Source organism: Pleurodeles waltl, chromosome 9 (genome assembly GCF_031143425.1).
Source record: "Pleurodeles waltl isolate 20211129_DDA chromosome 9, aPleWal1.hap1.20221129, whole genome shotgun sequence".
NCBI classification, from domain to species: domain Eukaryota; kingdom Metazoa; phylum Chordata; class Amphibia; order Caudata; family Salamandridae; genus Pleurodeles; species Pleurodeles waltl.
The window spans coordinates 977,813,525-977,885,613 of record NC_090448.1 but is presented as its reverse complement, the minus strand read 5'-3'; positions in this window follow the sequence as shown (position 1 = coordinate 977,885,613).

Genomic DNA, 72,089 nt, shown 5'->3' with positions numbered 1-72,089 from the left:
ACCATCTTAATGGCACAGTGCCAGGGGACAGTCACATTTACATCTTCCCTCTATTAGAGACTGCTTGCTTGCTTCATGTTTCATCATGGAGCTCCGGCTCTACCAGCTTGATCCTCTCCTCTCGCATGTTAGGCGGGGTCGGTGCCTGGGAAGGTCGGCACATTCATGGAAATGCAAGCATGCGGTGCACGCTTAGACATACCCGTCCCCTACCCAGTTGGACACTTCAAATCATCAAACTCTTTTATTACAGCAACAAACTACTTCAGCCATACCTTGTCTCATCTGATCGCTCTTCCCTCCTCTCCCTAACTGCCTCACAAAGATTATACAAATCTTCTGTCTGTACTGCGGTTTCCACTGAAGGACACGGGTTGATTGATTGACCGCCTCCAAAAAATTCCATAATCACCTGCAATGTAACTGACTGCAACCGACTCTAAACTGCACATGGTTATTTTTCCATCTTCTGTCCATTACATGATTAAGCGCTGTGACCCAAAACGGGATAAGAGCCCAACTCTGGTCATTTTTGCATTATATCAGAATTCTTTCTCTGACATCATTGCTATTTTTCCAACCTAGCTCTCCGCTAGGCTGTAGAATACAACCTGTCTAGCAATGCGCCTTGGCACCTCATTCGGAATATCAAGGGCAGATAAAAGTGCTGATTTAATTTATGAACCCTGCCTTAGTCCATCAGGATCCTCTGCCACACAACTCAGAACTCACCTTTCTTTGTGCTGCACAGCGATAAAAAAGGGGCAATCACAGTGCCATAGGGTCTCCAGATTCCAATGCTCTGATTCACAGAATGTGCCGGAGCTGAATGTCATGTTTCTGTGTAAAAATCCTTCACTGCCTATGCAATTGGGCCATGGAAGTTTGGCAGATATGTCATCCGGCTGAATTTTTAGGTGAAAGTAGCTTTTTAGGTCTAGCATAGCAGCGCACAAGCACTGCTTTTCCGACGTGTTGGTATGTATCTGGGCTTTTAACCACGCCCACCGCACGCCCATCACTATCACTCGTTCGTGGGCTTGCCTTTCAAAAATCCTTTCTTCCTGTTGGTAACTGCTTTACGTTTGTCACTCCTTGGGCAGTTTTGTTACCGCCTTGGGACCGACCCTGTTACATGGATAATTGCACTTTTGACGATAACTTTGACTGCGAGCGAACTTCTTTTTCTTTTTGAGTGTCTCCTTCACACTCACGGCGGCACTTTGAATCGGCTTGGTTATGTCAACTGGTTTACTTTTTATTTTTATTTTGTGTGGCAAGAAAAGTCCAGTTAGTAATTTACAACGTTAATAGCTCTAACTTGAGCAAACACAAGACCCCTTGCATTGCAAATGCTTGTTTTCTCTTGTTAGCAGTATTAAAACTGTGGAAGAATCTGTAACATGTGTCCTCTGTTCTTCCATAGATTTGCCATTATATTAAAATAGTTGGTACAATGGTTTAGACCAGTGGAACATTGACAGCGTTCATTGTTTATTGAAGTAACTTGCATATTCTTGAAGTGTGTTCAATATGGATAAGCAATCAGTGATCTTGTCTGAACGAATTGATTATTTGTCTACGTTGATAGAGGAGATTAGCGTTTTACAAATTGTGTTTTTCTTCACAATTGGCAGGATGTGCCAGCGTAATCCTTTCATTATGTGGTTGGTCATTCTCACTGTAGTCCTGCGTCTATAGTCACTGCCGCCAAAGCCTATGACCTATTATGTTTCTTTGGTTTTGAAAATCTGGACGAAGTGGCATGCTGAGTATGTCACTGGCCTACCACAGTGTTGCCACCCACGAACAGGTGCAGTGCTACTCTGTAGCAGTGAGCAAGAACACTGAGAACTGCTTCTTACTTGGTCTGGTGTCTTTGTTTGACTTTCCAAGAAGAGGAGACAATTATGAGTTTCTTCTGGGACCGGAATGCCAACTGGAAATGATGCTCTTAGACTTCTCGTAATATCAATTTTTTCTTTTGCATTGTGTTGTTATAGAGTGCGCTATCACCTGTATGCGCCTTGACACTAAAACTAAATGTCCAGAAGTTATTACAGAACATTAGGAAATAATCAGCTCATCATTTTTTTTTCAAAACTGATGAAAACGTGTTACTCTCCGGGGCAAAAAGAGAATGCAGGATCACAATCATAAAAGGTACAATTGTGCTACAAGGGAAGGGGTAAAACAGAGGGAACGTATTGGAACTCAGGCTTCTATTTTACTCTTCAAACATTGCTCCATGAATCCTGCAAAAAATGTTGAACTTAGTCCTCTTCTCTATGGGATGCCAAGTACATGTCCCAAAACATGTACAATGGTAGCGCGCCATGGTCATTGCTGGGAGAGCAGTGTTCTGTACACACTGAAGTGTACTCATGGGATATGCTGTGGGCCCATGTACATAGTAGTAGAATTAGATATTCTGGACAGTAGCAAGTGCATGGTAGCTTGGATTTTTTTAGATTGATTTGGATGCACAAGGAATGGATTACTTAAAAGTAGTGTTTGCAGCGGCAACAACATGGGAGGTTAAAGGCAAAGTTGCGCCAATTAGTAGCCAGGATTTGTAACAACCTTGGTTAGTGAGGCGGGTTTTCTTAAAGAAGAGGGGCATGCTCAATGTCAAAATCTGGTTAACCAACTAACAGAATCTTTGTCTTTGATAGGTTATATTTCAGAAATGTTTCAACTAACCAATTATAAAATGTTAAAATAATTTGTGGCCGATTTATATGTTGGCAAAAAGGATACTATGTCGCAACTGTGATGGCATTCCCTTTCCCCCAACATAATGGTCCGCTCACCCTATTTGAATGCGGGTAGACCTTTACTACAATGACAGCGGAGACTACTCCATCTCTGCCCTGGTTACACCCCTTCAAAGGCCTGATGAATTGAGGACCATCTAAGGTTAACCTGTATGTCCACCCATCTAATTTAGATGGGTGGACATAGAGGACAGTTTTCACTGCCAGTCACACCAGGAAAATTCTGGAAGTTAGAGAAAGAGAAAACTGCAACATGCCCCACTCGCCATGAGAAATAACTTCCACGGTGAGGGGGCATTTTGTTTGTTTTTCAAAAACTAAATCTAGCGTTTTTGCTTTTGAAAATAAAAAAAACAATTGCAACCGCTGTACGGCTCTGTCATGCTTGACACAGCTGCACTGCAAAGGTAACACATTGGCAGGAACTGCCTTGACAGCTGTTCCTGTCAATGCTTGAAATGTTTGCCACCCTGATGGACATTTGAAAATTTGGTTGTCGGATCTCCAACAGGGCGGCAGAGTAATTTACTCCGTTGCCCTGGTGGAGGATTGCCTGACAGCCAACATATAAAGTTGGCCCATTGCCTGAAAGAGCCGGATAATGGAGTCTCTGTCAAGGATTTCAGCTCTAGGGTAATTTCAGTGTTGTCAGCATAGTCAATAAATGAAAACCTAAAAGGTCTCATTAGAAAACATTAGAAAACAAAGGTGACAGCATTGATCCTCAGGGAACCTTTCTGAACCTGAGTAACGGAAAGGTGGCCGTGCAATCCAATGATTTCTATTAGATAGAAATGGTCTAATACATTCATGAACTATCCCGGAACTCTTTACTTCGAATGTATGACATTACGATGCATGCCTTCACCACTCATAACTTTTCCACTTAGACTTCACTACAGAGATGCCTTTACCACCCATGTTAAGTATATGTAAGATATATATATATATGTGTATATAGACACATACTTTAATTGATATTTAATTTATTCATTTTATCTTTTTTGGAGAGAAACCCCCAGAACCCTCCTTGTTTTTAATTTACCCCTAACCTCTCTTTACCACTACCCACCACCACCATAAAACTTAAAAATACTCATACCTTCCTTGGAGCTATCCCACCCCTAAACCTTAAATTTACCCTTACCTCGCTTTACAACTGACCACCCGTAAACCCTAAAATTACCCTTAGCTCCCTTTACCACTACCCAACTCTAAACCCCAATATTACCCTTATCTCACTTTACCACTACTCGCACCTAAATCTTTTTTTTTTTTAAATAACATATTAATTATGTTATTTAAACAAATATACTTATCTGTGTGGTAAAAGCATGTGTGGTAAAGGTTGTGTGCTAAAGTCTTTGTGGTAAAGGCTATTTCCCCTTTATTTCTTGGTTCTTAGTAAGGAAGCTATTGTGGCTGACGGTACTGGAAGCAGCTGACAGGTCCGAAGGACCAATGCACTAACTCTGATTTTGTCTGCTAGAAGATGTAGGATGCCCAAAATGCATTATAACATAAAGAGCCCTAGTTATGCTCTGGTGGAGTCTGATTCTGAAGTAAATTTGTTCGGACCTGTCCCATTAAACATATGGTCCCCCTGTCTTATTTAGAGCTGGAAGAAAGGCGAGGTTGCAAATACCAGTTGGAAACCTTTAACTAGCAGCCAGGCAACAGATAAAAAAACACATCAGAAGGCCAGGTCTATTTATGGCTGTCCTTCCATTAATTTGCGCCGCCCAGTACTGCAACAAATGGAGTGGTGGGCCAAGGAAAAAAAGACTAAAATGTCCTTGGCACACAGGGCCAAAACACCCTGCCCGTCATTGACATTATTTGTTGTATTCTTAGAAAAAACATCACGCACACGTTTTGGATTGGCTCTAAAAAAACAAAACACATACAGAGTGGGCCCCTATGAGAAGCATAACATGTTTTTCAAAAAGTGCTCCCATTGCTTCAGCAGGAACACATTTGGCAAAAGTGTCCGCCCTCAGCTGTAGTATATTGAAGATACAGCAGGCGGGTTTCTTTTTCATGGGCGACGGCACAACCTCTACCACTCAAGTGGGTTGGCAAGTGGATCTTTAAATGACCCCCAGAGTCACTTTCTCTCATGGGATTAAATTCTGCTTTAAATATTGAGCAGGGTTTGATTTATCCCAGCACTTTCCAAAGTGGGAAAGGAAAGGTCAGTGGGAAAAGGACTGTATTTATTTGCCTCTTGCATGTCAACCAATAACGACCTCAATAAAACAACAGCCCTCTATAGTTCTGATGGAATTAGATCTGAGGCACTTATGAAACACCGCATTAGTGCTGCTGAGGGTGGATTTAATAACAGTTGCAGGTAGAGTGAAGCAGTCAATGGATTATCCTGTGCACCGAAAGTTCACACTGCGCATGTGTAGATGGTGCTCCCTTGTTACCAAGTAGTTGCAAATTATTAAGTTGTGACACCAGATGTAGCGCTCAGTTGGGTGAACATTTAGGGCATTAAGAAGCAAAGAGAGCGATTTGAGATCAAGAAGTGTCAGGAGCCTCTCAAGGCTGCCCTGCAGGCATGAAAATTGAATCTGATCTGGAAGATTAAATGGCTGTGTGATCCTTCCAAAGCATTGGAACTGGGGAGACTGCTATGATCAACTTGCCAGGTGAAAACACATCAAGCCAAGAGAGTGACCTCTAGTTTCAATAGGTCCTGATAATTATTGATAAATATTTCAGGTTAATTGCTATCTAAGTGAGCACCCAAAAAATGTGGCCCCATGTGCCTCGGCATTTAAATCACCAAGTAAAGCACATCAGTGCCAAGAATTAGAAATCACGCAACAGCACTGGTCAAATTATCTGCATCCTTAGGGTCTGGGGCTCGGTATAGCAATGAAAAGAGACGGCACACGAGGAGTGCAAGAGCTTCCCAGTCGGTAATACTGCGGTACGACATTTATTTTACAGTTTGAGAGTTTTAAATGTAAATAAAACCAAGGTGTCATCTAGGACGAGATGAACGACTCATCAGTGACAACTAGAGCGGGGTTTAAACAGATGAGTGGGATTATTCAATGTCAAAATGTAACGGGTGCCAGCGAGCAGGCTGCAATTTCAGTTTCACATGCGGAAAAGCAACAATATATCACCAGGTGTGTTTTTTGACTCATTTGTACCCTGACCCTCAATGAGGGGCTTACAGTTTTGAGCAGTGAGACAATGTATCAGCAAGTTTTGCAATACATACTGCAGAGCAGTGAGCTTAATCAGTGGCTGCCAGAATGGGAGGAGAGGTCTCAGGCACTCTGCTGGACTATTCTTCTTACCACAGCAGGAAATCAGTCTCAAATTAGGTCCCACCGATATCTTCGGCACTTATCCTATACTCATACAAAACAGAACGCTCCTTGACCCTATTCTCTGACCCTATGGGGTGTCGATCAAAGCTGCTCAGACTGCAGTTTCTCTTGCAGAGGAAAATATGCATGGCAAAGGCCCCAGGTGCAATTGGAGGAAAAGATGACTTCTATCTCCGTAGCCAATGGGATATGTTTTCGAAAGAATTATCACAGTATATTTGAATGTGAACATGACCTCTACCATCCTAATGTGCAGTATCTTGGGCTGTGGCCCAGTGGCCCAGTAAATCCTCTCAGTAGTTCTGAACTTGGAGGCGTGGCAAGCAGAACTGGTGGTTTGGGCAGTGTGTGGGTAAGGATTCTCATTCTTGGCTACCTGCCGAGCACAGTTTCCCACGGGGATTTAAAGCTTGGATTTTCGAAATTGACTCTTCCTGGAGAACAAGCTTCCCCATCTTCTAAAATATTAGTACAAACATCCCCAGGGCCATTTCTTTTCATCTCGTTCCTTGTGCTTCGGGAAGCTCCACATTACCGCGAAGGCAGGCAGCAGACAGCGAATGTGGGGCAGTCAGCGCATCGAAGACACTTGTTATTCACATAGTGTCACGACGAAGCCGCGTCCTCGGAAGGACAGCGTGTGAAGTGAAGGTCTTGTTGAGATCTTCCCTGCAGCGCTGGATGCACTCATCTCTTTGATATTGATAGTACCGCCTGAGCAGGCAGCCTCCATTTTGCAATTCTCATCACTTGCTAGGGTAAGGGATTGTTTTTATTGTATTTGTTGTTACTCAACGCCCCTCACTGCCCTGTAGCGTGCAGTTTTGCTAACCACCGTCTAATGAAGTCTGGAAAAATAATAACGACGGAGATTGTACTTGAGATTCAAAACCATAAAGGTCTGTGGGAGAACATTTTAGTTTAAATAAGAACCGACAACTCCCATACTTGGTCCAGCTCTCCAGCACACAATAGAATAGGTGCTCAGGTAGACAATTTGCTAAAGGCTGTAGAAGAAACTTCCAACTTTGATGAGACTGAAAGATTATTTTTGCAAAAAGAAGATGCCGTGAGTCAGTCAACTGATAAGGGACACCAGTAGGGGGGACAAGCTCCTCCAAACCAGGCGGGTCTCACGCCAATCCCCTTTTAAAGAAGTTGCCAGTAATGAGCACAAGCCGACATATTCACCACACCTCAAGAAGATGCAGCTGTGGATTTTGAGAGAAAACATAACAAATTCTGGAAATAACAACATGTTAGACAGTTTCAGTAAGTAAGGCACTCCATGCAACTTCTCGGAGGCAGGCACATCCAGTACCATGAACTGAAAACATGGCAGCTCTTGGTAAGTCAAGTAACTAATTACATGTCGTAGGGCTGGAATGAAAGGCCACAGCAAACATTGGCTCTGTTTTTAGTTAAGTTCTCCCTGACGACACCCATGTCATTGTGGAACAGCGAATGATACCCAGTGACCTGCCCTTCTGAATATTTACATCTTTATGCAGACCGTTGTTGGAAGAATGAGTCTAACCACAACCTTTTTTTAAAGTTCTGCAAATTAAAACGCGCAGCAAGAAAAAGATTTATAGCGACGAACTCAGTATCCACGATCTAGCACAGTGTGTATACTTTCAAAGTAAGACAAGATGTACTACCTGACAAAGAAACTGTCACCCATCACCTTGTGATATGGAGCTGAGTGTATTCTGCAGATATGCTGCCGTAAACAGCGCAATCAGGGAATGTGGCTTTAAACTCACAGGTGTCATGAATAGCTCTGCTTGAGCAAAGCAACAGAAACACGTCATCAGCAGGGAGAAACGCCCATGCCCATGAACAGCCACAGTGAAAGTGCATGGGGAGTTGGTAAAGTGTATGATGGTTCATCTGCTGATACAAAGAAACACAATGGTGTGCCTACTAAATAATGAAATCAAATATTGAGGGTAGCAAATACAGAGCATAAAATGTAAAAAAAAAAATATCAACAGGTAAGTAAGCCTATATTTTTTTATACCTAACTCCATGTATATGTACCTACCCAGTACCTGTATCTTCAAGGTACATAGATTTAAGATTAGTAAACCTATACTTCCCTATGTGAACTTACCTTTCTATAGTCTGTTCAGTATTCTTGTACCACAATATTCATCATGTTGGTTTTCAGTAGGGGTGGGCAGAGCTCATGGAGTTCTACTCTGTGGAATTCTGCGGACTTGGCTAAAACCTCTGTGGAATTCCACAGACTTCTGCGTGCGGCGGAGTGCAGCCCGCCTTACCACCCTGGCCTGAAAGTGCCAAATCTTGGAAGCACTAAGCAGGGTCAGACGGCCCGACCCTGCTTAGTCCTTCCGAGATCAGGTGCATTCAGGCCAGGGTGCTGTCATAGACAGTTTCTAATGCCGTTTCAGGCCTCTTGTGCTGCCACAGCCCACCTGCCTGGAGCCTGCTGATCTCCACACCTGCACACTTCCTTTCACCAACTGCCCTCCTTCACAAACTTGCTATGGAGGGCCAAGCACACCCCTTCTCTTGCACCAGCCTTGCCATCGCTTCCTCTGCGCCTACACACAGCCCTTTCTTTAGGGCCCAGCACTAGCAGCAGCAAACCAGCTTGTCATCAGCAGCAGCCTGGTATTTTCACGAAGTGCCTAGCCTGGATTGCCACTGGGCTCTAAGCCACACACATCTCATCTGGTGGGGGCTGCCGGACTACCACTCAGCAGTTGATGCTCCCCTGGTCTCTAGCTCTCCCTGCTGGCTTCAGCAGTGCACCCCATGACTCCACTTCTTTTCCCAGGCACTGTGTGGAGACAGGTTCTTCTCAAGTGAAGCTGTGACTGCACGTTTTCTTTTTTCCAAGCACAGACCCCCCTCATATGCAAATACTGTCCATGCCCAGTGCTGCCCCCATGAGCACATAGAAGAGAAAGCGAAACGAGAGTCTGACCTGGGTCCAGCTTCCAGGAGGGTCCCTGTTGCCAGGGCCTGGCTTTCTGCCTCCCTCTGCCCCCTGCTCCTGGGCTGAAAGGAGGGAGGCCTGGATCCAGAGCTGGTGCAAGTGCAGCCCCTCAGTTGCAGCTTGCAGCAGCTTCACGCCAACCAGAAGAATAAAGAGCAGTCCAGTTATGGGTCAAACAGCGCAAGCGCAGATTGTCTGTGCTTAAGCTGTGTGGCACATAACTGGGCTGGAGACTAGTGCGCAGACACGTCGGTGAGCTCTGCTCCGCTGACAGGGCTAGTGGAGTTTTTGGCAGAACTCCGCGCTCCAAGCAGAGCGCAGAGTGCCAAAAACTCTGTTAACTCCACCCTTAGTTTTCAGTAGTACAATCCACACTCCAGGTACTAGACACAGACACACAATAATATATCTGTTTAGCTCCATGCAGACAGTGTGGCACCTGCACATCTTGCAGAAAGTGATGCTTTAAAAACACTGACCTATTCAGAGGCATTCTGGAGTATGTACAGTAGTATTCCTGTAGTAATCTTTTAGGGTCACTTTAATAATTTTATGATTTGCTGCAAAACATCTAAAAGGAAATAAAATGTGAATATTCACTTACAATGAGCCCAAATAGAAAGGGCTGTGCCCTCTTTGAACTCTTGTTAATAGGGAGTCAAGCGTGTGGTTTATTTAAAAAGGCATGTAATGTATCTAAACAAGAAGCCCTGTAGTACTACTGCTCGTAATCATAAACATATTTGTAAAGTGGTCCTCATATGGTATGTATTAATCCATAATCCTAAACTGTTTCTAACCCCATGCCTTCCCCTGACTTGCCCTGAATTACTAAACCACCTAACAACACAATCTCAGTTTTCAAGCTCTGAAAACATTCACAGGTATTCCCCAGCCTGTCTACATTATTTACAGACATTACACTAAAGGAAAAATTATAGTTTTTAAAACATATAATGCAGATTCACTATGCTTTTTTTCAGCTATTCACAATAATTGTGGTATTCAATGTATTGGGCATAAGCACCCGACAGAGTGAGTGGACTACTCAAGGAAAAGATTACATTGAGCTGAAACAAGTAGCCATCCAAAAGTTACCAAATAACCAAAAACAGCCAAGGGGCCAAGTTCCATCCTTGCACTAGGGCCCATGACACACTAGATCCCTTCTGCAAAGGATGTGTTTTTCATTCCACAGTAAGCATAAGTTCATTGTGGAATGTCTAGGATTTGCTTTTGCCGGCCATGAATGAAGGGGAAGCGGGAAGCAGCCAACAAACTGCCCAAATCTGCCAACTGCCCATTTGTAGCAAGTTCACAGTCAGTGCAATTCATGTGGTTCTCCTTTTCTGGTCAAGGAGAACTGCAAGAACCCTGATACAAAAACTGCACTTTTGGTTAAATTGGCACTTTCGGGTAGGTTTACTGCCTTTCTGTGTTCACAAACTGCTCTTAGGAAGCGTGAGGTAAATGGTTTATTATAATGTGTGATTGTGTGACTTCAGTGTGTAGTAAAGACTCGACTGACTTGAGAAAAAAGGTGAACCCATTAGGTGAATCGCAAAATATTTTCACCCCCCTGATGGAGCACTATGCCATTCTCTCGAAATGGGTCACCTGATGGACCTTTCTTGTTGAGTCAAGTGGTGAAAAAAGTAAGACTTAGTCAAAATAATTTCCAATTACCATTGTAACACATTAGGCTACACAATTAGGACCAGGAATCAGGAATAAAGTTAAGGAGTTTATTACAAGTTAACAGTCTCAAAAACATGCTGTAAAGTTACAAGATTACAACGGGATAACCAAATCTCCTGAAGACGTTTAGGCAATCAGCATGAAACAAACCAGAAGTTCAGTTGCTGCAAAACAGAATATTAGCAATAAAATATGGTGCTCAAAGAACAGTCTTAGATCCTGTTTTTTAAACATGAGTAATGTCTGAAATCATTTAGCTAAGGACCTAAATAAATCAAATTAGTAAATCTGGGAAAATCTCAAAAAGTCAGAGAAAATGTTGAAAAGGAGTTACATGTATATGCACTTGCATATCAGGAAAGGTATAAGCATCTCAGAAGCACAGTCATGAGTCTCCTAGAGTCAAATTAAGTGTTAGCTTAAGCAGCAAAAAGGGACAGCATAGAGGTCTGCACCTTTCAAAGTCCAAAGGGATAGTGGCTCACATCAACCAGTAAGAACACTAGTTAATACCAAACAAATCTTCTAAGCAATACCCCTCATTCATGCCATTCTCCCTTTGTGAACGGCAACACTCGTGGATCCTCCCAGACCAGTTCTGGGAATGCCATTGCCGTTGGCCTTAGACACCTGTAAATCTGCGATACATTACTGAATATAGACTGTCGATTAACACTCGATTTCTCAATATTCCTCATCAAGGTCTCTTTTTCAGGCTCTCTGTCACTAGTACAGTGTATCATCTATTCCCAAACTAAAAATTCATGTGAACATTCCTGCAGAGAAAAAGGCACGCAAGCAGAAATCGAAAATAACATTTCATGTCAAAAGAAATTCAGACCTATTCATGTCAAGTTTAAATGGATACTTCAGTGGTGCACATTTAATAGGTATCAGTTGTACACATAGTAGTACAAATATATGAGAATGTCAGTATGTGAATTCAAATTAAACTCCTATTACAGTTTAAGGTAAAAGCAATGCAACTTTGAATACCTGAGTGTAAATGCAACTGAGAACTACATTTTAAATGCAAATATGAAAGCATTAGTGCACGCGTTTACATGAACTCTTCTCACTTTTAAAGTAAATACAATTTAATAATGTGAGGATGGTTTCTATCTCATTCCAAAAGACTACATTTCATTTCATAATATTAAGCCACACAAAGTATATGATTTTCTAGTCCTACAGTGAATGCACTCCAGTATTGGGGTAAAGTGCAGTACTTTACATTAATAAAATTAGATCACACAAAGTATGTTGCTCTTAGTGAACATATATATTGCATATATGTGATGTGTAAGGGTAAAGCCACAATTACACTGCTCCACATCCATATCTCCCATCAGCATGGCACCACAGCTCTTTTGGTAGTCGAACAATAACTATCCAAACATTCCTGCAGGACACTGTAGGGTATGATTCAGATTCGCATATGTATGGCCATTAGGGTGATTGGAAATGTACATCTGTTAGGTGACTGTGTATTACTGAATAATATGTGCCCGTTCATTTACGTATCTCCTTGGTCAGGATGCATTTTCATTGCCTGGCAGATGCATATGGCACATCTGTTCTATTTTGGGTATATGTGCAGTGTTCTATTGAATATGTATTTTGCAAGTACAGTGATATCACAATGTAGAGCACATTTATACTTTGTTGGATTTATATGCAGTGTTCTGTCTGACTCCTTACTAGTCCTTCTACAAGCAAAATAACAACTTCAGCTAAAGCTTAGCATCAGAACATTCAGTTTTCAGAGGTATTCACAGAGAACAAGTTACTACATACCACACTGCCACACAAGGAATTGGCAATAAGTGAGGGCCTGGAGGCTGGTGTCCACTAACAAACTATTGTGACTGAACTGGAATGGAGCAGAGCTCCAAAGATTCCCAGGTCCAGGTGTGAGTAGCTCATCCAGTTCAGGACCTATCTTTGAAATTTGGGACTTGTAGTTCTTTGTATTATAAAGGATAAAAAAGCTACAAATCTCAGCATGCAACAAAAAAAAAACCTGACCTCGATGAGCTACTCATGCATGGAACTTCCATGGAAGGGGTGACCATTTCATTAGCCTGCACTTTGTGGTGATCCAATGCTATTCTGAGCCTCAATATCCAAGGTCCTAGCTTCAGGGGGACTGTTTGAGGTGCAACCACACCCCTAAGTAAATGCAGTCTTGGCATAGCAGTTAGGATCGGGGGCCCTGAGACGGTTCTGCAATCTGTGTTAGTTTTTCTCACCACCTTGATTTCACTAAGAGGTTTTAACTTGTTCATTTTTTTTCCACAGGACCCTAAACATAAATAGTGGGTGGTTTACCAAAAAGGTAGTAAATAGGCACCCACAGCAATCCTTGAAAGGGTGCAAATTTACTACTTTTTGAATTTCACTAACATTGGCAGCAGCAGCTTTGGAAAGCTGGGGCAGTCTCAGGTTTCCAGACACACTATTGGCATTCAGACACTAGACCTTGGTGAAATATTAAATATGCAGGCGTAATTAACATACTTCTGGGAGTTTTGAATTGCACCTACTATGAAAAATTCCTGAAATTAAGCCATTGCGCCACTTTGAGTAATTATTCACCATGGACCACAAACACTTGGTAACAACAGAAGGTGAGTGGCTGTAGTTCACAGTGTTTTTGTTTGTACTATTATTTGAGCATGAAATTTGCCCTCACATGAATTTATCTTGTGCTAAGGTATAGTGAAATTGATATATTTGCATTCTGTGTAATTACATGCAATTTTGACAACATTTCACGTAATTCCAAAAAAGCAAGTTACTGCTATCGCACGCACTCTTATCAAACACGCAAACAGTGTTACAAATAGTCTAATCATTGGAAGTTGCTCGGGGTAGCATTCAAACTCAACTTATTTTGCCCACTGTAGACAGTTGTTTGGTGGCAGGCTGCTTTAGCCATGGTGTTTAATGCTTGTAAGAGAAAGGCTAAGGTGCCAGAAAATTGGCTGGAATATGCAAGAATGTTGAATCCTGATTCAAACAGAAACCCAGGCCCATATTTATGGATTTTGTGGTGCAGGGCAGTCACCTGGCTGCGCTGCGGTTCCCTACGTCATGGGGAAAGGGCAAGAAATACACAGCATTTATTCAATATGGCGCATTCCTGTCCTTTTCCCCTGCGCTAGCTCCATTTTGGCAGACTAACGCCAACATAGGCACCCTTGCGCCATGGACAATAATTCAGGTCTGATTCTGCAGTTTCAGGCACATGCTGTGAAACAGGAAAAAAAGCAATCCCAATACGCTTACTATGCTTGTGAAATTAGAACAAAAGCAATCTGAGTGTATGTACTACGGTCTCTCACCTTTTTTTTTTTAATTCATGAGTTTTCTATAACAATCCCACAGTCAGGAGTGTGGAGGTACTTAGCTGTCATTACCACTCTGCTACACATCCGCAGGCAAACCTCACATACAGCTACTGAGATCAACCGTCTGCATGTAAACGAGCTCATCCTTAGTGATCCAACTGATGGCACCTTACTTATGCTGTACTAGCAGTTCAGTCTCAATGTTTTATGTACCCTCCATTTCTTATGTGTTAATATGTCCCATCCTGCTTGCACAGCTTGTGTGCCTCTGTTTGTTCCTGCTCTAACCAGTGATGCTCTGTTGTTCCTGCAGGTGATGAGGGCAGAGTTTGGAAGTTGAAGCTTGTGACTGGGATGCACACTGTGGAAATGTGATGGTTCTGATAAACTTATGGACATCCTGGGAGGCAAGCCTCTAGGTCAAGCTCCTAAGTGCACCCATTAATTTAGCAGGCCCTCTTACTAATCTTCAGAGACCTCCATGAAGTCCTACAAAACTACAGAGATCCTAGTGGAGTTCCAAGGAATGCCCTTAAACTTTTTTCAAATTGAGACTGAGGTTGGCATACGACTTCCTGGACAGACAAGTAATTCAGCGCCTTAGTCAGAAATTGGCCCCAAAACATCTTAAATGGGAATAAAATTGGAATATTCAAATCAGATTCACATACAATTAGTAAACATAGAAAGGACTGTGCACTCTGTGTGTAAGGATACATAAAGGAGCACTCTTGTATTACTTCTTCCCATACTCAGAAATGCTTTTGTGAATCAGTCCTGACTGGTGGACAGGGGCTGACAGGTGCTTTTGGGCCCCCGGGACTTGATTGACTGGACAGTGTCATAAATCAGACTTGGATTAGAGGACTTCCTGCCAAAACAAACACAAAAAAATAAAACAAAAAAAGTAAATAGAGATGAGGAAAGAAAAAGGGGATGAAACATTGCAAGTAGGTTACTGGATAGGGTGGCATAGCAGAGAGTGAGGAGAAAATGGCCAAAGGGAAATAAAAGGGCAGGCTTTAATGGAAGAGAGAGGAAAAGCTGAAGGGTGAGACATATATACGAAGGGGTGGCTCCTCCGTAATGGCGGAAGATCTTTGCCCTCCTGGCCAAGAGCCAGGAGATGAAAAATAAAACAATAGTTGACTGGTGTTTTATTTTTCATCCGCTGGCTCAGCCAGCAGTGTAGGCGGGGACGGGGCTGGGTCATGGGAGGTGGAAGGGGGGAGGAGGAGAGAGTGCACCTGAGTGCGCAAGTATGTTTGGCCCAGGTCGGCGCACTTAGGTTTTCTCCAGCCTGGCTGTGTTGAACAGCCGGGCTGGAGAAACTGCACAGACCCCAGGGCAGACCGAGCCACTCAGACCAATTCTGGTGCTGCTTTCATGCTATGATTAGCATGAAAGCAGCATCAGGATTGCTGGGGAGCCTGGGCTGGCTATTTTTTTTAATGGATTCTGCCCTCTGCCCCCCTCCCCCTTGACATTTGCAGCCGCTGCTGCAGATACCGGTTATTGAGTAACGCAAGGCAGTGAAAGATGGAAAGAAAAAACTAAGTGTAGATGTCGGAAAGTAAGCAGCGATGGTTAACGATGAAGGGGGGAGAGTGACAGAAAGGGGGAATAAAGAAGAGGCTTTAGGAAAGAATACAGTGTCGACGGAAATTGGGCCCCCATGCTTCCTCTATTTAGACAAGTTTTTCTTTGTTCTCCAAATTGGAAATGCATTTATAAACTTGTGAGGGGATAAATCCAGCAAAAAAATACGTTTTGCGGTAGAAATACCATATAATTGCTTTATTTGGTATGAACTTTCTCCCACAACTGCAGGAAATTCCTCATGGTATTCTTTCTGCGATTAGAGTGAAGCTGTGCAAAATTTACAAACATTTATTTGGCACCATTCGCTGGTGGAAAGAATATCTGCACAAACCTAGCAGGAAGTTGTGACAGACCTTTTACTGTGTCAGTCTCCTGGGTGAGCCAGCCCTGACTGACGTGTGACAATCCCCTGGCCAGACGGGCACTGAGTGAGTCATGCATCTGGCAAGAGAATCTTGGAAAGCCCATCGGGCAGATGTTCTGGACCAGAAACCACAGTGGTTGCAGGCCAGGAAGGGTCTACGCCACTCACAGGAACACTCACTGTTATGTGAAGGGCGGGCGGATATTCCATTATGCTTCAGGCCGGGGATTCTAAGAAAAGTGACATAACGCCAGCAGCAAAAACACTGTGGTCTCTGCTTAATGTCTTTCATGGGTGCAGTCCTTGGGCTGCCATGGGGAGCTGCTTGGAAAACACGTAAAACACGTATCCTATGCTTGCTCGTAAACAACATCAGTCCAGAGCGGAAGGGCAGCATAGAACGGGAAAGATTGTCAAAGTCTTAGCCAATTCGCAGTTTTGGAACTGACCCAGATATGAACAGGCATCAAGGAGTACCCTTGGGATCTGCGAGCAGAAGAGGAAACTGTTAGTGAAATAACTCTGCCTATGGTAAGAGAACGGAGACGCGTTGCCTGACCAGTCAGTACAAGCACTTTGAGTGGAAAGTATGGCTGATCCTTACCGGAGAAGGTGTACTTTCAGGGTGTTCCAGCCAGTCGTAGCCCATACCCAGGTTTATCAACACCTCTATACATCTGTATGGGCAAGAGGTTGAACTTGAGATGTCTGTGTAGCAGGCAACCATTAAACAGAGCTTAATTTGTGCACATGGTTGCATGTGGTGGACACCAACACTCATTTTTGATGACCGGGACTTCATATTCAACAGATTTGGACCCAGGGGAAGAGGGAAAATGCCAGAAAGAAAAGCGAAGAGTAAAATAGGAAGGCAATTACCAGGGGAGAGTGCAATGCAGGGTTGAAAAAATAACCTGCATGATTGAGAGCAAGAGACAGGAAGTGCAGGGTGGTGGCATGAAGCGAAATCAAGGCTAGGCAGCCGTGGAGTTCAGGAACCACAACACTATGCACTTTCGAAGGTGGGCTCCTGTAAAAGTCTTTGGTCACCAGTGCTTATTTCTTCACAAATTAAGAACTGTGACTAAGGCATCTCTGAGTGCCAATACAAGTAATACATTTTAAGGCTATTGTGTTTCACACTCAGGGGCTTATTTACAAGCCCCTTGGGTCACTGGTGCGTCACTTTTTCCCATATAAAAAGTGACGCATCGGCGGCGCAAGGGGCTTGTCAGTTCATATGGGTAATTTTTTCCGAGTCCCCATTTTTTTCAGAGCCCACGCGTATGCTCCAACGTTTGTAGGCCTGCATAGCATTTCAATTACGCTGGAGTAACTGGAGTAATTTCAGTAATTTTGCAGTACTCTGATGCAAAATTACTGATTATGACATGAGTACTTCTCCTCATGTAATTAAAAGTATTTTGCAGGGAAAAAAACTACAGCGAGAACATGTTTAGCGAGTGCGAGCGGCTGGTCACGCTTGCTATTTGGTTCTGTTGCATTTAGCGTTATTTCTAATGCAAACTGTATCTTCACGACAATTTTGGATGCAAGGGGGCATTTTTGCACGAAAAAATATCACTAAATGCAGAATTACTGTTCTTCTTGTACAAAACCATAGAAATTCAGCAGTTATAGTTATTGTAAGTAACTATAACTTGCGCCTGAAGGTAACTATAACTCAGGCCCTTGCCATGCACTGTTAATTACCCCAGATATTACAGCAATCACAACAACTTCTATAACAGTCACATTTTTGAAGAAAAAGCTATGCATGGCAGGAACACCAGTTATAGTTACCTTAGAGCAGGAGAATTACTGTTCTTCTTGTACAAAACCATAGAAATTCAGCAGTTATAGTTATTGTAAGTAACTATAACTTGCGCCTGAAGGTAACTATAACTCAGGCCCTTGTCATGCACTGTTAATTACCCCAGATATTACAGCAATCACAACAACTTCTATAACAGTCACATTTTTGAAGAAAAAGCTATGCATGGCAGGAACACCAGTTATAGTTACCTTAGAGCAGGAGTTATAGTTACTTAAAATAACTCTAACGATAAGTATTGAATTTATATGGTTTTGTACGAGTAAATTCAGAACCTAACTGTAACATCCCTGTAACCTTTGTTTTTTTAAGTTATCACCAAACATTTTGCCTTTTTCCTCCTATTTTTTTCAGGTCTGTTTTTGCTGTTTTATTGTCTCTGCTCACTTTACCACTGCTAAACAATGCTAAAGTGCATATGCTCTCTGTGTAAATTGTACTGTTGATTGGTTTATCCATGATTGGCATATTTGATTTACTGGTGAGTCCCTTGTAAAGTGCACTAGAGGTGCCCAGGGCCTGTAAATCAAACGCTATTAGTGGGCCTGCAGCACTGGTTGTGCCACTCACATTAGTAGCCCGGTAAACATAGCTCAGACCTGTCACTGCAGTGTCTGTGTGTGCAGTTTTAAACTGCCAATTCGACTTGGCAAGTGTACCCACTTGCCAGGCCTAAACCTTCCCTTTTACTACATGTGAGGCACCCCTAAGTTAGGCCCTATGGATCCTCAGGGGCAGGGTGCAGTGTATGTTTAAGGTAAGACATATACTAGTGTGTTTTATATGTCCTAACAGTGAAATACCGCCACATTCGGTTTTCCCTGTACAAGGCCTATCTCTCTCATAGGTTAACATGGGGGCTGCCTTTAAATATCCTTAAAGCGCAGATTCCCTTCAAGAGCTGACACAAATGTGGAGTTTAGAGTCTCTGAACTCACAATTTAAAACTACATCTTTTAGTGAAGTTGTTTTTTAAATTGTCTGTTTGAAAATGCCACTTTAGAAAGTAGGCATTTTCTTACTTAAAGCATTCTGTGGCTCCGCCTGTTTGTGGATTGTCTGTCTGGGTCAGTTTGACAGTTGGGCTGTTTTGCACCTCTCTAGACAGTGACACAAAAAGGGGGCGGGTGTAGCCTGCATATCCTGATGAGCCATCTGAGCTAGAGGGGAGGGAGGAGTGGTCATTCACACCTGAATGGACTGTGCTTGCCCTCACACAATGCAGTCTCCGACCCTGTTGTGTGCGTCTGGGGCCTAGCCTGGACAAGGAAGGATCTTGCAAACACTTTAGACTTTGCAGTGACTTTGCAGACTGTTAGAATCTTTCTGGAATCAAGAGGAACCTCTGCCAAGGAGAGAAGCTGAAGAGCTGGAGGAGGAGTACTGTCCCTTAGCTGCCCGCAGCCGGCCTGAACTTTTGGTTTTGTTGCTCACGGTGGCATGATAGCCCCAGGTGGAGCTATTTATTTCAAGGAACTGTATTTTTAAGATAAATCTTACAAAATTCATATCTTTATTACTGTATGCGGGATTTTTATCGTTTTGGTCTTGTTTCACACAGATAAATACTGCCTTTTTGCAATTGTTTCTAAAACTGGTGTGGTGTTCTTTTGTAGTCTTTTCACTTATTGCTGTGTGTTATGTGCAAATGCTTTACACATTGCTTCTGAGATAAGCCTGACTGCTCGTACCAAGCTACCAAGAGTGTGAGCAGGGGTTATTATCTGAGCGGGTATCTCCCTTATCCTGACTAGAGTGAGGGTCCCTACTTGGACAGGGTGCAAACCAACTGCCAATTAGAGACCCCATTTCCAACAAGTGAATACATACATAAACACATATATAAGTATATATATCTTACCTAGTGTCGGTCGCTATTAGGTAGTTATAGTTAAGACCTAGGGCCAGATGCAGGAAACACTTTGCGAGTCGCAAACGGCAAAATCTGCCGTTTGCGACTCGCAAATGCGTGTTTCCAATGCAGAAATGCATTTTGCGAGTTGGGACCGACTCGCAAAATGCATTTCAGAATCGCAAATAGGAAGGGGTGTTCCCTTCCTATTTGCGATTCGTAGTGGTATGCAATACCATTTGCGACCGCATATGCGGTCGCAGTTACCATCCACTTGAAGTAGATGGTAACCCACTCGCAAATTGGAAGGGGTCCCCATGGGACCCCTTCCCCTTTGTGAATGGACCCAAAACTATTTTTTCAGGGCAGGTAGTGGTCCAAGGGACCACTACCTGCCCTGAAAAAATACCGAAACTAAAGGTTTCGGTTTTTTTTTTTAAGTGCAGCTCGTTTTCCTTTAAGGAAAACGGGCTACACTTAAAAAAAAAAAAAAAAACTGCTTTATTTAAAAGCAGTCACGAACATGGAGGTCTGCTGACTACAGCAGGCCTCCATGTTTGCGAGTGCCTATAGTCGGTATGGGGCCGCAATTTGCAACCACCGTTCTGCATTGCAAATTGCGACTTGCAATTTGCGAGTCGGAAGGACTCGCAAATTGCAAGTCGCAATTTGCAATTTTCCTACATCTGGCCCCTGGTTTGCATATAAAAAGCGTATTTTTAGTTGCCTATATCTTTGGTGCGGCTTGAAGAATCTTCACGAAACCTTCCAAAACATTTTGCCATTCACATCAGCTGCTGTCTGGAAAGTTTCAGGGGTGATCCGAACGGGGGGGGCAAGAAAAAGCGGGAAAAATTTAACAACAATAGCGCCAAAATTACTGGACAGAATTACACCACATTTGGCAGAAAAATTGGTCCTGGTCCAGAAAGCGACCTTTTTTTTGTTTTCGTGTAAATCCATTCAGTAGTTTTTGAGAAATTAAGCGGAAGACAAATGTGTGTATACAGGGACGTGAAGGATTTGCAACCCGTACCGATCTCGTGCTGAGATCTGAGTTGGCTGTGAACACTTCAACCAAGAAGTGTTGGCAGCCACTATGAGACTCGCAGGGCTGGCTCTTCCTATGTCCCGGGGTGCCCACCCCTGGGACAAAGCTGTTTGCTGTGGCTTGGCTTTGACAGCTGCAGTCAAGTCACAGCAAACACTCTGCTTTTTGACAGTAGGACCTGTCAAACACGTCCCGCTGACAAAAAGCTGAATTTTCATCTCTGTTCCCTGCATGCAGATATGCGTGCAGGGAACAGAGATGAAAGCTTTGCTTCAGTAAACACGGATCTGCTACTTAAAGCAGCCCTTTGCTTGGTGAAGCAATGGGACCGAGGGGCCTTGAGGCTTCCCCTGCTGTTCCAGAGAGCCAATAAAGGGCACATCATAAAATAAAAATAAAAACACATGTAGGGACCACAGGGGAGCCCTTAAGGGCTCCCCAGTCGTCCCAGATAGTCCATAAAGGGCTAAAAAAATAAATTGAAAAAAAAAATAGCTCAAGTGTGAAGGTCACAGACTTTCACACTGACCGTTGAGGTTTTGAGTCCACCCGGACTTGTTTCCCTTCTTTATTTTATTTTATTTTTAAGTTAAAAAGTTTAAGGCTCATATGAAAGGTGATCTTACTTTTTTAAAATGATAAATACATTTTTGTTTTCAAATTCTTCAGAAACATCTCATTCTAAGTATGTCATACATCAAAGCCTAAACAAGTCTCTATCTTTTTCCCTCTTGCTCTCTCTCTCTCCTTCTCTCTCATTCAATCTCTTTCTCCCACTCACAAACCCACTCAGACACTTACACACCCACTCACATACCCAATCAGACACTCAAGCACCCACTCACAGCTCCAGTCTGACCCTCATGCACCCATGCGTAGACCCACTCAGACAGTTACGCACCCACTTACAGACCCACTCATACTCTCACAAACCCACTCACAGACCCACTCACACCCTTATGCACCCACTCACAGACCCACGCACTAAATCACTGATGTATGCACTCTCACACCCTGACAGACCCTCTCATGGCCACTTCCACCCCCAGATACACCCGCTCACACCTATTCTGACATTCAGAGAGGCGGCACCCAGCATCTGCCACACACAGCCATAGGGCCATACAGAGCATGGGGTTGGGTGGTTAGGGGGTTGGCCGCAGGGTCTGGCTGCAGGCCAGGCTTTGCAGGCAAGCTCTGCTGCGCACCGCGAAGGCTGTGCACGGTGCATGGTTGGGTGCTAATGTATAGTAATGAAAATTAGTATACGTTAAAAAAACATCAAAATTCACTGAAAAAAACAAAGGTTACAGGGACGTTATTTTTAGGAAATAGAAGTTTTCAAAAACAGAAATTCACTTAAAAAAACAAAGGTTACAGGGACGTTATAGGTAGAGTCATATTTTAAACAAACAAAACCATCGAAATTCACCAGTTACCTCAAGTTACTATAACTCTGGCCCTAAGGTGACTATAACTTGCGCCCTCGCCATGCACTGCTAAATTGCTCCACAAATTACGGCACCCATGACATCTTTGATAATGTCATTGATAATATCAATGTAATATGTGCAGTAACATTTTTGACAAAAAAACTGTGCATGGCAGGGGCGCGAGTTATAGTTACCTTAGGGCAAGAGATATAGAGCCTCACTACGACCCTAGTGGCCGGCGGTAAGCTAGCTGTAACTCCATCAACAGTCTGGCGGTGTTCCGCCAGCTATTATGACTGTGGCGCAATAGCCACGACCATACCGCCGACCCCTCCAACATACCGCCAGGCGGAACCCCAGGGCAGCGGTGCAAGCACCGCTGCCCCAGGGATTATGAGTCCCCGACCGCCAGCCTGGCCACGGTGGTAAACACCGCCATGGAAAGGTTGGCATGGGCAGTGCAGGGGCCTTCAGACACAGTCCCATCGCGCATTCCACTGCTCGAATTTCGGGCAGTGAAATGCGCGATGGGTGCTACTGCGCCTGCTGCACATCAACATTGCCACCTGCTCTATTACAAGCCAGCTGCAATGTTGATGTGACTTTTCCACTGGGCCAGCGGACGGTAACGATGTTACCGTCCGCTGGCCCAGTGGAAAAGTCACAATAGGGAGCCAGATATACCGCCAGCACTGGCGGTATATCTGGCGCCCGCAGCTTCCGCCGAAGTTGTAAAGAGGCCCATAGTTACATGCAGGTAACTCTAACTATAACTGGTGAACTTCTATGGTTTCATATCTTTAAAATGTGAGCCTAACTATAACGTCCCTATGTTTTTTAAGCGACAAAAAAATAAAAAAAATAAAAATATATATATATATATATATATATAAATATATATATATATATATATTTATATATATATATACCTTCGTTTGCTGATGAAGTGCCAAAGTACATTTGTGGGTAGGTAGCAGGCCACACCGTGGAAGTGCTTAGATGACAGAAAGATATATTTCTAAAGCATGGTGTGGTAGTACACTGTCAATGATGAACAGCACGTTTTTCATTGAAGTACCTCTAAAATTTTACAGACATGCAGTTTTACAGATAAAGCTGTACAGTACACCAAGTAAAGTGTCTTGATTTGTTGTGATCCCATTAAAAGCTTTGATTTGCCATACTTCAGAATTACAAAAGAAGGTGTTTCATTTGCGCTTTCCTAACTGCTAAAATATTTTGAAATATTTATAGAGTTCATTTTTCGGTCCTTGTGTTTTGTTGTATGTCTGAAAAAAATAACATCCTACACCTCCTCCTTTCAAACTCCTTGGACTGCAGAAAGATTGTCACGGTTCAGTTTACAAAACCCTCTCAATTTGCAGTCAGGGAAAGAAAAGTAAACACCAATCTCCTTGTTAAAAGAACAAGCAGCAATTTGTGAAGAGAATGAGCCTGACATTTGCCTTTTGTAACAAAAAAAAAACTAAATTTAAAGGCGTTCTTATCACTCATTCACCTTCAGAACTCCAGCACGGTTATTTAGGGGGTGATGCAATCACCCCTTTCTCCGTACCCATACTTCCAGCGGGAGAGCTGCAGAGCACTTCCTTGGTCTAGATATCGGTTAATTTACACTACCAGTTCCCTGCACCCCAGACCTTTAAAAAGATGGCGTTTAGCAGGTGTTTTTAGCAAGGAGCATCACCACCCTCCTCAGTCAGGCATGCAGCGGCAGATAAAATGATAATGAAACAATGTTATTATCATTTTATTTGCCGCTGTCTGTCTTACAGCTTTGAATGTAGGGCAGGCGGGGCCAGGACATAGGAATGAGTGGTGGGCAATATAGTGTGCATGTATGTTTGGCCGGCCGTCTCAGGCCGGCCAAACAGACATGCGCACATACATTTCTTCAACCTGGCTCTGTTGCACAGCCAGGTTGGAGAAATGGCACAGGCTCCCTGTGCCTGAGTGAGTGTCAGACCAGCCCTCTCATGCCAATCCTGGTGCTGCTCTCATGCTAGCTTTAGTATAAGAGCAGTGTCTGGATTGGTAGCCTGTGGTGACTGCTGGGAAGCGAGGAAGCGACCGGGAGCAGTGCGAAACAGAGCAGCAGGCATGTTTTTTAAAAACATTTTAAACCCCCTATTAACCCTCTCTGACCTCTCCCGCCCCACCACCCTTGATTGGCAGTAGCCACCACTGGTGTTTAGTAGTGAGGACGTCTGTGATCCTTAACTATAGAGAGGCTCCACATAGAAGAGGATATGTGGGTGATGTAAGTGTGGCCTCAGAAGTTATCATGCCCTGCAGGGTGGCAGATACGTAGTTAGCCAATTGGTCGGCTGAGCTGTTGTTTTACACGTTTATGGTCAGTTTATTCATGGCTTCAGCAATGTTCTTGCCTCACTAATGGTTTGAGGCATAGCATGGGTGCCATGGTCCAAAACGGTAGCAAAGACAAATGTCTACACTCTTTAGCTGGGTAGTAAAAGCAAGTCATATTTGGGGTACCCCTAATGGGCCTGAAGTCACAGCAGGTTCTGCGCTAATTATGTCCGGCCTTGTGCCGTGGTGGCAGATTAATTAATGAATGGCCTCAGCAATGTGCTTGTCTCGTAGGTGGGGAGTTTGTGGAAACTCTTGGCTGCTTTTACCCAATAAGTGGTCACTGCAGCTCTTGCTAAGCTCCCAGAGTTTGTCCGTGTATTCCTGACATCTATCCCCGCCTGCCTACCACCATTCTGGAATACCAGTGTCAAGCACAATTCCTATCATTTTTTCAGTTTTGTAACTGCATTTGCATTGTCTCCTTTTTCGAGAAAACATGATCTGAGACAGGAAGCGATTGAGTAAACATTTCTTGCTTACCACTGTTTTATGATTTTTTACAAGTTTTTGTACTTTGTTCCTTGTCGTGGTGAGAACAATAGGAGACCTTTTCCTGTGGGCTTTCTGGATTTGTAGATTCGAGCCCAACAGAGACATCATATGCACTTCTTGGCCATTTCCTTTGATATGCTGATGGAGATTTCTTGGCAGCACTTGTTGCTCCAACCTGGCTGGCTGCCATCTTTGTAAAGTTATGTTGTCTCTTCGTATTGCTCCATCCCTTGTGATCGGGACAATTTACCATATGTTTGGCAGCTACTTTATTGCGAAGGAAAGGAGAGAGGGTGGAAGGGGCAGGCTGGATTAGTTTCCGAAACATCATATGAAGAAGGCTGGAAAAAAACTCAAATTCCTGGCCAGACTATCTTGGCAGAGCTCACCGTGCTGGCAGGTCTCAGCTATATGTGCTCTTGCCGGGGGCTGTAAAAAGTTCCTGACCCTGCTGCTTGGATTGGTCTGGGGCCCTAGTTGGAAAAAACAGCATATTCATTCTATAAAAATAATATTTTCCTTCTGGTTTCCAACTTTTCTTTGGCAAATGTTGCTGACGCTTGGCGTCGTTCGGAGCTCGTTTCACTCGCAGCACTTTCACCCGACAGCACCCCGTCTCTTCAAGCTAAAATATGATTTTATTATGTAGGCTGAGGGATTGAGAGGAGAAGCAGATTTATGTCCTCAAAATCCTAGAAGTAAGGCCAACTAGTAGAGGTGCTGTTGGGGCCATCGCCACAGGCACGATCATTGGATGCCTCAGGCTTCCAACCCTGAAGCGCCTTGAGCCCTAATCTGTGAGCCAAACAAAGGGGGGAGCACACTGCATGACACCCCAGCAACCAGTCGCTCAGATGCATTATGGTATATGGAGTGCATGATAACACTTCTGTTAAAATACTTTTGTTCTCACCATGGATGATGCAGCCAGTACTGTAAATCTCTAGATATTTGTTTCAGGATAATTGTCCTTCTTCTGTAGAGAGCAACACTTCATTTTAAGGGTGCTGGTCATGCTGCTCGCAGTCTTCTCAGGCCTCTGTACCAGTTACTGATCACAGGTGCATCCACCAGAGCTCGCCCAAAGGAGTCCAATCACACAAATGGGATAGGAAGCACACTGCCTGACATCCCAGCTAAACCCAACCACCACCTGTTCAGAACACTCCTTAAAACTGAACTTTTCAGTCCAGTTGTAGATGTGGACTGTAATTGAGAAATACTGAATAGAGAGTCAGGCTTCTTATCCACTCACACTTTTAATAACCTATCTGCAACCCCAGCATACTTTCCTGCTCTTCCTAGCACTATGAAGACCCACCCATGTTGACATTGCAATGCTTTGCAAAACTGTTAATCATTATCATCCCACAGGGTTACTAAAAAGTCTTGATAACTCAACAACTTTCTTCTTGATGGGCACTGGGCCCACTGGTGGCTCTGAGGAGAAAAATGGGTCCCAAAATGTTTTTTTTTTTTTTTTTTTTACTCATACACCTCACCGATAAGTCACACCTTTTTCCCAGCAAGGTCTATTTGCCTTTAAAGCTAACGGTGGACATATCGCCCAAGGAGGACCCTGTATCACCTGCTCCGCCCACCTGGGAGAACCCAGTAGCTGGCCCAGATGTAGAAAGGTGGAGGATTTAAATCATAGGACATAATGCCCCTACAGAAGGGAGGGAGGAAAGGAAGGAACCCCTTCCAATAGAGGAGCCCAGAGTTTATTTTTTTTCCTCCTCCGCTCTGAACTGCCCACCTTAAGATCTAATTTAGCTGTTTTTACACACATATCCAACCAGCTCCTGTATAGTGGCGGGGCTGCCTTCATCCATTTTACACAGATCTCTCTCCTGGCCAACAAAATAGCGAAAAACACAAAATTCCTATTGTTTCTAGACCACCCTACCATATCGCCGGACTTCCCAAAAATAATTAAAGGGAGACTTACAGAAAGTTCCTTTCCTACCATCTGTGACAGTGCACCCACTAGTTCCGTCCAAATGAAAAATACTCCCGGGCATTCCATAAACATATGAACGTCTGCAGCCTCCGGAGCTCCACATTTAAGACAGTTCACCACTTCACCCTTCTTTATCTTTGTTAGTTTTCGCTGGAGTGATATAAGCTCTGTGTATCACATACAAATTATTCTTCCTTAACGGGGCGGTCTTAACTACCTCAAAACATGTTCTCAATGATTCTTGCCATCCCAACTGCGCCGTTTCTTTTGTCATGACACCTTGCCACAACTGCTCTGGCAACTTAAACTCTCCGTCGATCTGCTCCAGAATCTCCCAATACCACCTTGCAATCTTGCAGCCCTTGGGGGAGCCGTTAAAGAGATCTTTTGATAACAGGTTCTCCCCTTGACGACTCCGTCGAGTGGACAATGCCCAGGAAGTCAATTGAAAATATTTGATCCTAGACAGAGTACCACCTGTCATGTCGCTCAGTTCTTCCCAAGAAAGTAACAATGTATCCTGTATAAGATCCCCTCAGCACTCTAAACCGACATCTCTTAAAGGTTTAGCCAAAGCATCTTTCAAACATTCTGGAGTGCCCGGGGAATCCCAAATAGGGGCTAGCTGATTATAATAATCAATCTTTATAATGGATTTCACCTGATATCAACACATAGCTGCCTCCCTCAGAACTTTTAGTCGTATTTTCTTTAAAAAATGTTGGGTCTCCATACTTAAAGAGAAACTGTTTCCGTGCCCCGGAATGTTACATATCATTGCTTTAAACTTTGCGCCTACCCCTGAATCGTCCAAGGAAGTAAACAACCTTCTCAAATTCCACAACTGGTAGGCCCAAGCATATAGCTGTAAATCGGGCAATGATAAACCTCCCTTCTCTCTCCTCCTCTGCAGCTTTTTCAATGCAATCCTAGGACCCTTGCAGGCCCAGATAAAAGAAGTGATAGCCTGTTGAAGTTTCTTAAGATATCTGCCATCCATTAATAATGGAATGGCATTCTGAATAAAATAAATTTTAGGAATAAGAAACATTTTAACCAGGTTTACCCTTCCCAGTACTGTCAGTGGCAAGTGGGCCCAGCCCTTCATTAAATTAATGCAATCTACCACCAATGCTTCTTGGTTTTTCACCACTAACTTCTCAATATCATGTGTAATTAATAACCCTAAGTAGTGTATTTCAGCCTTCCCTTGCCAATCCTGATTCCATACCATAATTTCTGACTTCTCTGGATTGACCTTATAGCCAGAGACCAAACCAAACTCCTCCTCTAATCTTCGTAGTGCTGGGAGGGCGGTTGGTAAATTGGCGGTGAATACCATTAAATCATCTGCATAAAGTGCAACTTTCCTCTCCCACTGTTCCCATTTAAAAGCAACTATTTCAGGGCACTGTCTTATTTTCCTGGCAAAAGGTTCAATATACAAATCAAACAAGAGCGGGGACAATGGGCACCCCTGCCTAGTTCCCCCCGATATCCTAAAGCAATTTGTTAGTTCCCCATTAATTAAGATTCTAGCAGAGGGGTCAGAATAAATCCGTTTAATGGCTTTACAAAAATTGTTCCCTATATTATACCTATTCAAAACCTGAAATAAATAACTCCAATTGACCCTGTCAAAGGCTTTCATAGCATCTAAAGCTATAACCCCCCAAAGGGGTCCTATACGTAGTTGCCAGATATATTGCCCCTATCAAGGTATGGGTGAGCTCATGTAAATACCTACCCTTAATAAACCCCTTCTGATCCATATTAATTAAGTCCTTCACCATCAAATTTAACCTCCATGAAAGAACCTTTGCAAATAGCTTATAATCTGCATTCAGCAGTGAAATGGGTCTATATGACTCACACCTAGCCGGGTTTTTACCCGGTTTCAAAATCAATGATATTACTGCCTCATTCCAAGATGCCAGAACAGGGGAGTCATTCACAAATACCTCAGAAAACAACTTTAACAAAAAGGGCATTAATGCCTGCTCTAAGACCTTATACAATTCTCCCGGAAGACCATCTGGACCTGCGGCCCTACCACCCTTACTTCCCCTCAAGGCAGCTGCAATTTCATCTGGGGTGATAGGCCTATTCAACCAATGCTGCTGCTCTACAGATAGACAGGGAAGAGTATCATCCCCCAACCAAATTTGAACCACCTGCTCAGTAACCTAAATCTCTTCTGTATAGAGTTGAGAAAAGAATTGTCCAAAAGCATTCTTAATTTCCCCGCTCTCTCTAGTCCTTTGGTCCTGCTCTACCTCAATTTCCTTTATCAAGTTTCTAACTTGGGCCCTTTTTGCTTTCCACGCTAGTAATTTCCCTGGGTTTTTCCCATTTTCAAAATGTGCCAACTTACTTGCCTCCCATCGCTGCATTAATCTTGTTTGTTAAAGCACTTCCACTTGGAGTTTCAGGACATCCAGTCTTTGCTGCCTTATCTGCTTCTCATCTTCACCTATAGTCATCATTAGGCGTTCCCTACAAACCTTCATTTCTTCCTCCAGAAGCTCTAACTCTTTCCTATACCGCTTGTTCTTATAACTGGCAATATTAATAAGACTCCCTCGTATCACCGCCTTATATGTATCCCAAACCACATCAAAGGGGGCAGAACCCATATTCACCTTAAAAAACTCCTCAGTTTCTGCAAGTAGCCTAATTCTGACTTCTTCATCTAATAATAAGGAGCGATCCAACGTCCACCGACTCGCCTCTCTCTCTCTCTCTAAATTCATTTTTAATACCACTGCTCCATGATCCGATAAATGCGGGGGGAGATACTCAATACTAACTATTGCACCACGCCATGTCTGTTCTACCAAGAAGTAATCAATACGTGACGCGTGGTTATACTTCTTATTATTATATGAAAAGACCTGATGAGGTCCCACCCTATCTCTCCACCAATCCTCCAATGCCCTTTCCTTCATCATCTTTCTCAAAAACTGCTGAGACTTTGAATTAATTACTGATCTACATTTGGTTGATCTATCCAATTTATTATCTAATACTATGTTAAAGTCCCCTGCCATTAACACTGGGTCCGAAAAATCCAGCAATTGACAAAACAGTTTCCTAAGAGGCTCAATATCATCGGTATTGGGACCATAAAACCCAACCAGGGTGACCGGACTACCAAATAACTTAACTTTAATTATTACCCACCTCCCTGCAGTATCTACACTAACTTTTAATACTACGGGATCGCCCTGATGTTTAAACACTATTGCCACCCCCCTAATGTGGGAGCCTTGTTCAGTACATAAACAACAACGAACCAACTTCTGTTTCCAAAATAAAACTTTACACTCTTCACCCGTTAGATGCGTTTCTTGCAGTATCAAAACCTGGGCAGGCGAGTCCCTCAAATACCATATGATCCTATCTCTCCTACCACTCATCCTCAAACCATTCACACTCCAAGACAGTATTTGAAGTTTCCTCTGGGGATAAACTCCTTGGGCTACTTCTTCCTTATACATGTCTTGCGGGTTGTCTAGTAAACCGAGGTGTACAGGACTTTTTTCTTTTACCACTATCTCTTCCCTCTTATCCCCACCCTGTGCTCCCCACACCTCCCTCACGTGCTCCTTCTCACCCACCCAGACCCATCCTCGCCTCCCCCCTCTTGTGCTCCCCCCACCCCCCTCCTCTCGTGCCCCTCCAACCCCCCCCCAGGAAAACCCCCTCATTATTCAGGTCCATGACCCAATTTGAAGCACCGTTCGGCCCTCCTTCGGCAACACAGATTACTTCTCGACGCCTCCATCTTTAATGGTCCCCAGGAGCTCATCTGCTGCTTCCACCTCTCTAATGTTATACATTTTATTATTGTACATAATCTTCAGGATAGCAGGGAACTTCATCTGAACCGAGGCACCAAGTTTCCTGAATTCTTCCATCCGCCTTCCTAGCTCCCACTGCCTATTTAAGGTCACACTTGACAGATCAGACCTCACCTCAAACGAAAAGTGATCCCCCTTTAAGGTTTTCTGTTTAAGCGCCAAGGACAAGATTTTCTCTTTCAAAGAATAGGTTTGAAAATGTATCAAAATCTTCCTAGGTTTAAGACTACCTGGCCTTTTCTTAAAGGGGTCTCTATGAATTCGCTGGATATCCCCTGCTATTTCCTCCAGAGACTCTTCCAATGAAAGCGCGTTCTTAAGAAGGGAGCTCAAAAACATTTTTAAGTTTCCGCCTTCCACATCCTCCGGCACATTCAACACTCTCAGATTGTTTCTTCTTGAGTTGTTCTCCAATTGTTCCAGTTTACTCTGAAGAGCCTGCTCATTTCCCTTCAACAACTCAATTTATTTTTTGTGGTCGCTAATTTCCACTCTTATTTCCCCCACCGCCTCCTCCAGTGCTTGTGTTCTTAATACCAGAAGATCCAATTTTTTCTCCAGGGCTCCACAGGCCTCTCTTATTTCCCCTTGATTAGTTTCAGATATGGCGAAACCCTTTTTAATGTCCACTGATAGATTTGAGAGCACAGCCTCAATAGAGGAGCCAAAACTACTTCGAAGACCTACCGAGCCGGAACTGGATGACCGGGGGGGGGGCGGGGAAGCAGGAGTCTCACTCCCCTGCGACATATTGACCAATGAAAAAACACTCTGGGGGACAGTTCCTTCCTTATCCAAGTCTTTCCCAACCTTCTGCCGGTCGACTGGAGTCCCTTGAACCTTTACAGGTAGCTGCTGACTATCAAGAGAGTGTCTCCCACTTTGGGAGCTATCTTCCCCTCCTGCCTCCACCTCCACTTCCAGCTCTTGACCCCTTGAAGCACTCCCATCCATCTCACTTTCCGAAATCGCCAAATTATCAGGGGATTTAACTTTAAAGAAGGTTTTTGCTGATGAAGTCAATTTAGAGCTTCCTGTTTTTTTCCGGGGCTTTACAACTTTAAGGATTTTAAAGGGCTTTAAACCACCATCTCCAATCCCTTCCCCAGTATCCAACTTAGCTGGTGGAAGACTTTGCCTTGCAAGAGGGGTATGGCGCCTCATAAGATCCACTTTTCGCTGCACCTTGATCAACTGACTCTCCTCCCTCTCCTCGCACCCACTGTCTCTTACCTTCTTTTGAGGTGCTAATAAACCGGAGAGAGGATGAGTTCTGGAGCTGCTCACCACTCTCAACAAGCCTGCAGCTTCTGTGTCTCCGTTGAACAGCCTTTCTGTGTCAGTGCTGACTCTGCCAGCTTTGACCCAGAAGGGGAGTCTGGCAGCTGCTCGCCTGGAGCGACCCAGTTCCAGGCTGGCCCTTAGCCAGCACAGCCCGTAGGAAACGCCAGGCCCCCCCACGAGGCCCTCGCTCTCTTGCTGGGGTGCTCCCATTCACCGCAGTGGGAACGCAAAAGCCGAGTTAGTCGTCCCCCTGAAAAAATCAATAATCCAACCTCCGAGCGCCGGAGGTGTCGGGCGGTATGTGGAGGGACCAATGAATTGCTAGTTTGTCCCCCGGGGATTCCGAAGCTAGCTCCCAGACGATGGAGGCGTGGGCAGTGTGCCGCAGAGCCGGTGAGTGCCTCAGCGCGCTGCACGCACGGCAGCCGCCATGTTCTCCCCAAGAGAGTAGTTGGGTCCCAAAATGTTGACACTTTCAAACTCCACATTTTATTTTGACCATGTGTTTGCTAAACCTCCGTTATAAAATCTATATGATATGCACCATGTGTCTTCTGCGGCTCTATTCCTTTTCGTGAGTAAACGATACTTAAATATATGTCCCACTACCCAAACAATAGGTAATCTGCCTCAACCAGATCAAGTTTTATCACTTTAGCAAAGACTCAAATAGATCCCAACTATTGGTCTGCCAGTAGTTTAAGAAGGTTCCCATTTTTCCTATGTCTGCATTCTAGCATAGTCATTTCCCTGCATGTGCTAGATGGCCCTGAAAATTAACCTCAAACTCTTTTTGTTCTGGGTGAGTGTGTGGCTCTCGAATTGAGCTCTCATTACTAGTGACCTGGTATTGGTATTTCTCGATAAATTATACCATGGGGTACGTTATTTATTGGGTGCAATAAATAGCACCTATTGTGAATTTTTCCCCCTAGAAGTGTCAATCGTGTGCAGGTTTTCGTGTTTGCCACACACAGAATCACATGTCCTGGTATTAATAAGGCATTTACCCACGATCAATATTGGCAGGTTTGACCTGCTGAAAGGTATCTGAAGGGACGCAGTTTTCTTTCACACCCAGTATTGTTTCAGGTGCCATAAAATCCGTTAACCAAAATGTGCATTACCCGGAGTTGCTGCACATAATGAAATTTAACAAGATCACTCATAAAGAGGGCCTTTGTGTTTGTTCTAGCGTGCCTATGGGTGAATTATTTCATAATGAACGCAAAATCGTTTTCAAAATATGGATTCCTATGTGCCCAGATACATCCACATTCAAATACCCAATCATGCAGCCTCACATAGGTGCGGATGGGCTCACATATTCGCACACAAATATCTGCTCATGTACACATATTCCCCATGCCAGTTTAGAAACTGACACGCTCTGTTATGTAAACACTTGCAACCTTGTGGTATCCTTCAAATGTACATGCCCCAACCTACATCTGACAAACTCATCCTTGTTCATATATACAAATATTTAAATATGTGCAAATGTGCAGGGTTTTAGTTAATTACCATAACTGTAGCTCTGGTTCAAGACTTCCAGCATCAGTACCCATAGTGGCCGGATTTGGGGCCAGGCAAGCCTAGGACTAGCACCGTGCAATCACCGGAGTTCCTGATGCCTCAGAGTAGAGGTGTACCAGCTGCAGGAATAAAGGTGACACAACCAGGAATGCTTCCACAATCACGAACCATGATGCTTAAATCCAAGCCACTCTTAGCAGCCAAACACCTCTCCTCAACTTCCACAAGAAGCTGAAGACCTGGGTTTTCAACCAGGAGCACCTCCAGACCTGCTCTCCTGCTCTGGCGTCTGAATACCCTCACGGGTGATAAGCTGTGCCCTATAAATCTCCATAACATAACATAACATGGTACCTTAGATAACGGTCCCTGCTAGGTCCAAAAACTATACAGCCCCACATTAGGACATCTGTCTGCGCCAAGAGCTTTGGTGACCCAAAGTGCTGTGTACAATTACTAAGAACCCCAGCAACCAGGAACATTACAGCTTCAGCCCAAAGCTGTTGCAGTCATGAAATAGACTGCCTGACTAGGGCACCATCAACAACCAGAAACCATGATGTACTGTACCTGGGCTCCTTCTATTACAGTGGACAATGATGCCATCGACCGACCTGATAGAACCAAGGTCCCTGGAGTTTTGTACTAAGATAGCTGCCAATACTGGGAACCACAGTGCTCAGACCAGGGCTAAGTCAATAACAGGAACTAAGGCAATGCCGACCAGGAGGGTTGCTGGCATTCAAAGCTACAGTGCCATGATCAGGACGGAGATAGCACCAGATCCGGCACGGCACGAAACCAGGCCTCTACCAACACCAGAAACTATGGCATGCAAGACCAGAGCTATGCCAGCACCATGACAATGCAGTTAGATTATATCAAGGCATTTCCATAACGCTCCGTTACAACATCTGTTGTCTCTAGGCGCTGGTTTAGATGGCTTTAATTGCCTGTGAATTAAAACAGCAGAGACTTGAACCTCCATTTGAGCCTTTGGACATTGGCTTCCAGTCGCAGAGTGTCTGGCAAAGAATTTACAGGTCTTCAGTCAACCTCCTCTTCTGGAAAGATTAAAAGAGACAGTAAACAACAAATCATACCTGTAGAGAGTAGGGTTCTTAACGGAAGTTAAGGGCAGATAACTGGGGGACTTCTGTATGATTACTTGTGAATTGAACACAAGCACTTGAAGCAAATCCAAGGGTCGGCTAGCAACAAATGGAGGGCCCTTCTCTCCTTGCTTGCATGCTGACTTTTCTCACTCTTGGGACCAGGTGCATGCTCACATTTGAAGCTCACTGTAATTTGGCCAATTTACCAGAAATCATGGTGTTCAATTCTAGTAGCATTACAACCACTAGAAACCACTGTGCGTGGGATCAGGGCAGTGCTGAGACCATGAACCACCACGAAAGGGGTAAGGGCTGTTCAACCTCCAGGACCTATAGTGTCCCAGTAAGGGCTGTGCCAGGACTGTGAACCATTGTGACCTGGACTAGGACCTTATCAGCACCAGAAACCATGGCCTGGTAAATATATCAGCACCAGGGTCCATGATGACCTTGAGCAGGCCATGTCTGCACCAGAAAATGTGTAGCTTAGACCAGTGCTGTGTCAGCACCAGGATCTATGATGCACTTGACCAGAGACATGTCAGCACCAAAATCCATGATGCACTTGACGAACACCTTGTGAGCACCAAGATCTATGATGTCCATGACCAGGGCCATGTCCGCACCAGGATATATCGCACTCTGGACCAGGTCCTTGTCAGCATCAGGATCCATGATGTCTTTAACTAGTCCATGTCTGCACCAGATAACGTGTTCCATGGACCAGGGCAGTGTCAGCACAAGGACTCATGATGAGCTTGACCAGGCCATATCTGCACCAGAATCTATGATGCCCTGGACCAGATCCTTGTTAGCATCAGGATCCATGATGCCCTTAACTAGACTATTTCTACACCAGATAATGTGTGCCCTGGACCATGGCTGTGCTAGTGTCAAGATTCAGGATGACTTGTATCAGGCTTTTATTAGAAACATTACCTGTGGTGCCCTGAACCACGGTTGTCAGTAATGATGCTGCTGAAGTCCAGGGCATTCTCATCAGTAGAAGCTGAGGTGGGCTCTGGACCAGGGCCATTCCAGCTCTACGCATAATGCCCTCGTTCCACTATAGAGGAAGAACTTCCTGGGTTCAATGGCTAGAGAGGGTGGAGATCCGAAGAGGAACGACAGGAAAATCACCAAGCAATATGCGTGCGGGGGCTCTGAGGAGGTGCTAGGAAAGTGTGCAAGTACACGTGCACTGTCAGAGCGCTTGCCGTGACCAAGATAGACGATCATTAATGTTTAGTGTTCAACACGAGAACCTTACACCGGCCCCTGCTGCCAAGACACATGCGCAGTCGTGGTCTCGTGCACTGGTTCCCGCCACCACAACGACAGACAAGAAGCTCTCAGCTCCTGCGTGACTGCTGCGGAGACAGAGAGCCGGTTTCCTGCCTCTCCCGCCATCGCACGATCCTTCTCTCCTCTCTTTCACGCGTCCCTCGCTGACCTCACTCTCGCCCCACTTCGACCTTGAGAGCTGCTGATTCGGGAACTCATCAACACGCTCTGGAGATGGCAGAAGTCCAGTGAAGCGGTGGCGCATGTTACTGGAAAACAAAGCGCAGGCATCCATGGATACCCAGCAGAGCTGCAAGGACGTGGGCACAGGGACTTTTGCTGGGAGGCGGGGGCGCAATGGGACGAAGCAAAGTGGCACTCGATGAGAGTCTGCAAGTGCGGAGGTGTGGAGGTAGGGGTATGGGTCTGTGGTTGAGAGTGCAGTCACGTGGGGCAGTTTAGCGGAGGACTGGGGGGTTATTGAAGGCTGGTTAGGTGGAACCGGGCTTGCCCTCTGAAAACCCTGGGTCTGACCTTGCAAGACCTCTGGTATTGAGGTATATGCGCCTGCTTAAAATACAAATAGTTGTCATCGGAGCAATACGAATCATCTTTGGCCGGAAAAACGGAAACAAATTTCACTCGGGCCTAACTAAAACGGCTTCTGGTCGGTAAACTAAATTCCCTCTACGTCATCTGGAAAGCCGCACCCCTCAGCTCCCCCGGATACTTCTCCGACCTGTTTATCCTAAAAAAAGGTTTTTTTAAATCTCGTTTCAGCGAAGTCTTCAGGATATCCAAGGCAAAATGGAGAATGAAAAGCCTTGGAGGGGAACCAACTTCCCACAACCGGCACTGAAGCGTGGTCCAGGAAACTGGATTATTCCCGATTAATAAAAGAATGTCAAAGAAAATGAAAATGAAGCACATGGTTCAGTACCTCACATCTTGCCAAAAATCCATTGGAAACAGAGGCAAGGGCCAGTAAGTTCTGCAAGAGACAAGACTCCTAAATGCAGTGGAAACCCACACTGACTGGCCAACAGAGGGACAACTCTGACTGGACAAAGAACACATCATCCACTGTATGGAAAAACTAAATTGCAAAGTTATGGTGGTTAGCCTTAACAAAACGGCAGTCCGCTAGGATGCAATGACACCTCAGCTAGGTGAAATAGCCCAAAAAAAAAAACATTAGTAGGACCAATAAGTATGGCTTGCATTTGGAGTCCTGATGACAACATTAAAAAGGCCGCTACAGGGGGAAACCAAAAAAACCAAAGCCTTATTGCTTTCTGTGTACAATGAACTGATAAGATAAGGAATTTAGAGGCTTATTTAAGAAAAGTGGTGCTGCACTCTGTGCAGCACCACTTTTCTTGTACCCTTTACTGCCCCCCTACCGCCACTATGTGTGCGCCGTATTTAATATACAGCGCACCATGGCGCAGGGTAGGGGGCAATAGTGTCATTTTTCATGACGCTATTGATGTGCTCTGTAGAAGAAAATATTGGCACTACTCCTTTAGAGTGCATAGGGGCCCATTATAAATAATGGAAGCCCCCTTCTAATGCCTGCTCTGAGCAGGCGTTAAAAGTGCCGTAAAAAATCACACAATGAAATCTGTTATTTTCCTTGCGCCATTTTTTTGCCCCCGTAACAGGGGAACGCCCCCTTTGCATACATTATGCCTGGCGCAGGCATAATGTAACGCAAAGAGTTACAAATTGGCACTATACATGCATTGCACCATTTTGTAAATGTGGCACAAGGATTTTGGCCTTGTTGGGCCACATTAGCGTAAAAAAAAATGCAGCTAATGTGGCGCAAGGTGGCGCCATGGGCTTATAAATATGCCCCTGAATGTGTGATGATTCAGTGTATTTTAAGATTTGAAATTGCCTTTCATGCATTGCAGTGATAACACCCCAAATAATCAATAGTATATAGTAGGAGGTAAATACGTCTCTGGGCAGAGCAAAAGACCACTAGATGGATTGATGGTAACAAATGGATGAATAGTCATGTAGGTGGGGGATGGAACAAGAGGCTAGTAGAGGGCAGTAAATTGGATCACTGTGCCGAAAGGTTATTTTATTGTAACATTATGTAGCACTTACTATATCTAGGTGGGGCACTGAAAAACTTGCCTGCTGGGATATTATAGTACGTGGTGTAGGGTGTGGGTTGGAAAAATGTAATCTCTGTTTTCATCCAAGGTTAGAAGTATTTCCATGTTGTGTGTGATGACCACAGATGTGTTATGGATGCAGCACTTAGCACAGTGATGGATGAAAAAGTGTGAGGGTTAGGCATGCAGTTTAACATTTTTAGTAAGCTGGTAGCTTTGAACAACTCTGCAGGTCCCATTATGCTTATTCATGTGATCATAGTCCACTAAGCTGGAAGCTGCACAGGATTGTCCATTCTGAGATTGTTAGTTTAAAGTTTATGGTGCTGAGTGGGCATAGATCGGAGAAAGAGATGATGGGGAGATCTGGGCGGAAAGACTTTTTTACCCTCATCCCAAATATGATTGTCATTAGGACTGGCAGGGTACTGTCGACAATGGATTTTAGACTATGCTGAAATGGCCAAGCCTTTACGAGAAATTGCAAGGAAAGACACCCCTGAACCCTTTCAATGGTCTAGTGAAGCAGAAAATGAAATGCATTTGTAAAGATAAAGCACAACTCACTTCAGCACCCACCTTAGACTGCCTTGATTACAAAAATGCTTTAGTTTGTACTGTCATAAACAACATGGATTTGCATTTGGGTTGTTGGTTCAAAGCAATGGGGATCGAAAAGACCCAAAGCCTATTATTCCTCAAAACTGACTTAGTAGCAGTTGGGCTTCAACCACATTTACAGTCTGTAGCAGCTGTTGCAATGCTTGTTGAAGCCTCTGAAAATATTGTTCTCAGTTCCCCATTAACTGTTGCTGTGCCCCACTGTGTGGTTGCACGTCTTCTTACTAAAACAAACTCAGAATCTGTCCACAGCACATTTGTCTCTTACTCCAATCTGCCTCTGACATTATTTTGGTTCGCTGTCCCAGTTTGAACCATGCTTCTTTGACCCCGTCCTTTCAACCAGTAAAGTTAGAGAACTACATGAATGCATTTTAACAACTGCAGAGGCTACTAACCCACATATTGATCTAACTGATCAACTCCTAAATGAATGTGAACTAACTTATTTTGTTGATGACTCCTGTCTCAGAAATAAAGGATGCACTGGAGTGTTGTAACCTGCCCACACTGAAAGTTGTGGAGCTCATTGTGCCTACCTGGTTTGCACTCTAGCCACAGAAAAGACAATTTCTGTGTACACCGACAAAAAGTATGGATTTGAAGTTAGGAATTATATTGGTTTCCTCTGGATGCAAAGAGGTTTCCTGACAATCGGCAGAGACTTCCATAACAAATGGCCAGTATGGTCAAAATCTTTTAAATGCCTTGGAATTGTTAGAGAAAGTAGCTGTGGTAAAATGGGCAGTACATCAAAACTCTGATGATGATGTTTTGAGTGGCAACGCCCTATCCTATTCAGCTGCTAAGTGTGCTGCATTGTCCAAGAGTGTTGATGTCATTTATATTGTGAAACCTGATCTACTTCCTGTATCAATGCTACAAGATTTGTCTCAAATGTGGGAGCAAGCCTCTGAAATGAAAATCAGCAGTGTGAAAGAAACCCTGATGGGTATGGTGAGACAGTACTGGATGTGTGGTTGCACCAAAATCTCTACTCCTGAACCTTGCCAGGAATGCTTCAGGCTATATTGACAGGAACGGCAATGTAGGAGCTGCTGGGATCCATTGGTGTGTTTCATCTATAGCACAGTTATTGCTAATCCTGTACCATATGCCTGTCATTCGATGCTTGAAAAGGCAATAAGGTCACCTCTGCTCCTCACCCTCTCCATTGGGGCCCTTTGTCCACATCCAGGTTGATTTTATACAACTACCTAAATGTGTGCCTTTCTCTTATGTACTTGTTGTAGTATGAATGTTCTCAGGATGGGTAGAAGCATACCCCTGTGCCATCACTGTTGTTAAATGATGACTCAAAGACTTTGGGCCTCATTACGATTTCAGCGGACGGAAAAGCCCTTCCGCAGAAATTCCTACGGGGAGGTTGCTGACATTTTGGCTGCCTCCCCGCCGGGCCCATCATGAGTTTCCCTCTGGGTCAGCGGGCGGAAACCTCGGTTTCCACCTGCTGGCCTAGCGGGAAACTGCCTACAGCATTGTCTCCATCTTGTAATAGAGCCAGCGGCAATGCTGTAGTGCGCACCAGCACTCTTGCAGTGTTCACTGTCTGCAGACAGTGAACATTGCGAAGGTGCTGGCAAGGGCGGCCCAAGCACTGCCCTGCACTCGTTCTCCACCAGCCTTTTCATGGCGGTGCTACCGCAATGAAATCGCTGGCGGAGAATGAAGTCGTCATCCCCAGGGCAGCGCTGCATGCAGTGCTGCCCTGGCGGTTTAGGACCGCCATGACTGCCAGACCACTGGGGTGACTTATCATGGCAGTGCTGGCAGCCTGACCGCTGCATGACCGCTGCTGTCGTAATATGGCAGTTGGACCGCCACATTGGACCGTCAGGTTCATAATGAGGGCCTTTATCTCTAGGTTCAGAATACCAGACCGATTAGCAGTGACCATAGAACACTGTTCATCTCTGCAGTACTACACACAGTTTGTAAGGCGCTAGGAATAGATCAGTACTTCCATTGTGTTTACCACAGAGGCGGGTTCAGTGGAAATGGGACTGTAAAGAATAAGACAGCTACGTTTTGTTCAGCAACACAGGCAATATGGCCCTTGCCCCTAGCCTTACAGTCTTTAAGAGCGATCCCTTCCTAGAAGCCTAAGCTAAACCTGTATAAAATAGTCATGGGCCGGCCGATGATGCTACCCTCAAACCCTCCTTTGTCTTCAGCTAAACTAGAGGTGAAGTTAAATGATGATTCTGTGTTACAATATTTCAGAAAGCTTAAACAATGTTGCTACAGTTTCCATTCTCAGGTGCGAGATAAATTACCTAGATGTTTGACTAAAGGCCTGCCTTTCCTTCCAGCCCAGCGACTGGGTGTATGCGTACACCAGAGGAAGACTGATGTAGAGCCCCACTGGCGAGGACCGTACCAGGTCTTACTTATCACAAACACTGTAGTTAAATGCCTAAGCTAAATTATCTGGATTTGCTCTTCCTACTGCGAGTGAGCTGGTCCTCCTAGAGACAAACGTCTTGCTGCTGCTTCAAGAGCTGGAGCTGCTGACGCTGCATCTGCTGCAGCCTCCTGATCTGTTGATGGGCTAAGAACTTTGTGCTCATCTCCTTTGACTGCTCCCCCACAAAATGATTGTGCCCCATCAGCCTCTCATCAATACTAGCTCAGTCCATGGTAAGAAGCACCCTCTTTCTGGATAATTGATTACTCTGTGGGTCTGGCCTGCAGTCATCATTGCTGTCCTGAGCATCTGGCTGGTGGTTAAGTATATACTAGCTGCGGGGAAGGAGTAATTGTTAGACTACTTGTGCTGAGACCCCCTGGTATGAAATTGCTGCTCAGCCACAAGGGTAACTCCTACTGCTGAAAATAGACAAGCAAACCATTAACTCTTGCTCTTTTATTTGTATGGACATGCCTGTCGATGTAGGAGATAGTATGCCTTTGATCAGAGTGGCAAGCATTTTTAATAGCACTTGCCTGAAGCTTTTTCATCTTGGGCATTTCCTGTCAGAGTGTGCTAGGATAGCACCCTTTTCTTTCCCAGACCTTGAAAAGTTCAACACGCTCCCTATTCTTAACACATTAGATGTGACTCATTTTGCAATGACTGAGCAATGAATTTTTGTTTATTTATTCATTTATTTTAAAGCACCACGGAGCAAATGTCTCCACTATATTTATTGGGCACAGTGAATGTGACTTGACTGTAGAGAACATTCCTTATGAATCACTTCACTTCGAGTACTGCCTTCCCCCACGGTCTTTTGTTCCTCAAACGTCATCCCCATTTAGGTCATGCATATTTTATATGCCGATCATGATTTAACATTGTATGCCTTCAGACTAATGGAAAGTTGCTACCTAACGTACAATGTTTCCACCATAAGACATTTTGATGATCATCCTTTACAACAAAATGTATGGAATAACTGTGGCTTTAGATGAAATAAGAATAATGCAGATAGTAATTGGTAATCAACCCTCCATTTGGAACAACTCATGGTGGCCATATTCTTTAGGGGTGTTACGTTGTCCAGCAGACTCCTCCAAAAACCTTGGAGTCCTTGTTGATTCTAAATTATTGCTTGAACTTCAGGTCAATCGTACGGTGACCACTAGTTTTTGGATTATATGGATGCTGAGAATGGTTCTCCCCTTCCTTCCATTGAAGACTCGCAAGCAGGTATTTCTTGCTTTGATTTCTTCTAGGCTAGACTACTGTAATGCTCTCTACTTGGGGATCAACAAAATTGCAATTGCAAAACTTCAGTTAATACAGAATGTAGCAGCCAGACTGGTACTTGATATTCCTAAACATCTATCAGTCTTGGCAGGCATCTCCAATTTCCACTGGCTACCTTTGAACAAGTGCATTTTCTTAAAGGCTCTATGCATTGTTCAGGTGCAAGATGTTGCACCTAAAGCATCAACTTTGATGTTTCAGAGATACATTCCCACCAGACCTCTCCAGTCTGCCAATCACAATATTGTGGTTATTCCTAAATTCAAGAAGACCGGGCTGGTGGGGGGGAGGTCTTTTTCTATGGCTGCAGCAAAACTGTGGAACTCTCTCCCGAAAGCTATCTATGAACTACAAGAACATAATAGCTTCTGTAAAGCATTGAAGATGTGGCTGTTCTTCCTTTTTTGGAGCTCCCCTTCTCTCTTGTTAGTGCCTTGATACCGTTGGTAACTGCATGCTTTATACATTTTTATAATTTCATGTCAGAGCTCTTAGAAGAAATAGCAAATTCTATTGCAATAGCTCTGGTTTTAACAAGTGAACTGCAAGTTGCATGTGCTAAACTAGAAAGACTTTAGATTACCTTCAAGCAGCCAGAGGGGGTCTATACGATTATTGGGACTGAGTGCTGGACTCACCTTCCAAACACTTACCTTAGCATACACAAGCAGGTAATTTCAAGGAGAGTGTGGAGAAATTCCACAAGATACAAGGTAGCCGTGACCTGGTTCAAATGACATCAGGCATTGGAGTGGGGGGGATTTTTACCCTGTGGGGCATGAAGATATTCAAGTCCATCATTTGCATTATCCTGATTGTGGCTGTCATTTAGTTGCTATTAGGCTAATCTTGTCCAATAGCCAGCACTCCTTCAAAAATAAATGAAACACACAAAAGGTGGTGGGAGGAATACTTACAATAAATCTAACCACAGGTAATTGCTCTGGGTAGCATTGCAAGACGTTTGTTTGTACAAAATGGCACCATAGGTTAGACCCAGCTATATGCAAATCAGTCATGGTCATGCTCCAATAGGCATAATTACGAAATAAAGTACACCGTTCTGATGGGGTGGACTCCTCACAACTAATTGGTTGTGTGGAGTCCACCCCATCAGAATGGTGTACTTTATTTTGTAACTATGTCTCTGGGAGGGTGTACAGTGGACCAATCAATTCCTCCCTTTGCCCCCTTTTTTGCTTAAATTACGTGCAGTCCAGCCCAAACTGCCAAGCCAGGTCCCCACTAAACCAGAACACAAGCAACCCATGACGGGATTCACTCTGATTGAGGCTCATCAATCACGTGCAGCTTCGTTCCAGTGGCACAGTGAGCAAAGAACCAAGGTCTAGGCATATCCTTGGCCACTTAGGGAGTTACATCAAACCAAAAAAGATGTTGGGAGGAATAGTTTGCAATCAGTTCAACTAATCACTCTAGGTAGCATTTCAAACCATCATTCTTTTGCTCACCATGACCATTAAAGTAGACCCAGCCATACAAGACTGATTTGTATATAGCTGTATCTAAACTGAGGAGGCCCGAAAAATTACCAGTGTCTGAGAATAATTCAAACATCCCACCCACCACATTTTTGTTTACTTTCTCATAAAACTAAAGCCATTGCCAATACTTTTATACTTCTCAGGATGATGAGGGAAGTGATTGTGATGAAATTAATAAAGAGATGGTGAGAGTTTATTATATTGAATTTTTGTAACTCTAAGTTTTTCCTCTGAGAAAAAAGGGGAGTGTGAAACAAAACTTAGAATTTGTTTGTATTATGTTCAAATACACTCATGAAGAGTAATGCTAATAACCATATATGTAACTACGAATGTTAATCAAATATTGAAATTGCTTTCGATTTGCCTGAAGCTTCCTATTGCATTGTATTAATCACAAACATTTCTTGACCTTAGCAGTCTCAAAAGCCATAATGTTTCCTCGATTCCGACTTCACAATATAGACATCCAACGAGCCACTTTCAGATGGATCATCTCTTTCATTACCGACCAGAACACAACAAGCCCATCTTCCACCCTACAGCTCTGAACCTAAACCAATCTTCTGTTGAATCCTTCAAGGCTCATCACTCAGCCCCACACTCTCCAACATCTACATGTCCCCCCCTTGCCATTATAGTCAGATGCCATGGACTCAACATTATATCCTATACCGATCAAATGCAACTCATCCTCTCCCTCTCTGACAACACCATCACCGCCAGAACCTACTTCTACCAATGCATGACCAGCATTGACAATTGGATGAGGAAGAACTGCCTCAAGTTAAACACAGACAAAATGGAAGTCTTGCTCTTCAGCAGCAACAACTTACCTTGGGAAGCTTCCTGTGGCCCACATAACTAGGCCCCACTCCAACCAAAGCTGAGCATACCAGCAAACTCACCATGAGAGCTCAAGTCAATGCAGTGTCATCCTCCTGCATCTTCATCCTGTGCATGTTACATAAGATTTTCAAGTGGTGGGGAGTGGCTTCGGGCGTCAAGATGGCGGTCGCACTCTAAGAGTGCTCCGGACCTCTCCGTCATCCGCCGGCAGAAGCCCCCGCCATCCTGCACTCAAATATGCCCCCAACGGTCCCTGGTTGAGTGTTGAGTCAGAGGGGGCGGCGAGGATCGAGTGAGCACCGTGTGGGAGCGGTGGTGGAGCCGCGTGAAGCCGGGGTCGACGTTGCGGCCTAGGTGGCGGCGGCTAGAGACTGGGGCCGCCCCCGCGCGGCGCGGCGTGGCCTGGCCATCGGCGCTGGGACTACTGGTGGGGGAGCCACCGAGAGGACTGCTGTCGCCGAGTGGGCCTTTCGGTTGGAGAGCATGGTGAGCAGGGTGATATGGGGTGCCAGAGGTGAAGGAGTCTCCCCCCCTTTCCCAGAATACGTAGCTTCTGTGGTACTGGGAGTCAGCGGTTGAGGCGGCCCTGAGAGGGGACCATAACGTGCTCGATGAAGCGTTGGGGACCCTGGCTCAGTTAGACAATATGGGGAAAGACAGAGCTGGCAGGAAGCCCCCGACGACCCAGCAGCGGATTGACCAGTTCACCACGCAAACAACCCCCTGGGGTGCGGGCGACCTGGCGTTTGAGGGGTCTGCATCGGACGGAGTGAGCGCGATCCTCCAGGCCATCCAGTCCTCGCAGCTTGTAGTAGAAACCAAGATGGGTGAGATGCGTGAGGACGTGGGCTTGTTGCCGCAAGACCTACGGACTGCAGTGGGTCGAATTACGGAGGTGGAAGGCCGTGTCTCCCAAACGGAGGATGAACTTGCTGATCTCAAGACTAAAGTGGCCCAGTTGCTGACACGCACAGGCGAGTTGCACCGCCGCACAAAAGACGCAGAGAACCGCTCCAGGCGCAACAACCTGCGCTTCGTCGGCTTCCCGAAGCGGGCGGAGGCGAACAAGTTGCTTGAGTTCTTGGAGAGCTGGATTCGATCCTGGATGCCAGAGCAGCGTCTTTCCCATTGGTATGCAATCGAACGAGCGCACAGGACGCTTGCACCCAGACCCCCACCTGGTGGACCTAGGAGACCAATGATCACCCGATTCCTGAATTTTAAAGGCCGTGATATCATCCTTAGAGATGCCAGACTCTGTCCAGACCTCCGATGGGAAAACCACAGGATCCTAGTATTCCCAGATGACACTCGGCCAGGTCCAGGCCCGGCGCCGCTCGTACGAGAGTGTCAAGCAAAAACTCAGGGCAATGCAGCTCACATATATGCTCCTCTTCCCCGCTCGACTGAAAGTCCTCATGGATGGGAAGTCTTTTTTCTTCGAGTCCCCTGAAGCGGCGTGGGACTGGCTGACTGAGGAGGGCCGTTTGGCTCAAAGGGATCCCACCGGACTGAGGGGGGCTCCCCAGGTCATGGCCCTGCTGCCCCGGTGGGCACGCGAGGGGGACACAGACCCACCAGGTCCCGCCGCAGGAGGCGGAGTGGTCCAGGCATCCCAGCTGATGTGGATTCGAGGCGGGGGCCCAGTTGTCCGACGGAAGAAAATCCCCTGGACGCCCCCGGGGTCCAGGGTCCTGCACGAGCGGAGGAGGAAGATCGTCTCAGCCAGACTCCTGTGCTCAACTGATGGGCGGAATGTGGCCTTGGGCCGATGAACTCACCTGAGGGCGCATCCTTCCTGGCAGTGGCTGGTGCAGATGGGTGGGGTCTAATTGCAGATAATCCGGCTGAATGGAGAGGTCCACCACTCCACACCAATGACAGGCCATTTGGTCTTCAGGTTCTGGTTGGGCCTTTAGGCGACAGATGCTGCAGGGGTAGAAGTATGGGGCAGGGGGTGGTTGGGGGGAGGGGAGTTACTTAGGATGCTATGTTGTGATGTTTCAGTATGGTTCAACTGTTGTCACTTTACCTTTTCCTTTGGGTGGTCACTCCTGGGCCCACTTGCGGGCATGCAACACATAGTTTCATTGGTGCGCCCCAAGCGCGGCCCCCGTTGATGCAGGTCCTTTCATGGAACGTGAACGGGCTCCTGGACAAGATCAAGAGATCCGTGGTTATTAATACTCTTCGCATGTATGCCCCCTCCGTGGTTCTGCTCCAGGAGACTCATCTGCTGGGCACTAAATGCCCCATGCTCACACAGAGGATACGACAGAGTCTACCATGTGTGGTTTTCCAGGGGCTCCAGAGGGGTGGCGGTATTGCTGCACCGTTCCCTGTCCATAGTGGTAACTACTTCCCAGTCGGATCCGCAAGGGCGCTATGTTGTGGTGTCCGGTATGCTCCGAGGGCAACCGATTAATATCCTAAGCGCCTAAGCACATGGCTTGCGCAGAGCTTCGCCACCTACTATGCGCGACTTTACACAGAGCGGCCCCGGCCGCAGTCAGAAAGGGAGACCCCCTTTTGGGAGATGTTGTCCTCCCCAAGCTTTCACTGACGGAAAGGAGAAATCTGGATGAGGCCATTAGCCTCGGGGAGGTGGAGGATGCGATTGTGAAACTAACATCGGGAAAGACGCCGGGCCCAGATGGCTTCCCGGCAGAACTTTATAGTAAGTATGGTGATATCCTAGGCCCCCACTTGCTCGATATGTATGAGGAGGCCGAGGAGACAGGTGGCTTTCCCTCGGGCATCGATCAGGCCACCATAGTGGTGATTCGCTAGACTCACCCCCATCACAGTATTGCTCTGCCTACCACCCCATCTCGCTTCTCAATACCGAGATCAAGGTATTGTCCAGAATCCTCGCAACCAGATTGAAAAGGGTGCTGCCCTCGCTGATTCACCCAGATCCATGCAGCTTCATGCCCACGCGAAGCATGCTGCCCTCGCTGATTCAGCCAGATCAATGCAGCTTCATGCCCACGCGAAGCACTAGGCACTACATTAGGTGCCTACATGTACCATTGGCTCATCGGGGTATCCTGAACCCTCCATAGGCGCTCCTCCTGCTGGACCTCGAAAAGACCTTCAATACCGTGGAATGGACTTACCTGGACCAGGTGTTATTAAGAAATGGGCTCAGACCCAGGTTTCTCGGCCTAGTGAGACTCCTCTATTCCAATCCGAACGCGTGAGTGCAAGTGAACGGGGTGATCTCAGACCCATTCCCCATTCGGCGGGGCACCCGCCAGGTGTGTCCCCTGTCGCCACTTCTCTTCGCGCTGGTGATAGAGCCCTTGGCAAAGTTACTGAGGGAGGACCCCCTGATAGATGGGTGGTCTTGGCCTGCGGGGCAGGAAGACCGCGTGGCACTTTATGCGGATGACGTGCTTCTTTTTTTGGCGAGCCCCGCCCGCAGCGGACCCCAGGCACTGCAGATCCTGGGCCTGTTTTCAGAGGCCTCCAGTTTGACTCTCAATCCTAGTAAGTCCCTGCTGGTGCCTCAACACTCTTCCAGAGATTGTGTGGACTGGCATCAGAGCATCCCTATTAGGTGTAACAGCTTCAGATACCTGGGTGTGCAGGTGGCCTTGTTGCCAGAGCTGGCCTGGGTGCTTAAGGTCTCCCCATTCACCCGACGGGTCAGGGAGGATCTTCATGCGGGATGTGACTGGTTTTGTATTGTGTATTCACCCGTTTTTGCAAAAAAACAATAAAGTTCAATATAAAAATAAAAAAATAAAAAGATTTTCAAGTGGTTTACCCAAAATGCAGGATGCACCATCACCCAAGCCCTCGTCACCAATCAACTGGACTACAGAAACACCCTCTATATGGGACTCAAGATCCACCTAGTTCAAATACTATAGACCATACAGAATGCTGCAGCAAGATTCATCCTGGATCTCCAACTTTTCACCCACATCACCCCCCACCTCACAAACCTCCCTTGGTTCCTGGTTCAGAAGTAATGCCAGTTCAAGCTCCTCACCCACTCGTTCAAGGCCCTGCACCAAATCACGCAGTACACAGCTTTGCTGTCTGGCATGGGGAGGCAAGGACTTACCTCCACCAAATTTGGACAGAAGGGCCACTGGACTGTGGAACACACTTGGACCCAGCTCCTGTGTTCCAGGGACCACGCTCGTCAGGATCAGGTCAGACCCTCCTACATCAACGACTGCCTGAGATTCCACAAACACCCAAGACACCTCCGCTCCACCTCTCTCACACTAGCCCACACCGGGACACAATGCAGCAGAGCAGGAAGACGCTCCTACTGCTACCTCACAACCAAAGCCTGGAATGGCCTCTCCCTGCACCTCAGGACCTAACCCTACTCTACAGGAGTTCTGTAACATGATGAAAACCTGGCTCTTCAACTGAGATCCTGGACCCTGTCAGAGCTTGGATGCCCTCACAGGTCACAAGTTGCTCTCTACAAGTCAACTGATTGATTGATTGCATGCTTTACTTTGTGCATTACACATTTCCAGTAGTGTAACCTCGTTTTTAAACCTGTTAAGGGAAACATGATTTTGTGAAAAGAATGAAGCTAATTTTGTGTATATGAATGACGTCTCCCCTGAAAGGCCCTCCTGCGCGTCTTTGAGTAGAAAATCCTGACATCTGCACATTAGACACATTTTTGCTGAGAGCAACATGTTTCTACCACATGTTCATATTAATCTGACTTGTATAGAGAGAACTCACATACATATCCATTGATTTTACGAGTTTTTAGCTCTTAGCTTCAACTGACCATTTTCCAGTGAGAATCCTGGATAGTTGAAAGGCCAATAGCCTTTTGATGTTTTCCTTTGCTGCCTACTATTTTGCATTATACCCTATTTGGATGTTAGATTTTCTGACGTGTTGTGTATTATTTCAACGAAAGTCATCTCAGGGCCACAAAAACTCTGCAATGCAATGCTAATGGCAGACTGTTTTCTACTTAAATGCCAATAACACAACGTAACATAGTAGAACATAGCATAACACAAAACATGGTCACCTGCCATTTTGGCAGCACGCTCTGTGTTTGTGGTCAGTTATCTAGGAGTGATACTGTGTGTGACACTGGATATGTTGGACTGGTGATCCTGCAGTTGATTGCGATAAAGCAGAGCACCATCTTTTTAGGTCACACCTAGACAGCGCATGCACTGTCTTTTCAAGGCCTTTTGTTTGCTGTCACTAGGATTAGTTACTACCTATTGCCTACCACTGGTTGGCTTCATTATCACTCTCATTTGCTCGCTTCTTTTGGTCAGCTGCCATTGGCTTCCTTCCTCTTTGTGTGTTTGACCCTCGTCTAGAAATCTGGAAAATGGATGCATTACTTCTGCTCATTTGTAGATATGTTTTCTTTTTTGTTTCAGCACTATATCAGAGTGTGTCTTTTAAGCTCGCCCCCTTGTGTACTTCTAACCCACCACTGTCCATCTGCCCTTCCTCCCTCCATTCCCTTGTCGCTTGCCACTCATCCTTTCTCCCTCTTTCCGTTGTTGCTTGCCTTCTACTCAGCCTTCCTCCTTCTGTTGTTGAATTCACAAACCCACCCTCCTTTCTTCCATTGCTGGTTGATGCCCCTAAAACAAAAAAACAAAAAAACAAAAATAGTGCTATAACACCTTTGGCTACATCGTAGTGCTTGTTTACCCTATCGCCCTGCCTGCTTCCATTGCAGCTTGCACCCCACCAGCCCTCCATCCTTCCTTTGTTGCTTGACCCACTGCCCCACAGCAACAGACCAATATGACGTAGATACTGCTGTGTTAGTAGTGCTTTATTTCTCAACTTGCCCTCCCTCCTTTGACAGTTACTTATCCTCCCTGTCAAAACCCAAGGTGAATGTCTGATGAGTAGCACTAACCTGAGGTATCCGGCCCGGCAGGAGCGATGCATGATGAGAGTCCTACTTTGCCCCTGAGTGGTCCATGGAGCAGCCAAGTCAAGGCTTACAACTGGAGATCACTTAAGAGAAAGGCGGGGTGGTACAAAATAATGGATGACCAACAGCTGTTCTAGCGATCTCTACAGGGAGTATTTATACATCTGTGAGGTTTGTTTGGCCTTATCCCAGCGAATCACCAAACTCTCACTGATTGCTGAAGAACAGTCAAAATATCTCTTAATATTCGGTTTTCAGTTCCCATAATATATAATTAGAATCGTTTAGTGTCTCTTTAGAGTTCTGGCTTCAGTTTCCCAAAGTGCACAATTGCATCTCTTGAAAGTCTTTTTTTCTCCTAGACACAAAAATGTTTCTAAGTCTCTTTCTTTCTCCTAGATGCAGCTTTTCAAAAGTTATTACATGCCATGTCTCAGCATATTCTAGAATGTCTGCACTTGTGAGTGTGCATGATCTACATTGGGCCAGCCGGAAATACCTTAAAATGTTTATTTTTTTCCGCTTGTACTGATGCTGACCTCCGCTGATGACCAGAAGCTGGATCGCTGAGGCTCTGATGACTGGGCCGGGCACTGCTCCAGAAGGATGCCAACAAGTAAGTTCTCTGCCGGATTTCTCTGCTCTCTAGACACACCAATTGCCTAGCAAGGGTGTGATTCACCTGGTGGGGTATTTATACCCTTCTTAGTCCAAAATGGACACCGAGACCTCAAACGCGTGTGCCTCCTGTTCTAGAAGTTACCAGCAGTTTCTGGGAGCTTCTTGTAGGTTCTGGAAACTTGCAGCAGGTTCCGGAAGCTTCACAGATTCTTTTATGCATGTGTAAGAGTGCTTCTTCCTGGAAGATTTTGCCAGAACAGTAGATTGGCATCATGCTTAACATGTTACTTTCCCTGTGTTCTCTGGCTAGATTTTGGGTACATTTTGGTGGTGACATGACACATGATCAGTTTTATCCCTGTGACCCTGCATGTTAAATGCTGGTTGTGCCTGGTGCTTTAGATGACTATACTTTGCATCTCCATATGCGCATCTGATAAGTCCACCTACCCATGTTCACGCTAAATCTTTTCCTCTTGGGGTTTTTTAGGGCTAGCTGTGATGTGTTCTGGGTGACCATAGCACCCCACCCTCCCTTCTTTGGTAGTTGATTGCCAATCTGCCCTCTCTCCTTCTATTGTTGCTTACTATCCACCCAGCCCTTCCTCCTTCAATTGTTGCATGCCCACCCGGACACAAAAAAAGCATTATAACACAGTGCTTTAAATGGGCCGGTACTGTCCGGTACTGAGTACCAGCACTTTTTTATTTTGAGAGGGAGAGTACTGGCACATCTCAAGAAAAACGTAATACTTTCAATTGGAGAGTACCAGCACCTCTCGGAAATAAGCAGGTACTTTGGCACAGAGTACCTGCACTTTAATTTTTCCATTTCAAGCTGACACCACTGCCCGCATGATAGTGCTTTTTCCACCACCTGCCCTCTGTGTTGCCTCCTGACCCTCCAGAGGACCCCATTGAGCCCAAGACCAATGAATATAGGTGCAGTATGGGAGATTTCGGCGTCCCTTATCACATTCTGCAAGGGGGCTCCAAGCCTTTAAGCTGGACAACAGTCGCATGCTATGAGAATTTCGTCACGTGGCACAGCATAAAAGGACATTTATTATTATATGCCTTTGATTTAGTGTTTTCTAATTCTATACTTAGTTGCGATGGAGGCTTTCCATGGATGATTCCTGCCTCTTTAAGAGTGAAGTTCACCCAGAAATGTATCCCAGCAAGAGCTGGTGAGTTTAATTCATTCAGAAATATGGGACACATGTTTCTGTCCAGGAGCGATGCTGGGGAAGGCTCTGAAATAAAGAACAGAGCCTGCTAATGGGATCCCGCTGCACGCGTCACTCAGCCCTACGAAAACTAGGCCAAGGGGCCTGAAGGGACCCCCAGACTGCCTAGCACAGGGATGAGAGCTGATGGATGTGGCTTCCCGTCTGGGGCCGAGATTGGCCTCAAGCGAGGAATGGAATCCGGAGCGTTGCCACGCAAATCCACTCTCCCTCCAGAACCAATCAGGGCTTTACGATCGAGGATTGGAGCCAAGCCTCCTCTGCAAGAATGTGGCCCGGATCGACTCAATCGGGCTTGGCATATAGGCCAGACATGAATTCTGATGCAATCTGAGCCTAGGAAGGTATGAGCTCTGACAGTTTCTGAGGTAGGAAGCATTCTGCTAAGCTGAGACACGAACTGGCCTAGGAGAGCTGCCTCTCTCGAAGGCGATTCTATTACTGGGGAAAATTATGAGAAGGCTTTCTGGGACGCTATTGCAAGCAACTTGGCCATCCAGCTACTAAAACCGCACGGTCACCTGAGGCTGGAAACTGTCAGGAAGGTCCGCTAGGGATAGGGTGTCCAGACGTCCCGGATTTCCCCGGACGGTCCCGGTTTTTAGAGGACTGTCCCGGTTTCCCAACGCTTCTCTTAATTTTAAATAAATATTCCGGTTTTTGGGACAAAGGTCAGATCATTAAATAAATGTCCCTGTTTTTGGGACAAAGGTCAGATCATCTAGGGAAGCATAAGTTGAAGATGCCTACAAAGTATGAAATAAAGTAATTTATCGGTTACTGTCAGGCAACACAGTCGCCCTGTCTGCTCCCAGCAGAGAGACAGAGTGGGGAGCAGAGAGAGATGGGTGGGGGTGGGTTGGGGTTGTAGTTTGGGAGGTCAAGCCATAGCTAATTTTATATATGTAGTCTTGTAAATGTGTGTGCATGTGCCCATACATGTGTGTGTGTGTATATATATATATATATATATATATATATATATATATGTATACATACATATATATGTATACACACACATATATATATATATATACACACACACACATGTATGGGCACATGCTACGCAAAAAACACGGGACAGGCCAGATATAAAAGTGAGGGTAAAGTCTTTAGCTCTTCTTATATGTCTGACCTGTCCCGGTTTTTGCTCCTCAAAATCTGGTCACACTAGTTAGGGACAACTGTCATGCCATGGAAAGACATCCTGCTGATAGCTGCCAAATTGCAGAAACTTTAAACTGTTGCAAGAAACAGCCAGGTGAATTGTACCTTTTTGCAACTCGTGCAGTATGAAATGGAATTAAGGCAGTTTTCTGCAGTTCATTATACAGAAATATATCTGTCTCAGAGCACACGAACAATTTTGCATTGTGCAATTCATCACAATGTTATAAATCTTTTTACATGAGGAATAAAGATGTTAACAAATTCTAGCCCGTGGAAAAAATATCAAAAACAAGAGAGTTAAATAAGTTTGCACTTGCGCATTTAAGTACCTCAAGATTCCCGCGGCGCGGGGTACGAACTCTGAGAACTAGCTGGGGTGGGACTACGTCCTCCAGCATTCCCTTGTTACCGCTGAGGCGGTCTCTTGCGCATTTAAGCACCTCAAGCTTCCCTCGGCGCTGGTCGCACCAGGCACATGCCCAGGTGAAGACCGGGCAATAGTAGGCCCATTTTTCCCCATCAGAGCCCAGAAGAGTCTGGGCTGGACCACCGCTCTTGGCCTTATCGATTGCCCTGTAAGGTAATTAACTGATTTAGAAAGTAACCATATTTAATGTAACAAAACTTCAGGGGGGCTCCCTGCAAAGGGCACTGAGAGCCCCCGACCCAGTCAGGCGTTCTCCGCCAGGTACCCACCGCCCTTGCACAGTTTACTGTGCTGAGGGGACCCCTTGTAGCTCAGGGGCCCCTCCGTACCACGGGGGCTGCAGGTGCTATTGTTACACCCGTGGTAACCGTGCAGTGTCTTCTATGATTGAAATATGGGAAAAAGGAAAGCATTGCAACCTGCCAACAGGGAAGGTCTCTTTTCCAACTCGATTGCCAAATTTCTATCAAATGCCATGGAGACTACTGAGCATGAGCTGGACATGGTTATTGTGCACATAAATAATGTTACAGGGACCAACATAGGGATTTCTGGGGCTACCACTCAAGGCGATGATATGGTTCCTAATTCATTCTGTGTACCACCGTCATTGGATTTATGTCCCAGCAGATCTGCTCCCTCGACTAGCAGGGGCAATCCCTGTGTTTTTGACTTGCCTACTAATGCTGATGAGGCGGACTCTCAGGGCACTAAGAAGAACTGTGACTCTGTGCACTTCACCTCCAGCTAAGAAAATTGTGCTTGAAAAGTTCGAAGAATGACTGGTTAATTTTATGGAAGGAGTGTCAAATCGTCTAGGGGCAATTAAGAATTCACTGTCCAAATTACATTCCCCTGTGGGCTTGGCTTCTTTTAAAAAGGATGCCTCTACCCTAACAAAAGATGATAACTCGCTTTACTAAGTTTCTCTTCCAGTGAGGGTGGAAGTATGGTACTTCCGGTCATGCAGGGACTTATAACAAATTCAGATAATGTACAAACAAGTGGTAGGACAGTGAGATACCTGCTAGCATTACAGAAATAGCAAGTTTTGGACCTTCCACCGGTTGCCACACCTTACACTACTGCTGTATAAAGTGTCCCGTCGTTGGCCTTGGGCAAGACCGAAAGCTATGATCAATTTCTAAACAATTAATTGGTTTAAATCACAATACCTGTACTTTACATCAAGATATCATTAAGGTAAAAAGAGTTACATGGGTTTGAAAATGTCCTTAATTGGATAATTGTGACTATGTTATTGTTAATTTCAGGTCCGAGCCTCCAATCAGAAGCATCTTTTTCAGACACTCCAATAGTCGAAAGTCCTCAAATTGAGTTGAAGGCATCCCATTGGGATTTTCTGCAGTCAACTGGAGTTTTTAACCCAACCCACCATCTCCCACTTCATAATGGATTTGCTGTTCTTGCCCAGTGTGATTCTGTGGATTGACAAGTAATACATTGCATTGTTACACCTAAAATGGGGCCCTGTGAGTTTATGTGTGGTAATTCTGATAACAACATTAATGTCCACTATCTTAATCCAACTGTAGACTGTTCTCGTACTGTATACAACATTGTGGCTACTGAATCAAAGTACAGAAGGGAGATTGAAACATGACACATGGCTGGTTTGGGCTCCAAAATGAACAATCCACATTGTATTGTATTGTATTGTAATTGTATTTATATAGCGCTTACTACCCCTGACGAGGAGTCGAAGCGCTTTTCGATGAGTAGCACACTACTCTGGAACCCAACAAGAATTAGTGATGGATTAGTATCAGGAAATAATGAGTACAGTTTTAGTATTATTATGAGTTAATTTGAGCCGCGGATATGAGCGTTTGTTAGTTAGATTGACTGGAGTAATGGAGGGGTGGAGGAGGAAAGAAATCCAGAAGTGTTAATTGGGAGTATATCCTTCATCTACTCAACCCAAAGGCTTGGGATGAGTAAAGGGGGGCGGAGGAGGGAAGAGTATGTGGAAGGGTTAGGGAGAGCATAGTAGCAGGGTGAGATAAATGCGGGAGAATTTAGTAGGGTTGTGTGGGAGGTCACAGTAGTAGAGTGAGGTTTGGTGAGTTAGATGTGGAAGCGGAGGGAAGAGCTTAGGCAGAGTTATTTAGGAGATGAAAGTAGTGGAAGGGATTTGGGATGAGTCAGATTGAGAATGGAGGATAGTTTGATAGAGACATGACATATGATGATGAGTAGATAAGTGTGATAAGATGAGAGCAGGATTTCATAGATATCTAGTATAACAACCCACCCAGGAGCCATGCAATGATCAACGAACATGCCAAGCACAGAAACAACATATAGACATACATACATATATATATATATATATATATATATATATATATATATATATATATATATATACACACACACACACACACACACACACATGAATACACACACATATGCACATACAATACATAATTAGAACCATGGGTAAAAAATACTTAGTCAAACAGGTTTAAAGAGTGTGTGTGTATTTTATTGTTATGACATAGTAGTGATACATATTTTCTAAAGAAACTATAAATAAATACAAATATACACTTAGGGGGTCATTTTGACCTCGGCGGTCTTTTTCCAAGACCGCCGAGGGACCGCCGTGCAGAAGACCACCAGTGGTGGCGGTTTGCCGCTCGGCCTATTATGACCGTTGGCAGCTCTCCGTCCTTTTACGGACGTAGAGCCGCCAACAGCCATACTGGCGGGCGGCGGGGAAGTGGAGGTTGCTCCACCTCCACCGCCACGCCAACAGAACACCGCCCAGCGAATCACGTCCTGTGATTCGGCGTGGCGGTGTTCTGTTGGCGGTGTGGTGTCGGTGGAGCAGCCCCCATGGCTCCCGTCCCCTCCCGGAGGATCATGGGACCAGGTAAGTCGATCGTCCGTGAGGGGAGGGGGTCGGGGGGTGTTGTGTGCGTGCATGGGGGTGTGCGTGTGTGTATGTAGATGGGGTGTGTGAGTGCGTGTATGCTTGCGGGGGTGTTGTGTCTTTGGCAATGAGTGCATGTATGTCTGTAGGTATGTCTGTATGGATGTGTGCATGTATGTTTTAATGCGGGTGTGCGTGTCTGTCCGTGTGTGTGGATGTTGGCATGTATGTCGGTGTGTGTGCGTGTATGTATGTTGGTGGTGCCTGCGTGCGTGTCGTGTGTGTATGAGTGAAGTTATGTTAGGGGTAGGGGTGGGGAGGGGGGTCCTGCCACCTTTGGGGGGTGGCAGGGGTGGTGGGGGTTAGGGGAGGGAGTCAGGGTGGGGGGTGGGGGAGACCCCTATCAGTGCCAGGGAATGAGTTCCCTGGCACTGATAGTGCTTACCGCCATGGATTTCATGGCGGTTTCAAACAGCATGAAATCCATGGCGGTCAGCCGGGTCAAAATACCGCAGCGGTATAGTGACGGCGCCGGGCTGGAGACCCTGGTCTCCAGCCCGGCGGTCGTCTCCGCCCTGGCGGGGGGAACGGAGAACTGGCGGATGACCATGGCGGTAACCGCCATGGTCATAATACAAAAAAAAAGACCGCCAGCCTGTTGGCGGTCTTACCGCCGCTTCTCCGCCTTCCGCCAGGGTCATAATGACCCCCATAATCTGAAAAAATATTTATCAACATAGGCATATGCAGTCCATAGTTGTTTGAATATGGTGGTTATGAAGGAAAGAGCCAACTCTTGAGTAGTTTTCTGAAGACAAGAATGTTATCTGTGTCTCTTATAGTTGGGGGTAATGAATTCCATAGTTTGGCTGCTTGGACGGAGAAGGATGTACCACCTATAGTCTTTTTCTTGTTTGGTGGTGTTCTAAGGCGGGGTGCCAATCTTGAGCTTTGTTGAATGTATTTGGTAATTTTCTTTTTAATAAAAAGTGGTCCTGTTCCATGTATAGCTTTGTGGATGATACAAAGCAGCTTGAAAGTGCATCTTCTGGCAACGGGTAACCAGTGTAGTGCTCTCAAGGCAGGGGAGATGTGGGCTTGCGGCTTTACATGTAATAGTAGCCTGGCTGCGGAATTCTGGATACGTTGTAGTTTTTTCATAACAGATAGAGATGATCCATGGTAGAGGCCATTGGCATAATCCAGTTTGGATAGTAGAAGCGAGATAGTAGCTTGCACCTTGTGTGGAAATCCGAGGTGGGGGAAGATGCGTCGTAAAGTCTTCAAGGTGATGAAGCTTGTTCGTGCTAATTTGTCTACTTGGGCATTCATAGTTAACTTGGAATCCAAGGTTTTAACTTCCTTGGATAATTGAGGAGGTGGTCCGAGATCGTCAGGCCAGACGCACAGAGGGTCATAATTTTTCCAGTCACCACATATGAGTATTTCTGTTTTGGAGGTATTTAGTCTGAGATGGCTCCAGGTCATCCACTGATCAACGGCTCTGAGGCAACTGAAGATTTGTGAGTTTTCAATGTTTTTGCGGCATTCTAATTTAAGTAGTATTTGTGTGTCATCTGCATAGTTGTAGCATGTGAGATGGAAATCATTGATCAGTTCTGGTAAAGATATCATGTAGATGTGGAAAAGCAAAAGTGTGATGATTGACCCTTGGGGGACCCCTGCTTTTGTGAGGTAGGGTTCGGACGAGAAGGGGGGGCGAGTGGATGATATTCGATCTTTTTGAAGATAGGAAGTAATCCAGTCGAGAGCAATCCCTTGTATGCCGGCTTTGTGGAGTCTTTGAGTTAGGGTGTCCTGGTCAACCGTATCAAAGGCAGCTGAGAGGTGCAAGAGAAGTAGTGCAGCAACTCCATTTCGGTCGACTGTAAGTAGTATAATGTGAGCTTGAAGCGGGAGTGTTGCTAGTTGTGATAACTGTTTGAGGCTCACAATAGTCTTGCTTTTCAATATAGTGTTCCTCTTCCAGCAGGTTAAGGAGGCATTTTGTTGGGTCTGTGTGTGTGGGTGGTGGACCTGGTGGCTGAGAGAGCCATGAGGAATGCACTGTTTTTTGTAGGGTAGTTTTATTATGTAACAGACAAGGGGATGCGAGGTTGCTACGAGTGGCATGTTTTTTATTTTGTTTGCGTTTGTTTAGTGTGGATGGAGTATGGGTTAGGGGTGGTGGGGGAGCATGTGGATCATGATGTAAGGCTCTAAACTGTGCAATGAAGGAGAGGCGAGTGAATGAAAGTTCCTGGGTTGGGGTGCTTGTGGTAGGTGTTTGTGAAGAGTGAGAAAGTAGGGGTGGAGATAGGATGGAATTTGTATTCTTTGTGTAGTCCTGGGGGTCAGAGTGGGTACGACGATAAGTGTAATGTAAGTTTGTGTTGCTTTGATGTGCTGATGTTTGTGGTCGGTATTGTTTTTGTGGAATAGTGAGCGGGGATATTGGTGTAGTTGTTTTTGGTGAGGGATTTGTATGTGAGTTAGTGCTGGTAAGTGGAATTTGAGTGTTAGATGGGGTGTTGATGTGTTTTGGAGATGAATGTACGAGGGGTGTAAGAGGTGATGGGTGTGTGTCAGGGGAGTTATTATTAGTTGCGATGACTGGAAGAGGTAATATGTCTGGTAGAGTGAAATGTGGGGATTGTATGGTTGTGTGTAATTGGTGAAGAGAGGGGAAGAGTGTTTGTAGATGATGTGTTTGAAGGTAGGGTTTGAGCATTTTTATGATGACAGGTGGTCTGTGTGGAGCAAACAGTGGATAGTGTTGTTGGTTAGTATGAGCAGAGAATGTGTATCTGGGAGGCTGAGAGAAATGTATGCTGTAGTTTTGTATTGTGCGGGTGATGGCAGGTTGTGTTAGTGGGAGTGGACAGAGTAGTGTTTGCTGTGAGAATGCAGGTGTTTGACTGTAGTAGTTGTGGGGGATATGTGTATATGTGTTGTATATAGGGTATTGTGTTGGGTGATGGGGCAATGCAATCTGTCTGTGGTCAGTTTGTGATGCATGTGTTGGATGTCTTTGTACAATATGTGTTTGCATGTTGAGGGATGTGTAGGGGCTGAAACCATTCATGGTCAAATGTGAATTGGGCAGCATTTCTGCCCCAAGTCCCTAGTCCCTACCTGTCCCGAACAGGCCCAAACAGGTAGCTGCCCTTGTCCTCTCCGCCCAAACAGGCAGCTGCCCTTGTCCTCTCCGCCCTTTGCCTCGACACCCGGGCTGAGACGCCCTGAGTCATAGCCTTTTATAGCCCTACTGGCCAATAAGAAGCTGGTCCTAACCCTAGCCAATCCAATTTCAAGCCCTGATTCAAACAACTAATGGGAGACCCAGCCCTAATCACCAATCATAGCCCTATTCCTGACCACCAATCACAGCCCCAGCCCTAAAACCAGCAACCAATCAGGATCCCAGCCCTATCCTCCAATCACAGCCATAGAACCAACTGCCAATCAAGAGTTCCCAGACCTATCCACCAATCACAGCCCTAGAACCAACAGTAATCAGAATCTCAGACCTACCCACCAATCACAGCCCTAGAACCAACAGCCAATCAGAATCTCAGCCCTATCCACCAATCACAGCCCTAGAACCAACAGCCAATCAGAATATCAGCCCTAGAGCCAACAGCCAATCAGGTTCCCAGCCCTATCCACCAATCATAACTGCAGCCCTGGAGCCAGCAACCAATGAAAGACCATCTCCCAACAACCTATCACAACAACATATGCAACAACCAATAGGAACTTATATAAGGAGCAAGTTAACTGAAGTACAGTCCCTGTGGTCAGGGGGAAAGGCAACTGCTGCTCTATTCAGAATCTCCTTGGATATAGACAGACTGAATCCACACTTCCAAGCTAGCAGAGTCTACTTTCCAGGTAAGGGAGAGATTGTTTAAGAAACAAACACTGCAATTGTGCTGGGGCGCGCACTCTAAAATCGGCCTGTGAAAGAGTACTGTGCTTTCACTGTGCAAAAGCTAAGTCGCTGAAATTTACAGAGCTTTCCAAGAACGCAGATGAAGCATTCTGCAGCATTGGTTATACCAACTGGAAGAAGGCCATAGAAATGTTCAAAAAGCACCAGAGCAGTTATGCTCATTCTTATGCACTGAGCTAATTAGCACACTATAGAGGGAGCCAACCAATCAATCAGCAGTTATCACAGCAAATCCAACAACAACATAAAGAAGCCTAGCTTTGTCTTAACAAAATCATTAATACTATTGCTTTTCTGGCAAAGCAAGGCCTTGCACTTCGAGGTCATGATGACAGCAATGGGAATTTTCGTCAGTTTCTTAGTGCACAAGCAGAGGATGTACCGTCTTTGAAACAGTGGATTACAGCAAATCGAGCAGAATATCTCAGCCCAAACATACAAAACAAAGTCCTCCAGTTATTATCCCATGCAGTTTTGCATCCGATTAGTAAGGATATTGTTGACAATCCATACGCAGTAATTGTTGATGGCACACAGGATATATCTGGGCAGGAACAAGAAAGCTTTTGTGTTTGTTACACTGACCAAGATCTGTAACCTCATGAGCATTTTATTGGACTGTATCAGGCTGCTAATACCACTGGTACTGCAATTGCTACAATTGTTAAAGATGTTTTATGCCACCATGGCCTTTCTCTGTCAAAGTTGAGAGCACAAACATATTTGGTGCAGCAAATATGGCAGGAAAATACCATGGTGCTCAAGCATTAATACGCCAAGAACAACCTCTTGCTCTTTTTGTTCACTGTGGAGCACATTGTACAAATCTGGTTATACAGGCTGCAGCACATTAATGTTCCATAATGGAAGATGCACTGCTTTATGTCCAAGAACTTAGAAATCTGTTTGGTTAATCTTTGACATGTCGTACATTATTTTCAGACCTCATCCAGCACAGCATTAAAGGCCCTACAAATGTGTTAAAAATAAAGCCACTGTGTCCAACATGCTGGACGGTCCGTGTAAAAGCTGTACAAAAAGTAAGGGATAATTATGAACCTATTCTGGAAACCCTAGAACAATTATCAACATCCAAGTCCAGTGGTGATGTGTCTGCTCGTGCTCGTGGTTTGCTTGCACACTTTTAGAGAGGAACAACTGTCGTAGGTCTTCAGAGTGCTCTCCAAATACTGCAGCTTTTGGAATGTTTGACTGTTGCCATGCAAGGCCCCCAGCAAACTATCTCCGCAGCTTGATAGACCATGTGGATGCAACGGAATCCTTATTTACCTCCATACGCCTCACAGTGCAAGACCTTCAAGCACAGATGACACAACTATAAGCAGGAGTGGTATCATTACATCGTAAGGCAGAAGACGCCAAAGGGAGACCCAGACATAATACTGGGCTTCCCTTAACAGGTGGAGTACCTTAGCGCAGAGCTCTTTATAGAAAACTGGTTGTTAAATCATTTGCTGTCAAGTAAACCAACTAAGTTCTTCCCCATGGAAACATGGAATCGGCACATAGGAAAACTGGGAAACCCCACCATCTCGGGCGCCCCAACATGTCCTATTATTGTCTGACTTCTCAATTATCGCAACTGTGATTTGGTTCTCCAGCAGCTACAAGCGAAAGGCGCATGGCAGTATGAGGATGCACTGATCACGGCATATCCTGACTTCACAGCAGAGGTACAGAGGCTTTGAAGTTCTTATGGCAAGGTCAAGCAACCGCTCCAGGAACTGAACTATAAATATACACTCTTATTCCCAGCTAAACTGTGCATGGTTGATGGTGAGGTGGCCCATGTATTTGCCACGCCAGAGGATGTGTGGACTTGACTGCATGCGAAAGGTCTGACACAGTCTCTGCCGGAAAATTCCAACAATGACACTTGGCTAACAGTTCGTCCTCGGCGGTGCAAGCGCAGAATCACCAAAGCCAAGCCCACTCGCGATCAAGTAGCTGTGGGACAAGCTAAAGCGGTGCTTGAGGCATCACAACTTACTATGAAATCCTTCACTCCACTGCAAATAGACTTACCTTCGGACTCTAGCTCGGATGCAGGGGGCCTCTGAATCTTCCTGAATCACACTTTCCAAGGGTCCTGGGGTCACCTCCACGCTCTGCTGATGATCTGTGACCTTCACAGTCAAAGACTATGGGGGCATCTCCCCATTGTTTTTCTCCACACACTGTGTATCCATACTTATGGCTAATCACTCCGGGGGTCCCCACTCATGGGGAGTCTGCTCTGGATGGCTCATGCCCATTATTAAGTAGGGTGTACTCCACGGAACTCCCAAACGCACTTTCCCAGGCCTCAAGATATATCTTGATCTATGGACATCACTATGTTGCAAGCATTTATTGCATGCCAGTTAAAATGGCGGGTTATGGCATGGCTCCTGAAGGCTATCAGGCCCGGGATCGAAGAGTTGTTTTTTTATAATTGTATGAATGTTTTTGTTGATCTGGCTGGCTGAATTAGTGCTTCAGATGCTGGGAACCGTGGGAATGATGGGAGCCAGGAGTGCCCTGGGATCTGTAATTTGCTCTCATGGCCACTGTCTATACCGCTCTAACTTGGAATATCTGCGGTATGGCCACCCCGCCAAGTGGCATAAGATATATGCTTACCTCAGTCAGAGGCACATCTCTTATCTGCAAGAGACTCACCTCACAACAGGGGAACTTGCCAAGGTGATCAGACAGAGTAGACAGATATACGGGTCAGGATATTCAGCCTATGTCCAAGTGGCCCTAGTCTGTGTTGCCCCGGAAGTCCCATTTGTTAAAATTAAAGTCCTAATTGATAAAGAAGATCGGTATGTCATACTAGGGGGGACCCTGAATGGCCGTCCCATCACTAACACCTCAATATATGCCCCCAACACTGCACATGGCGCGTTTCTTGACTCACGCTCCACGACCATGTTACTGAAACCCCAGGCTTTGGGGTTTTGGGGAGGCGATTTTAACTGCATACACGACACCGCTCTAGATCGCCCAGTGCCTCCACTCCCGATTACACCAGGCATAAAAGCCACCAAACACTTCCGATTATGGTCTTGGTCGTCACACCTTCACGATATCTGATGCTTAAGACATCCAGGGGAGAAGAATTACTCCTCAGAATCATACACAACTAAGATTATTTGTTGGCCCCTTATTCGGAGCTCAGAGTACTTGGGCAGAACCCTATCAGACCATAATCTGCTCAAGGTCACGTTTCACTTGTGTTGGGTACCCTGGCACCCCTCCCGACACAGCCTACAAAGATACATTAGGCATACACATCTCTGCTTAGTTTAGGGATAATAGAGGCTCTGTGGGCTCTTGTGGGGTCTAATGGGATGTCATGAAATTAGTTATGAGAGGGCACTGCATTACCATAACATGGAGAGCTAAATCATTTCTTGCACGTAGTGTTTAAGCACTGGAGAAACGTATAGGGACCTCGGAAACAGGGGTGGTCTCAACCATAGAGGCACATCCCCTCTTGGTAAATTTGTGCCACCAATACCATTAGGAGCGGAAACGCCTTTACGATCTGGACTATAATTCTTACCTGACCCAGCAACATGTAGATGGCAATAAACTGGAGCACACGTTAGCATGGCTGTTGCATACGGAAACTCCCAGGACCATGCTGGGCGCAATAGCGCTGACCAAGTAAGGAAGACCCAGGCAGACATTAATGAAGCCTTTGCTTGTTATTATGAGAAACTGTACTCCTCCCCCCCCAGGAGACATCCTGATTACAACTCAGGGATTATCTACATGCGCTGACACTCCCTCAAATAGACTGCTTCCGATGCTTGGTTTGCTTGTTCACTAGGACCACTGCGGCTTTGTGTCTCAGAGAGCAACACACTACAACATTCGATGCCTCTGCCACATAACTGATGCTATGTCTAGGGGAGTGACTTCTCTAGGATTCCAGTTTCCTGGGCACCATGAGGAACCTTCCAACCCAGTTGCACCAAAAATTACATTAAGATGAAAACGCATCAGGAGAGGTCAAAGAACTAAAAAGATGCATTGCAGACTGCGTTGAACCCACTTCACTAAGAGCTGCGCTGTTACCCAGTGAAGGAAGCACCTTTTCAAATTCAGCTCCATGGACAAACTAAGGACCAGATGTACAACGTGATTTTGCAGTTGCAAACTCCAGAAATCACCTTTTGCAACTGCAAAATGGCCTTGTTGGTTGTACTATGCGTACTTTGCGAGTCAGTATCATGTTACCGTCTCGCAAAATAGTGATCGTCACTCGCAATTGGGAAGGGGCATTCCAGAGGCATCCCTTCCTAATTGGGACTCGCAGGCCCGTGTATGATTGTTTTGTGATCGTAAATGTGGTCGCAAAACAATCACAGTTACCACCAATTTCAAACTGGTGGTAACTCATTCGCAAAAGGGAAAGGGTGTCCAAGGGACCCCTTCCGCTTTGTGAATGTGGGCACCAACATTTTTTCAGAGCAGGCGGTGGTCCCACGGACCCCTGCCTACTCTGAAAAAATGAAAAGGTAACTTTTCATTTTTAAATGCATGTCGTTTTTGTTTAAGGAAAATTGAATGCATTTTTAAAAAACAATTGCTTTATTGACAAAGCAATAACAGACATGGGTGGTCTGCTGATACCAGCAGGCCACCATCACTATGATTGTTGCCATTCATAAATGGTTCGCAATTTGCGACCTGCCTCATGAATATTAATGAGGCAGGTCCCTTGAGACCCATTTGCGAATCGCAAGCAGTGTGGTTGACACTGTTGTACATTTTGTTTTGCGACACACAAAAAAAAAAAATCACAAATTGCGAGTCGCAAAAAAATATGGTCGTACATCTGGCCCCAAGTTTTTTCATCTCTGCTACAGGACATAGATTAGTGCCCCACTGGCCACAGCTACTAAAATTGCAGAACTGTTAAAAATGGCCTTCAAAACTCTTAACAGGTCCACGGATGTCCAAGTTTAAAGTCACATTTGCCAATGGCCCTAAATCCCAGTTGCAACTGGCTGAGCTTTAACTTTGGTGTATGTCTCCAGGCTGAGAGTCCCTGCCAATCTAAAATCTTGACTGTGACAGGCCAATTCTGAGATAATCCAAAAGTTGGTAATCCCAGGGAAATATGGGGAAGGGGTCCCCAAAAAGACTGTTCAAGCAGCTGCACCCAAACTCATAACAAGGAAAATATAGCTCATCTAACGCAACACAATATTTCTCTGTGTATGACACTAAAAAAAGTCTACTTTACCTAGGTGGAAAGAAACAAACCATAGCAAATGTTATGGTTTCTGTAAATAGTACAGAACACCCAAAGGCCAAGCTCCCAAGCAACACGGTGCCATATTGAATATATTATAAATTGTTAGAGCCTTCTATGCAAGACATGCAATTTTACATAACTACCTCTCGCTGCATTTGAGTTTGAAATTAGCAATCACCTCCTAAATTAAGGTTCATCTGCCTAACTTGTTAGCCCTTATCACATGCCCAAAAGGGAGTACACTGGTTTGATAATTCAAGACCACTAGCACTTGTAGCAAAGGAACACGAGTGGTAAACAACCGTTAGTAACTACTGACTACACTCTGACACAGAGAGGATTACATATTTGCTTCTGCCTCACTATATGTCATGTGAACAACATAATGTAATTGACTGTGCAGTTGAGGGTATTAATCTCCCTCACAACAGTACAGAGGCACAATTATAATGTGACCTTACGAACTCTATTGAAGCCAGTCACATGAAAGCATGCTGAAGCAAAGAAAGACTATGTGAATGTTAACTGCTTAGGATGGAAGCTTCATTATCAGTAATTTTAAAGAGTATGCAGTCTCTTTTAGACAAATAGTGTGGCCTCCAACAGAAAGTCATACTGTCTAAAGCAGTCCCCACACGTGTGCTGAAAGTTGAGAAGGGAGAGATCCATTGAGCTGGGATGACACTCTGCGATGAAGGTTCTTACACAGGACAGATGCTAACAGTCTGTAGCAAGTGGAATGCTGAGTTGTGTCGTCTTTGTCTGGATAGCATGTCAAACCATAGGGCTCCCTTATTTTCTGGCAATCGTATAGTAGTTAAAGTATGCACACTGCTGCAGGATACAGGGTTTGCCGTTGAGGGGCAAGAAAATGAGAGAAAAATGATTACCATTACCCTACCGCTAGGTGGTAGAAAGGGAGACTGAGATGACGAATATATCTATAAATGCATTACAGTCTCAACATTTCATATGTGTAGATAAGCCAAAAGAGGTAATTTGAAATAGAAAGCAAGCATTGCAATTTGTACCTGCGGACACCAGAAGGCCCCCAGGGGGGTACAGCAGGACACTCTCCACTGGCTGCCCATGCTCCATTGTCATGACACTTTTTTCAGTTCTTGAGTCAAATACTTTCACAGTAGGATCCAGTCACAAAGAGATACTATCCTTAGTTGTGATATTTTTGCACTTCAAGAGACATGTCAGTTAATCCCTGCCATTTACAAAGATATGTGTCCTATTTTACACCAGCAATCCCTGGATCGTATGATAGGGCGAAGGGTGGTGTGTTAACTCCCATATCATTTGCCTTTCCTGGATGAATCACTGGAGTGGATTTCAGTTACAGCAATTTTCAATTTATATGGCTGACTGTTACAAGAATTGCCTTGATTTAAATAAGTGTGCAATTATTAACACCCTGAGGAGAGAGTTGGGGGGATTTCCCACAAATTCTGGGGTCTTTCCCTCCATTATATGGATGGGTGATTTTAATATTCTCTGTTGTAATTGAGTCAGTACAGCTGCATGTGGTTTAAGCGATAATCATGACGAGCCGTTAATGCGCTTTCCTCATAAATTCTAAGGAGTGGTTCTTAATAAATTTATAGTTAAATATCAATTGCACTTTATCTTTGACTCAACTGATGAGTGTCTTGTTTTGAAAGGTCTAAGGCTTTCTGCTCTCCCACCTGCCAGGGAAGAACTTCCTTTCCGTGGGAAGCGCTGTGTGGGTTAGCCACACTAAAGGTTACCTTTGCTTCTGCTGATTGTCGGATGACTGTCGGTGGAGTTGTTGGATTTAGAGAGAGGAGAGAGAACAAGTCAACAAGCCACGCTCCTCACCTGACGCGTTGCTGGGCCAACAAGGAAGCTGCCGGCACCAGTGCCACCTTTCTCTGAAACTGGGGCGGCTTTTCTGTCATGGAGTCACAGCTGTCCTGCACTTCTTCCCGGGTGGCCATGCGCTGTTCTTTGCATTTATGGACAGCAGTCTGAGGGGCTTCTGGCCCGCCACAACCTCAGGGTAGCTGTATTACTGTGAAAAGGTGCCTTGATCAGCAGTTGCACCACACATCTCGGGCTTCTGCCATGCCAGGATCTCCCCGCTGGTTTCCACAGCATATGCCGCCACCCCCCTTGTGGAACGTACCTGTGGCACTTGTTCTGTGCGACACTTTGGGGCAAGTCCTCTATGAAGGCCCCCCATAAAAAACTGATCACCCTTAGAAGATCTGGAGATTACCATATTGACGGGAATAAACAGGAAGGTGTTGCTTTGCCCTATGTTTAGGGCCTCATTACCACATACAGTCTAATAGGAGTGCAGGGGCACTGCACCTTATGGCCCTCATTATGAGTGGTTTGTTCTTAAGACCGCCACACTTTGGGTGGCGGTCTTACTACTGCAGACCCAGCGGTGAAGAACTCCATATTACGAGACTGGCGGTTTGGTGGAAGACAAATTGCCACAATGCCTCCAGTAACACCAGGGCGGTCGTATGGCAAAGCAGGAGGTGAGACATAAGACTGCCGGCGGTATTACAACTCGGCAAACCGCCAGGCTTGCCATGGCAGTCACCCTTCGAAAACCCTGGCGGTAACGCACCCGGTGACAGGAATCCCCATTCTTGTCACCAGCAGAGGCATCCCCACATGTCCACACACCTGCAAACACCCCCCACCCATCCACACACATGCAGACACCCCCACCCATCCACACACATACATCCAGACACTCCCACTCGCTCGCTCAGAAAAACGCACTCAGACATCTCCATTTGCACACATACATGCTCTCATACACCCCCATTCATACACATACACGCACTCATACAGATACCCCCACCCCTCTGCATAAAAGCAGACACGCACACAGACACCCCCATACCCTCCCTTTTGGATGGTCAACCTACCTGGGTCAGCGAGATGGTCGTCTGGGAGGGGATGGGTGTCGGCGTTTCCAGTGCCGCACCGCCATTCAGGAAACCGCTGCGCCGTATTACATATAGTAATACGGCGGGCGGAGTCCTATTGGTGTGGCAGTGCTGGCAGTGGAAACTCTTCTCTTTCGCCATTGGCCAGGCCTACGGTGTCAGCTTTCCATCAGTAAACGGGAGGCAATCCAACTCAACTCGTAATATGGCGGTCTAAGGACTGCCAACACTGGCGGTCTTCTGGTGCCCGCGGCTTTGGCAGTCTTGTGAAAAGACCGCCGAAGTTGTAATGAGGGCCAATATGGAGATGGAAGGCGATTTATGCATTTGAGATGATTTATGATGTTTCATATGTTTGGTCCCTAAAACCAGGTTGCATTACTCACACTAATAGAGTGATCCATGTATCTTTCTGTATTTTCTCATAGCTCAGGCATTTCATGACCTGAACCTTTAGTGATTTTTAGGATACAGATCGAGTTGGTTCTTGTTTTTTCATGGTCTGAGTTCCAATACAGTGATGGTTTCAGATGTAGAATATTTGTGCCTTATGTCATTTTTATCTATGATATATATGACACTGGAGAACATATTTTTACATATAATTCTTTGTAGAGTCTCTTTGTGGTGCATTTATTCTGTCATTGGTGTAAGTGGATTGCGCAAATGCTTTTACACATTGCTTCTGGGGATAAGCCTGACTGCTCTTGGCCAAGTTACAGGGGTAAGCACAGTTATCGTTGGTGTGTAACTTCCTTGGCCAGACTAGAGTGGTGGGCTCTGTCTGGCTTAGGTGCATACCCTAGTCAACCAGAAACCTCATTTATAACAACGAGGCACTGTGGAACAATGCCTACCTGCAGCTAATTATAAACAAATATACTTTGGCTAAGTGAGGGCAAGTTTATCCAGCTTTTATTCAAAGTCCACCTTCCACATTGTGAACAGTACCAAACTTTGGAGCATCATGTTGGAATTGGGAGTGGAGGCAAATATTGTTAACTTTCTCAGAGAACTACATAGTGAGGTGACTGCCAGTGTAGGGTATGGCCCTGCAGGTGAAACTACTGAATGTATTTTACTCTCCTGGGATGTCTGACAGGGATGTGTATCAGTACTCTTCTTATTTAAACTTTATACTAATGGCTTAGAACAACACCTGAATACCTGGTCAATTTAAATGCTGATGTGCAGTGTATAGGTACTCACCAAGTTCCTGTACTTCTTTATGTATGAGACACAGTTTTAATTGACAAGACAAACCTTAGTTTACAGAAGCTCCTAGATAGCTATGTGAATTTCATGAATGGATTGGAGTTGACTGTGAACCACTCTAAAACTCACATCATGATTTATGGGCCAAAATCCAACAAACGAAATCTTTTTTTATTAATACCATCAAAATTGTATCTGTTCCATCTTTTCCATATTTGGGGATACTTTCTGATGATCACTGCACATGGAATCAACTTGGCACAAATACTGCAGCCAAGTTTGCCCACACCATGGAAGGCTTGTTTAAGTTCCCCCAAAAATTAGGCTCAAGACCCTTCAAAGTGCTTTACAAAGCCAAATGTCTGTCAGTTGCATCTGACAGCTCTGGCGATTGGGGGACAAAAGATTTGATGGCCATTCAGAGAGTTGAAAATAGCTGTCTGAAAATGTTGCTGGGGGTTCTACACAGCACAGCTACTTATAGAAGCCACGCAGAATTTGGCCTTGATTATGTCATTGATCTTATTAGAATTCGACCACTTCTATTGTGGCTAGCAATCTGGTCAAAGCCTGAGGCCAATTTCTGCCGTAATGTGAATAGGGATGGCATGAAACTAGATAAAGGTACTAGCATCCTTTGGCTAATGTATGCTATGACTATGAGCAACATTTTGGGTTTCACTGATTATAATAGTAGCCCTGAGTCCCTTTCTTCAGCCTTTATGCAGACCATCAAAGGCCATTTTGGAGCTGGATTAGGATTGACAGATATCACACTGAGATGGTCAAAGGATTGGTGTGTCTGTACATTCCTGTGAATTTAGGACCCGTTATGGAACCGTATGTTATATGGATTTGTAATAACCACCAGCGGGTCCTGCTAACCAGGATGAGATTCAGTTTTTTTTTTGGTGGCTTTTCCCAACCCTTTTAGGCACCCTATGACCCTCAATGACATTTTTTCCACACAGCTGCTTGCACCTAATGCTATTGTATAAATGTTATTGCAGTTTTAGGAAAACAATTTGACTTCCACTTTTAAAGGATATTAATGTTAGAGACTACAAGCCAGCTATGAATTATCTACTATTCCTTCCATCTTTAAGTGTTTGTTTGACTGTAATGTGTTACCTCCAGCTTGTAACTAAGCACAGGAAATTTATTTGCAAGGTAATGAACATGTTGCACAGTGATATGAAACATCATTTTATTTTTTATGTTTTATGGTTTTGTTTTTACTCTGAATCTGGCTTTATAAAAATAAATGTATTGTGTAATGTGTATTCCAACCTATTATATGATATGTTAATTACTTTTTTTGTACTATGCACTCATCACTTTATGATACCGTTCTAGTTGGTGCCCTATTGAAATATA